This window comes from Mustela erminea, chromosome 1, assembly GCF_009829155.1.
Source record: "Mustela erminea isolate mMusErm1 chromosome 1, mMusErm1.Pri, whole genome shotgun sequence".
NCBI lineage: Eukaryota > Metazoa > Chordata > Mammalia > Carnivora > Mustelidae > Mustela > Mustela erminea.
The window spans coordinates 6,484,477-6,556,565 of NC_045614.1; the positions used below are offsets into that span (position 1 = coordinate 6,484,477).

The 72,089-nt window shown below is 42.4% G+C and overlaps 2 protein-coding genes and 1 long non-coding RNA gene across 3 annotated transcripts; all 3 read right to left on the reverse strand.

The window, feature by feature from the left end:
• Positions 1–14,937: 14,937 nt before the first annotated feature.
• LOC116600226 lies at positions 14,938–36,494 on the reverse strand. Its single transcript, XR_004289554.1, has 3 exons — positions 36,360–36,494; positions 24,529–24,531; positions 14,938–14,949 (listed from the first exon to the last, which is right to left on the reverse strand). It is a non-coding gene; the product is annotated as an uncharacterized LOC116600226 (long non-coding RNA).
• On the reverse strand, positions 18,287–19,228 carry LOC116600219 (olfactory receptor 24). The gene has a single exon (XM_032360357.1). It carries the CDS (start codon positions 19,226–19,228, stop codon positions 18,287–18,289), a length of 942 nt encoding a protein of 313 aa, XP_032216248.1.
• Positions 36,495–50,237: 13,743 nt separating the features above from the next.
• On the reverse strand, positions 50,238–51,179 carry LOC116600218 (olfactory receptor 24-like). Its single transcript, XM_032360341.1, has one exon. It carries the CDS (start codon positions 51,177–51,179, stop codon positions 50,238–50,240), a length of 942 nt encoding a protein of 313 aa, XP_032216232.1.
• Positions 51,180–72,089: the final 20,910 nt, after the last annotated feature.

The window sequence follows — 72,089 nt, forward strand, 5'->3', positions numbered from 1 at the left end:
AGACAGAGATCACAAGTAGGCAGAGAGGCAGGCAGAGAGAGAGAGAAGGAAGCAGGCTCCCTGCCGAGCAGAGAGCCCGACCTGGGGCTCGATTCCAGGACCCTGAGATCATGACCTGAGTTGAAGGCAGAGGCTTTACCCCACTGAGCCACCCAGGTGCCCCTAATAAAAAAAAGATTTTATTTATTTATTTGACAGAAAGATCACAAGTAGGCAAGTAGGCAGAGAGGCAGGCAGAGAGAGAGGAGGAAGCAGGCTCCCGGCTGAGCAGAGAGCCTGATGTGGGGCTCGATCACAGGACCCTGAGCCGAAGGCAGAGGCTTAACCCACTGAGCCATCCAGGCACTCCAACACAGTAGGTTTAAAGGGGACATATTACAGTGTAATAAAGGCCTTAAATGAAAAGCCCACAGCTAACATCATGCTCAGAGCTAAAAGACTGAGAGTTTTTCCTCCCTTCTCAGGAACAAGACAAGGATGTCCATTCTTACCACTGTTATTCAACATACTACTGGGAGTCGTAGCTACAGCAATTAGACAAGAAAAAGAAATGAAAGGCATCCAAATTGGTAAGGGAGAAGTAAAACTCTCACTATTTGCAGATGACATGACACTATAAATAGAAAGCTCTAAAGACGCCACCAAAAAAATACTAGAATTGGTAAATGAATTCAGTGAAGTCACAGGATACAAAATCAATATGCAGAAATCTGTTGCATTTCCATATATTAATAATGAAGTAAGGAAAGAGGAATTAAGAAAATAATCGCATTTAGAGTTGCACCCCCCCCCCCCGAAATAAAATAGCTTGGAGTAAACTCAACCTAGAAGGTGAAACTCTGAGAGGTAGACTCTGAAAACGATAAAACATTGATGAAAGAAACTGAAGATGACACAGATGGAAAGATTGGGATTGGGAGAAGAAAATATTGCTAAAATTTCCATACTACCCAAAGCAATACAGGTTTAATTCTAATTCCTATCCCAATACCAGCAGCATTTTTCATAGAACTAGAACAAACAATTCCAACATTTGTATGGAACCACAAAAGACCCCCAAGAGGCAAAGCAATCTTGAAAAAAGAACAAAGCTAAAGGTATCACAATCCCCAGACTTCAAGATAGACTACAAAAGATTCCCCACCCTTTTTAAGGCTGAGTAATATTCCCTTCTCTATAAATATATCTTATATACATCCATTCATCTCATTGGTTGATGGACATTTGGCTCCTTCTAACTCCTGGCTATTGTGAGTAACGCTGCTTTGAACATGGCGGCAAGTATCTGCTCATGGCCTCACTTTCAACACTTGTGTGTGTATATGTGCCCAGAGGCAGAATTGCAGGATGATATGGTATTTCTAGTTTTAATTTTTTGAGAACCCTCCATCCCATTTCCATAGTGGCTACCTTATTCATTCCAGCATGCAGAAGGGTTCTAGGTTCTAGCTTCTTCTCAGGAACACTTGTCCTTTGGGGTTTTTAGAAATTTAGGTATTTGTTTTTATAGTAGTTGTCTGAATGGGTGTGAATTAAGGGGGCTGATTCTTGATAAGCCACGTCATCCCACACCAGACCCACTGTCCCAGAAACTGGGTTTTCATAAGCCCAGGAGGGGTTACTGTGCCCTCAAGTCTGGAATCTCTCCAATAAAGGGTCCTTCCTTCTCTCACTTCTCTCCCCGCAAATGAAGGTTCTGGGGGTGGGTTGGGGGAGAGCCCACCCTCGCTCAGGTTTCCTTTGACTGAAGCCTCAGCCTCTAGAGGTGGGACCCCCAGCCCCTGCCTCAGGCCAGGCCAGTGAAAGAGACTCTCTGCCTGCAGAGCCTTCTTCTAGAGCTCACCAGAAACCCCACCTTCTTGGGGAAGGTTCCCGCCCACCCCCCACCTCAGCATACTTCAGCTACCTTTACCTCCCCAACACCTGGGTAATGGCCTGAATTATCTCCCTGCCGAATTCATACATTGAAGTCCTAATTCCTGTACTTCTCAGAATGTAACTTTATTTGAACTTCTTTTGGGGGCGGGAGGGGGACGGTGTGTGGAGGGGAAGAGGGAGAGAGAGAGAGAGACTTTCTTTTAAGCTTTTATTTATTTGCGAGACAGAGAGAAAAAGCAGGGGGAGTGACAGGGAGGGGGAGAAGCAGACTCCCACTGAGCAGGGTGCCCTATGCAGGGCTCGGTCCCAGGACCCTGGGATCATGACCTGTGTGGAAGGCAGACCCTTAACTGACTGAGCCACGTGGGCATCCCAGAGAGACAGACTCTTAAGCAGGTTCCAGGCCCAGCATGGAGCCTGACCTATGCGAGGCTCCATCTCTCGACCATGAGTGAAGTCGTGACCTGAGCTGAAATCAAGAGTCAGATGCTCAATCCCCGACGGAGCCACCCAGGTGCCCTGAATGTGAACTCATTTGAAAACAGGGTTATCATCAACGTCACTGATTAAATTATGATGACGTCACCCTGGAGCAAGGCGGGCCTCTAATCCAACATGACTGCGTCATTATGAGAAGGAGAAATCTGGACCCAGACAGGCTGAAAGCAGAGGTTGGAGGGAGACTTCAGAAGCCTGGGAAGGCCAGGGATTGCCAGTACACCACCAGAAGCTGGGAGACGGCCCAGAGCAGACTCCCCCTCGGAGCCCCTAAGAAGGAACCAGCCCTGCTAACACGTCGATCTCAGACTCCTGCCCTCCAGGACGGCAAGACAATTCATTTCTGTTGTTTAAGCTGCCGTCCTTGGCTAGGCAGCCCCAGGAAGCTCCCCCAGCTCCCAGAGCCCTTGTATGTCCTCTTGTCCTCCCCGGCTTCCGTTTTCCCACATGCCCTCCCTGCGAGTGTGTGCTGTGTCCGCACAGCCTGCACGGGTACGTGGCAGGGACTCAACAAGGGACCACTGAGTGACCGAGTGGCCAGGCCCCCCCCTCCTGCTGTGCGGTCCCAAGAAAATTCCTCTAAACCTCAGTTTTCTCCTCAGTAAAATGGGGTCACCAGCGAAGCAGTATCTCTAACCCAACACGCCGTTTCTCCTCCAGCCCACGTGGAAAATGTGGTCGCCTCTGGATGCCACACAAAGAGGGTCCCATTCGTGCCCCCACCCCACCCATGCATGCCCTTCCCCCTTCACGACGGCAAGGTCACTGGTCACAGATCAGGCATTATCTCCGTGACCCCATCCAGCCCTCCCAACATGCCCTACAAACTGCTGTTTTACGCTCATTTAACGGATGGGAACACTGAGGCCCAAAGTCAAGTGGCTTTAGGGATCCCAGCTAGGGAAGGTGGGTTCAACCCCCGAACTCGAGCTTTCGGCCACTGTGCTTCCCACCTCCGGCCAGGCTGCCCGAGGTCACAAGATAAATATTCACGGAGGGCCTACTATGTGCCGGGCCCTATCCCAGGCACTAGAGAGCAAAACTGCCCTCATGGGGCTCACAGGATGGAGGGGGAGATAGACAAACAAGTAAATAAATAATGGTAGAATATAATGACAGGTGCAGAGCTGGAGCGTATGGGGGGAAAAGGGGGTTGAATGGTCTCTTGGTGACGTGTTTAGAAACATGAAAGAGGAGGTGGTTGGGTGGAGACCAGGCAGGAAAGGGAGACGAGGGCCATGGACACTGACCGCCATCTGAGAAGAGCCCAGGGCCCTTGCACACCCATGTCCCCTCTTTCCCAGAGGACCAGAACCCGGAGAGGCCCTTACCTGTGGGCAGCAGGCATCTGAGCACCAGCAGCACCAGGAGCCAATGCTGGCCTCCAGGGGGGCCCTGCCATGGGCCAGCCATTCAAGGCATCAGGAAAGCGTGGGGGCCACTCCTTGCCCTTGGTGCAGCCCCCGAGCCGAGCCCACAGACATGACCAGAGCCCCTTCCCCAGGGCCCGGCAGCCAGGTGGCTGAGATCTGGCGAGTATCGAATGTGCCTGGTCCACCTAATCCCTCTGAGGCTGGGTGGGGCTGGGAAGGGCCCCTTCTTCTGTTCCCAGGGCCCGATTGGCTCCCTGGGCCCTTGGCTCAGCCTGTCTGGTTCCCAGGAAGACAGGGACCCAGGGGGAGCACACAGGTGTCAGCAGGCCCGCTCTGGCCTAGCCCCAGACCCGGAGCTACCATCATGACTATCGGGGGCCAAAGGTACGTCTGCCCCCTCCCCAGTAACAGTTTCTTAAATCATATCTTTCAACCACTTTGGTATAAGGGTAAATATAATTCACAGCAAAGTAGTTTTGTTCCCCCCCCCCTTCTGATTTTAAAAGATGAAAATATTTTTGTGAGCCCCTGAAGGTATCCTGGGCCCCAGGCCCTGTGCCTTCCAGGCCTGAAGAATGAGTCAGCTCTCATGAGTAAACAAACCCATGAAATCTAGCCCTTCCCAAACCTGTGTCACCCAGGACCTGGTTTAAGAACAAACAGAGAGGTTGAGTGAACTGCCAAAGTCACACAGTGGGTTCGAACGCATGACGGTCCTCTGCCATCCTTTGCTGCCCAAACAGATAAGGGTGGGGGGGGGGCGTTATCTCAGGCAGCTCAACCTTGTTAAACCTCAGCCTCCTGACCGATAAAATGAGGATAACAGCGGCGGCCCCCTCCTTGGGTAACTCATACTGCTATAATCAGCACCACGGAGAAGTACTTCCCCAACGCGGAAGTTAATCGATCAGAAATACAGGCTCACCAATGTGATGGGTCCCCTGTTATCAACGTGGACAGAAAGGCGGTGACTGTGTTCTCACAATTATTTACTGACTAGTGGCCATGCGCCCAATGACCAGAACTCCCACCAGAACGAGCTGTCAGCACATCTCAGGTTTCATAGGCACGAGTCACTGGGATCTCCATTCAGTGGGTTTCAGGATCTGCATGTCTGACAGGCTCCTGGGTGGTGTCAGTGCTGCTGGTCCCAGGACCCCGCTGGATTAGCCAGAGTTGTCCCCATTTTACAGAGGAGGCAAACCGAGGCCCAGGAAGCTGGCCCCGGCTCACACCGCATGCGAGGGGCAGGGCTGGAATGACACCCAGATCTGGCTGCGGAGTCTCCTGATAGCCGGGCTCTGCACACTTCCCAGCCAGAGGCTGCTTAGGAAGGGCCAGAACATGGGGTGGGAGACTTGCACTTTGTTCTAAAGTCTCCGGACAGGTGCCGAGGAGTTTTAAACCGAGCAGTAGCAGGGAATGGTTGGGATTCTAGAAAAAGCCCCTCATGGTCTTGTTAAGGAAGGTCTGGAAAGAGAAATCTCATCAGTGAAGGGGCCAGGGGGGCGTAAGTCAGGAAAGTGTGGTTCGAGTCCTAGTGGTGGGGACGGAGGGAAGGGAGGAGAGGCCAGGTGGGTGGGGCAGGGGGCGACTTGGATGGTGATGGGGGGGGCAGAGGGGAGGAGGAGCCCTGCAGGACAGCAGGGGTAAGAGGTAACCCTGTGCTTCTGCGTCCGTCCCCACGCAGCCTCGCCTCTGCTCCCAACTTGGAAACCTTCAGTGGTTTCTCGTGACCCCAGAACAGGGTCCAGCTCTTTAGTCCGCAAAGCAGACCGTGCAGGGGGCAGATCTGACGTTCTGCAGCCCTTGTCTCTCATTCTTGGTCATTTATGAACGCGGAGCCCCTGTGTGTCTTTTGCACTGGGCCCGTCTGCAAGGAGCGGCGTCTGCTGGCCCCGTGCCCACCTCCCTGCAGGGGCGTCCTCTCTGTCTCACAGGAGCCACTTGGGCAGCAGGCTCGAGCCGTGGAAACCTGATTAAGATAGAAGGGCCTGGAGCCACCACCAGGCTGGACACCAAGAGGCCATCAGGTGACCCACTTCCAAATATCCACAAGCCCTAGCTGACCAGTGGGCTACTTGTAACTGAGCACAGGTACCCAAACCAGAAAATTCCGCACATGCCCCCACCTCCTCACTTCCCGCCCCCCTTAACTACAGCACACCCCCCCCCCCCCACTGCCTCCTGGCAGACAGTTTCTCCTTTGCTGTCCAGCCGCTGCTCCCTTGCGGTGTAGTCAATAAACTCTCTCCGTTGTTCTGTCTCCGGTGAATTCTTTTTTTTTTTTTCTTAAATTTTTTCAATTTATTTATTTTCAGAAAAACAGTATTCATTATTTTTTCATCACACCCAGTGCTCCATGCGATCCGTGCCCTCTCTAATGCCCACCACCTGGTTCCCCCAACCTCCCACCCCCCGCCCCTTCAAACCCCTCAGATTGTTTTTCAGAGTCCAAAGTCTCTCATGATTCTCCGGTGAATTCTTTCACGGCCTGTGCCACTGGCCTCCGCCTGATGGGGTCGCCCCACATGTCTCTCTGTCCGTCCCCACACAACGTTCCTGTATTTCTGAACCTCTTGCCTCCCCCTAAGCCCCATCTGCTGATCTTTCTGTTCCTTCCATCTGGCATGCTGTTCCCTCTACCCGTTTAGCAAACAGCTGCTCATCCTACAAGACCCTAGGATAACCCCTTGGCCGACTCAGGAAGCTGCTCGCCCTGTCCCTTATGTCAGTCAGTACCCTCTGTCCCTTCCCTCTCTGACCAGCTGAGCTCACTTTCTGCACTGATGTGCTCTCACAGCTGCTCTGTTTCAAGCCTATGAGCCCTGTCCATCCGTCCATCTGTCTGTCCGTCCAGGCAGCACATATTTATCGAACGCCAACTATGTGGTAGGCATTATGCTAGGTACAAGGAACACAACAACCAATGAACAAAACAGAGACCCCTGAGGCAAGCAAATGGGCAAGATCCGGGGCACCTGGGTGGTTCAGTTAGCTAAGCGTCTGCCTTCAGCTCAGGTCCTGATCCCAAGGTCCTGGGATCCAGCCCTGCATCAGGCTCCATGTTTGGGGGTTGGGGGGGGGTCTGCTCCCTCTCCCTCTGCCCCTCCTCCCTGCTTGTGTTCTCTCTTTCAAATAAATAGATAAATAAATAAAATCTTTAAAAACATCTGTCAGCGATTCTTCACCACTTCCTCATATCAGGGAGATCAAGGGTTGCTGGGGGGAGGGGGTTTGGGAGAAGGGGGTGGGATTATGGACACTGGGGAGGGTATGTGCTTTGGTGAGTGCTATGAAGTGTGTAAACTTGGTGATTCACAGACCTGTACCCCTGGGGATAAAAACATATGTTTATAAAAAATAAAAAATTAAAAAAAAAAATCTATCAGCAAGATCATTTCAGGTATCAGTAACTATGAAAGGAGTGAAATTGGGACGAGACAGTGATCAATCAAAGCAGGGGGGCTGCAGAGGGGACACTGTAGACAGGTGGTCAGGATGATACCTACAGAAGACAAAGGTGCAAAATGTACAAAATGCCTGTGGGAAAGCATTGCTGGGAGCAGCAAGTGCAAAGGCCCTGTGGTGGGAATGTGCCTAAGGCCAGTGTGGCGGCGGAACGTGGAGTCAGAAGGAGATACACAGAGAAATGGTGGCGTGGGAGCAAGATCTAAGGGACAGAGCTGTGTCATATTATTCACATCAGTACCTAGCAAAACAGAATGTGCTTGCCGAGTGCATAAATACATGGATGGATAGAAATATTCAGTAAAAATGGACTTGACATGAGTCGCGGGATCAAGGAGGCCCACCCAGAGGAGGCACTTGATTCCTTTGGGTTACAAATTGCCCACCAGGTTCCGCTTTTCAAATGCAGCCCCTTGGGGCAGGAGTGACCAGTGTCCCTTAACATGGGTAAGTTTTTTAGCCAAATCAGACCCAGAGCCCAGAAGGTCTGAGCAGGTTTCAGCTCCTGGGTCCTCCCGCTCCCTTGAGCCCACCAGGAAGCTGTGGCTCCCTCTCTCACCTTGGGGAATGCAGGAACCTGAGCCCAGAAGTGGCATTAGTAACTGAGCTGTCCTATTGTTCTTTTTTTTTTCTAAAGTTTTTTTTTTTTTTTTTTTTTTTTTTTTTTTTTAATCAGAGAGAGAGAGGGAGAGAGCGAGCATAGACAGACAGAATGGCAGGCAGAGGCAGAGGGAGAAGCAGGCTCCCTGCCGAGCAAGGAGCCCGATGAGGGACTCGATCCCAGGACGCCGGGACCATGACCTGAGCCGAAGGCAGCTGCTTAACCAACTGAGCCACCCAGGCGTCCCCCATCCCATTGTTCTTAAGCTTTGGCCCCACTGTCTCCTCCCCTGCGACCAGGGAAATGCCCCTGGAGGCTGGGGGAGGGGCCTGAAACTACTCAGCATCTCATGATGTAAACGGGTCTGGGTCTGGGTCCAACAGAGCCAGTACCCCAGCGTCAGGCTGAAAGAGAATGGATTCCGTGGGTCTGGGCCTGTGTTTCCAGATTCTGATATATTTGCCACACTCATAGTCCCCCAAGGAAGCCCAGAGGTTAAGAGTATAGGTTCTAGAGCTGATGCCAGAATTCAAATCTTGACTTGGCTCCTTGCTACCTTTGGGTGAGTTCCTCAACCTCTCTGAGCCTCTGTCTTATCACCTGCCAGTAAGGGTAAGAAAGAGACCACCTCCCGGGGAAGCGAGGTAAAATGGTCGGATTGACTGGTACATAGCAGACCTGCTCTGCGTGTTGTTTTAATAAATACAAGCAGGAGTAAATGCGAAATCCTGGACCCTGTCCTTCCTGACCTTAGTCCTTGGAATACATTTGATTCTCATCACACCACGGGGAAGGCAGGGCTTACTGTAAGCTCATTACCACATAAGGAAAGGGATGCTCAGAGCTCAAACATAACGTGGCCACTGAATGCTGCTGCCTCAAAGGGCCAGGCCAGATGCCTGAGAACTTGGGGTCTGACACTCAACTTGGGAGAGCTGCTCTGGGGAAAGCACAGTAGGGGATGCACCACCCAGGGCTGGGGACTAGGAAGGCCTGGGTTTCTATCCTGCTGTGTGACCTTGGGCAAGTCACTTAACCCCTCTGGGGCTCCATTTCTTGTCTGCAAGGTAAAGATCATTCCTGGCACAGAAGCCAAGAGTTCCATGAGATAAGGTGCCCTACTTAGCCTAGAGCAACGGTTCTCAATGGCGTGACTGTGTGTGTGTGGAGATAAAATTAATTTTATTTATTTTTTAAAATACTTTCTTTAAAAAAAATTTTTTAAGGATTTTATTTATTTACTTGCCACAGAGAGAGCGAACCTGCACAAGCAAAAGGAGAGGCAAGCAGAGGGAGAGGGAGAAGCAGGCTTCCCTGATGAGCAGGGAGCCCGATGTGGGACTCCATCTCAGGACCTGGGATCATGACTTGAGCTGAAGGCAGATGCTTAATGACTGAGCCCCCCAGGTGTCCCCAGATAAAATTAATTTTAATAGTGTATTTTATTGAACTCAACATGTGGAATATTAGTTTTGACATAGAATCAACATAAATTACTGAGATATTTTACATTTTTTAGACTAATGTCTTCAAAATTCAGTGTGTATTTTATATGCACATCTCAATTCATGTGCTACATTTTCATCAGAATTACTGGATTTACATCTAAGCTTCATGAAATTTACACTTAAAAAAAGTAGATTCTTATACCCACGTTGTTGCCAAATGTAGTCAGAGGTTTTCCAATCCCTGAATTGAGTCTCAATTTTCAAACTTAAGTTAAAATTAACCAAGTTATAAATTCCATTCTGATCCTAGTGGCCACAGGCAGCTTGACCACTGAGCTCCGGTCCATCCAGTGAGAGGCTCAGGAAGTAGCCAGTATGAAGAAAGGAAGATCACGGTGAGCCAGGATGCATTGTGGAATAAATAGCAAACATTTAAACATAAAAATAATAAAAATAGAATTTAAAAGAGGGAGCAGAGGGGCACCTGGGTGGCTTACTCGGTTAAGTGTGGGACTCTTGGTTTCAGCTCAGGTCATGATCTCACGGTCATGGGGTTGAGCCCCACATTGGGGTCTGTGCTCAGCATAGTCTGCTCAAGTTCTCTCTCCCTCTCCCTCAAATAAATAAATAAAATCTTTAAAAAAAAAAAAAAGAAGAGGGAGGAGAGAACCACGTGTTTGATAAGAAATAAAAACACTGAAACAAAAACAAAGCCAATGTTGTCCACTGACCTTTATGTGTACGTGTGTGTATAGGAAATGTCTGGAAAGATCCACAACCAAGTCTCATGGTCACCCCAGCACGAGATAAAGGAAAGACTTTCACTTCTTCCCAAACACATTTCACTACCGTCTGGATTCTTTGCAGCAAGTATGAGCTCCTTTGGTACATTAATTTACACACTCACCAAATATCACTCAGACACCTACTACGAGCTAGGTCACCTCACCGGTGTCCTGGAGACATCTCGTCCCGCTCACGAGAGTGATTATCAAGTTGTCAGGGGTTTTGTGAGCGAGTTTTTAAACAACGACATCATTAAAAAATCAACTATATAAGCGTATGATTCAATACATTAAAAACAGAAGTAATAAAGACTCAAAACTCATCACTTCCTTCGTTTTGCCATTATAGGACCCCAACATCATCTACTCTACCTTTAAGGTGAGGCCTCGGACAGAAATATTTAAACCCGTGGGACTGGCCAACCCTACAGATCGGGATCCCCTCCCCCACCTCCCAAGGACGGGGCGTGAAAACCTCACCAGCCCCCCCCCCCCCCCGAGGTCCAGCTGTCCATGTCGGTGTTCGGCAGAAACAAGACAGACAACCTCCTTGTCTTTGTGAAGCTCACACTTTGGAGAGAGCAAAACCGACAAACATCCATGTCCTTCAGGCCGATCAATGGACTTCGAAATTTCTAAGTCACCGGCCTTGTTGAGCCCATTGGTATTTTGACAACTTCCCAGATGAGGCAATTGTCATTTATGCCCCCACCCCCCCATGCATGCTCCTCCTGCATACCCACCCCTCCCCACCTCACCTGGCAACTCAGCTCTGGGGATGATCTTCCAGAAAGCCTTCACTCCCCACCCCCCCAACATTCAGGCTGGGCTGTGGGCATAGCTCCAGCCAGGGCCTTGTTTGTCTCTGGCATGTTCTCTGGAAGCTCACGGGTAATCCATAAAGGAATGAAGGAGGCCCACGACGGGGAAAGCAGATGCCCGCACACACGCACCACATCCTTCATTCGCTCAGGCCCAGACAGACATCACCGATGAATCTTGCTGATGCTATTCCCCCAGGAGGAGGAAATTCATTAACCACATGTGTTTGCTGGAGGCTTCAAGCCTCCCAAGGCTTTTTTTTTTTTTTTTTAAAGAATTTGCTTCTTTTCTTTTCTTTATTTATTTGACAGAGATCACAAGTAGGCAGAGAGGTAGAGAGAGAGGAGGAATCAGGCTCCCCGTGGAGCAGAGAGCCCAATGCGGGGCTCTATTCTAGGACCCTGGCACCATGACCTGAGCTAAAGGCAGAGGCTTTAACCCACTAAGCCACCCAGGTGCCCCCTCCCAAGGCTTTTGATGAAGGGGGTCCCAAAACAGCTCCCCACCATCCCTCATCACCCCCACCCTCATCCCCAAACCCCACAGACCACACCCTCCATGTTGCCCTTAAGGCTCAGCCACCTGGTGGCCCCAACTTCCTGCTTCTGGGCCGTGAAAGCAGCATCTGCGGGATGTGCCACTGTTCTCTGTGGAAATCAGCCTTGGGTCCGAATAAGGGCAAAACCATGGATTTTCTGAACTGCCCTCCCCAAACTTGTGCACCCTCCTCTAGTCCCTAAGGACAGAAGCAGCAACATGTACCCCTAGAACCGACAGATGGGATTCCTCAGTAATAATGAGAGCCCAGTACTTCCCCTTCGCCACCTGCTGCCCTAAATCCTCCACATGCCTTGTTGTGTCTGATCATCCCATATGCCAATGAGGCAGAAAAGATGATCACCCTTTCTCCAGGGTACAGAGAGAAAACCAGAGCATAGCGGGGTAAGGGCTTTGCCCAGGGTGACCGAGCTAGCAAGGGGCTGTTCGGGATTTTAGTCCAAGCCCTGGGGTCTGCTCTGAGCCATTGAAATGTTACCAGTGTCTATGGATGTGTATTTCTCCAGGGAGGGGGGATCCCGGGCCCTGGTCTGATTCTCAGGAAGGTCTGGGGACCCCCCGCCAGGATACTGGCCACAGCTCTAAGATGTTTTCCTTCTCAGGAGGAACTCCCCTCTTCCTTTGAGAAGCCCTTCCTTCTAAAAGCCTGGGGAAGAGGCTGCATATCTTATTGTTAATAAGATATCAGCTCAGCACTGGTACCCTGCCTGTTGTGTCCTAGGGGACCCCACTCTGTTCTAAAGGAAAAGCTCCGGGCACCTGGGGGGCTCAGTGGGTTAAGTGTCTGCCTTCAGCTCAGGTCATGATTCCAGGGTCCTGGGCTCGAGCGACACATAGGACTCCCTTTGCCTGCTCTCTCTCAAAATAAAATAAAATCTTTAAAGGAAAGGCTCCTTCCCTTTCCCCCACCTTTCAGGTACTCCCTGGAGGACATTCCTTAGGTTTGCCGAAACCTGACTGTCTTGAGAGTTCAAACCTATCCTCAGACTTGGAGAAAGCCTCAGCCCCTTCCCGGACTCCAAAGCAGAGAGAGAGTGTCCGCAGTGAATAGTGATTGTTCTTTAGGTTTGTGGGGGGACTGGGGACAGAGGACAGAAATAACCAGGACAGACTGTGGGACCCCTCCCTCAAGGACATCAGGCCTCCCAGGGAAATCTGATCTCATTCAGCTCCTGACAAGTCAGGTGTTAATGACACCTGAGACCTGTGTTCTGCTGGGCTGGGGACTTGGCATCCACTGGGAAGCTGGCCCTTCCAGCTCAGGCTTTGAGGACGGTGGGGAGCTCCAGGCCGGTGCACTTCCAGATTCACTTTCTAAAGCCCAGGCCTGCCTGCTTTCACTGGGGATAACCCTCCTTCCGCCTAGCTGGCTCCGATCCTAGGGTAACACCTCACTGACCCAGGTAACACCTCTGTTCACACTCCCTTTGCCATGACTCACCCCCCGCGTCCCCCCCCACCCCCAGCTTTCATTGTTCTGTTCCCCTCTGCTGCCCCTTCCTTACCGAGCTCTTCATGCTTCCTGCAAGCTCTTTGTTGTCTCTGGGAACTGCTCCAACAGCTGCACAATGATAAGAAAGCTGCTCATTATTTAACTCTGTTAACATGGTCCCCATCTCTACTCGCAGTGATTCCTTGAGCACACCCGCCTGCTCTCAGCTCAGGGCCTGGGATCATGATCTGAGCAGAAGGCAGACGCTTAACCGACTGAGCCACCCAGGTGCCCAATCTTAAAAATTCTTATGGCAGGAAAAAAAAGTTTTGCAACAATGTACGGTGACGGGTGTGACTCAGACATACTGTGGTGATCATTTAGCAAGACATATAAACATTGTATCATGTAGGACACCTGCAACTAACATGAGGCTCTAAGTCAATTACGCCTCAGTACAAAAAATAACAAAAACACCCTACAATCCTGTCTGTACAAAACTTGTATGTGAATGCTTGTAGAGCATTATTCCTAACAGCCAAAAAGTGGAAACAATGTGGGGAAAATCCCAAATGCTTATCCACTGATGAATGGATACAGAAAATGCAGTGTCTCTGGATATATACCCAATATATCAGAGACTAGGATCTGGCCTTACAAAAGAATGAGGTATTGATTTATACTCCAGCATAGATGAACCTGGAAAACAAGGCGCAGTGAAAGAAGACCGTCACAAAGGCCACACACTCTCTGTCCCTTTTATGCAAAATGTCTAAAATCAGCAAAGCCACAGAAACAAAATAGATTAGTGGTTATTCAAGGCTGGGGGTTACGGAGTAGGGGTGACACGGGGCACGAGGACTGCCATTAAGTGTGGGATTTCTTTCGGGGGGAATAAAGCGTTTTAAAAGTGATCATGGTGATGGGCACACTGCTCTGTGAACACACTGAAAACCACTAAATTGTATGGTTTTTTCAAATTGCCTTTTTAAAATATATTTTCTTTTTTAGTTGTATAGTTTAAGTGGGTGAATGCAAGCTGCATGAATTATATCTCAGTAAAGCTATAAAGGAGAAAAACTGTCACAGACCGCTCTACCCTTACCCATATTTTGTTCTTCAAAAAAATGTGACCTCACATCTTCCTCGATGCGCTTCTTAATTATATTCATGGACTCGGACACTTGAATGTTAGCTCCTGAAGGGCAGAGTCTGGCTGTTCACTAATCAGTGAACATCCATCGTCCGAGGCTTGTCAGGAACATCACAGGCTCCCAATGAGTGTCTGCGAAGGGAAGAACCAGGGTCCTAAACACGCAGGTACTCTGTCCGGATCGTCTCTCCACATTCCCCTTGGCCTTCTCCTCCAAATCCTGCCTTGGTGAAGTGGACACTACATGTCACCCATCCCAAGGTCGCCTCTGGACTTGACACCCCATACACAGAGGCTGGTGTTTTATTTTTAGTCACGATTGGGGTCCCTTCCCCCCTCTCTCCGCGGCCCCCTGTCTCTCTCTCTCTCTCTCTCTCTCTCCCTACCTCGGAAAGAACAAGGGCCCTGCGGACCCCCCTCCCCATTTGGACCCCAGACGGTCCCAGTCCTGGGTGGGTGGGAGCAGAGATTCAGGGAGTCCTGGGGGTGGGATGCACAGGGGATTTGGAACACGTAAGGCCACTCTGCTCATGTGCCCCGACTTGGGATGCCCTCGGGAAGCTGCAGCTTTGTGGCTCCCCTGTGGTGACGGGGCTGAGGTGGAGGGAGGGTCAGGAACCAGGAAGGATTAGCAGAAGGTCTGGGCATGGTATCCAGAGGCTCCCTGCAAAGTTCTGTTCCTCGGGCCGGTGAGAGGAGGGGGCATCCCGGCCAGGTGTCTCTGCTGCCCCTGTGTGTCCTAGCATGGAACTGCATGACTTCGGAGCGTCCCGGCTAGCAACACCCAGCTTTAAGGCCACCAACATCGCCTGGAAGGGCAGCTGCTGGGAGGATATTGGTGCCCCCCTCGGTCTCTCCCTGTCTCTCTCCCTGTCTCCCCCTCCCTCCCTTTCTCTCTCCCTCTCATTCTCCCTATCTCTGCCTCTCCCTCTCACTTTCTCTGTGTGTCTCTGTCTTTGTCCCTCTCTCTTTCTGTCCCTCTCTCTCCCTTCCTCTCTCTCTCTCTGTCTCTCTATCTCTGTGTCTCTCTCTCTCTGTCTCCATCTCCCTCTTTCTCGCCTTCTCTTTGTTCCTTCTCTTTCTGTCTCTGTCTCCCTCCCTCTCTATCTCTGTCTCTCTCTCTCTCCCTCCGCGTCTCTGTCTCAGTCTCTGTCTTTATCTCTTTGTCTCTCTCTGTCTCCCTCTCTCCCCCTCTGTCTCTATTTCTGCCTCTCTCTCCCTCTCTGTTTCTCTCCCCCTCTCTTTGTTTGTTCCTCTCTCTCTCCTGCCCCACTATGGAGAGACCCGTCCTGGATCTGCTGTCTCTATGAGTGAAGAAGTGAGATCTGCCCAGAGGGAGGGTGCAGCCAGGTCCCCTGCCCTAGTGAAGACGGGGCCTGACCATAGTGCCCGCTGACACTGTGACTGCCGCCCTATCCCTATCAGAGACTCTGAGCTTCGTCCCGGAGCTAAGCCACTCCTCCTTTCCTGACCCACAGAAACCATGAGATAATGACCCTTGGTTGTTTTCAGCCAAGTTCTATGTTGCGTTTATAATGCTTGCAGGCTTTTGTTCTTGCAAATCTAAATTGTTTACACTAATCTACATATATTTAAAAAAAAAAAAGACAAATCCTTAATACTTAAATACCAACTTGTTCCTGACTTTGCATGCCCAATTCCCTTCCTCGGACACTCTGTTCCCACTTCCTTCATAGGAATACTTTCTTCTTGGCCTGGTACAAGTCTCATCTCAGAAGTCACCACACCAGAGACAAAGTGTTCTCAGAAATGCCCATATTAATATCTCCCCATGTAAATACCTCCCCCCATCTGTCTCTGTCACATCGTCTCCGTTAAACCTTTGAAGTTCTTCTCACCACTGGTAGTCATCTGACATAGTGATTTCTTCTTAGTTTACTGTTTTCCCTGCTGAAATGGGAATAGTTGCTTTATTATCTAGTGTTTAATTTTATTTTTGAAAAAAAAGTAGTATCAGTAAAATTAACTTTTTTTCCCCTAATTTACAGTCCTTGGAATTTTATCCCATGTATAGATTTGTGGGACCTGGGGAGAAAGAGCATTTAAGTTTTTTAGTACCAGGGTGCCTGGGTGGCTCAGTGGGTTAAGCCTCTGCCTTTGGCTTAGGTCATGATCTCAGGGTCCTGGGATCGAGCCCCACATCAGGCTCTCTGCTCAGCAGGGAGGCTGCTTCCTCCTCTCTCTCTGCCTGCCTCTCTGCCTACTTGTGATCTCTGTCTCTCTGTCGAATAAATAAATAAAATCTTTAAAAAGCAACTTTAAAATTTTTAGTACCTTCAAAGTCATTGCTCTGATATCAGGATACAGAACAATTTCACTCCCCAAAAAACCCCTTGGTACTAAACCTTGTAGTCAAAGGAAAGGGCTTTCTCTCTCTCTCTCTCTTGCTCACAGCTCTATTGCCAATGCTTAGAATATTAGCTAGCATAAAGGACACTTGGTAAATATTTGTTGAATTAATTAATTAAACATGTATCAATGCCAGCAAATGTTGGATGTTGATATTGTTAGGGTTACCAGGACAAATCTCTCTTGGAGGTGAGGCCTTAACTTTTTTTTTTTTTTTAAACACAAAACAAGACAGAGATAGTTTGGCTGACAGAATCTTAAGAGATTTTTATTGGTGCCAGGCATCCCCTATTGGATCCCCTCTCCCAACCATTACTGCAACTACTCGTGGGCATATGGGCAAGACGACCTACTAGGAGAAAAAGCTGTGTTTCAACTATCAGCTGACTTTTGGTGGCTCCCTGACCCAGTGATGGGTTCCCTGGAGCAAACTCCACTATCCTTAATTTCTGGGTGTTCTTCATCAGAGTATCCCTAGAAAGCATCTTCATTCAGCAGGGTCAGGTCGGGAGGTCTGTTCAATGGAGAACGTCTCCATGAATTCTCTTGGAAGGAAAGTAACGTAAACAAGCTAGAGGTACAAATTATTCAAAGCCATTCTGCTTAAGATGCTGTCAGCTTCTTAGCACCATTTGAAAAATTCTGGCCCCCTTCAGTGCTCATTCACCCAGAAATAGAGCCCCAATCCACTGCTTATTCCATTTGGATTGCAAATCTCCATGTAAAGATTAGAATTACTTCACAATACACATAAGTGAGGTGCACTGCTTTCACAGGGGCTGAAGAATGAGGAAATGAGACAGTGTAAAAGAACACGGTGAGGAGGCACAAGGAAAACCTGCAACAAATAACTCCCATTTCTGTTGTAAGCCGTGTTACGACTCATTTGCATTCCACAGGGGTATATGGTGACCGAGATGTGCCTCAGTTTCCTTCTGGCTTAGACATTCATGATTCAGTTGATTGGTATTTTCCTCTTTGGCTACAAAGACCTATACCATCAAGTGGCTCCTTGTTTTCTTAGTGCATGGTCTCAATCTCTTTCTCCCCTGTGCCTTGTACAAATGTCATCCAGCCCATGCCATCCTGCTCCCCGTGAAGACAGAATAGAAGTGAAGGTACAGGGGACATGACTCACCTATGTGCTCCCTGACTCTGGTCTCTAGAAGTCAATGAACTGCCTGGTTCTCAGGAAAAAGCCAAACTCTTGAGTTGGTCCCAAAGTCCTTCAAGACCTGGCATTCCCCAAGTTATTCACCGTAACCGGATTTTTCACTTCACAAATGCATCCTTCTCTCTCTTCCTCTTGTTCTCTGACCTTTGCACATACTGTATTTTTTTTTTCTTTTTCTGATCCTCTTTCTCCTCATATTTGCCTGAGAAAACATCATCTTATCCTTGGAGGTTTAGGATCATCTCTCCCAGAAAACCTTCCTGGAATCCCCCTTCCAGATTCTGTAGGGGGTTCTACTCTATCCTATCCTTGCCCTCATGTGCATAGTTCATTCTGTTAAAATTAGTGTCCAGTATCTTTTCCCACATTCAACTATAAACTCTGCACAGTAGGGACCTTGTGTCTCCTGCTCACCATTCCATGGCCAGCACTCACAGCAAGCCCAGAACACGAACGCCATAAATATTTTTGAGAGCTAACTGGGTTTTGAACCAGGATAAATCCAACCTGGCAGAAACTAGACTGATCTTTCTGGGGAGACAGCAAAGGACCCTTACTGGTCCAAGTAATTGAGAAAATAGTTACAAGGCCAGATTTCCTTTTAAACATCTTCAACTCAAAATCCAACGTGGCTACTCTCCCAAACCATGCCATTCCATTCATTAGCCCAAGATCCTAGATGTCGAGATCCTACTTCCTGGAAGTGTCCAAGTGTCCTTGTGGTCAGGAAGATGAAGTAATTTTTCTGTTGACAAGCTTCCTCAGGCCTCCTTTTAGATCCCGGTTCCTCAGGCTGTAGATAAAGGGGTTCAGCATGGGGGTGACCGCAGTGTACATCACAGCAGAGGCTTTCTCCTTCACAGCTGTGCTCACAGAGGAAGGACACAAATAGACCCCAATGGTGGTCCCATAGAAGAGAGCAACCACAGACAGGTGGGAGCTGCAGGTGGAAAAGGCTTTCTTCCTGCCCCCTGCAGAGGGGACCTTCATGATGGCCACAATGATGCGAACATAGGAGGCCAGGATGCAGATGAAAGGCGTGGCTATCACCATCCCAGCCACGATGAGTACAAAGATCTTGTTCACAGAGGTGTCAGTGCAAGAAAGCCTGAGAAGGGGAGTGAGGTCACAGAAGAAGTGGGGCAACTCATTGCTCCCACAGAAAACCAGACGGGCCATCAGGAGGATATGGATGAGGGAGATGACGCAGGAAAACATCCACGGGCCACCAACCAGCAGGCCACAGAGGCGTGGGCTCATGATGGTGGTGTAGTGTAAGGGGTGACATATAGCCACAAACCTGTCATAAGCCATCACAGCAATTAAAACACTGTCCATAATGCCAAAGAAATGGAAAAAGTACATCTGGGTCAGGCAGCAGGGATAGGAGATTGACTTGCTACTGATTTGGATGTTCACCAACATCTTGGGGACTGTGTCAGTGGCCAGACAGAAATCAACCAAGGAGAGATTGGCCAGGAGGAAGTACATGGGAGTGTGGAGGTGGGAGTCTGAGCTGATGGCCAGGATGATGAGCAGGTTTCCCACTACGGTGACCATATACATGCACAGAAACAGGGCAAAGAGGAGGGTCTCCTGCTCTGGACTTTCTGAAAGTCCCAGGAGGATGAATTCAGATGCACTGGTTTGGTTCCTTGGTTCCATGGGTAATATTCCTCTGGAAGTATTGAAAAGATGATATTCCAGGAAAGCTACAGAGATGGTTCTGGAAGATCAGATGAGATTACAACCCATTTTCCATCTGGACTAAGAATAACATCTGTTTATATACAGGTTCCATAGTGAACTATGGCTGAAGTGTTTACAGCAACTCATATGTCAAGGTTTAGTCGTAGGACCCTCCCATGAAGATTCCCATTTCAGAAAACTGTTGAGAGAGTTCACCATGCATGAAAACTTACTGAAAAAAACTAAGGGATTTACTTCAGGATAAAACAAATTGAATTAAAAATAAGCAGTATCATGAGAGACTATGGACTCTGAAAAACAATCTGAGGGTTTTGAAGGGGCGGGGGGTGGGGGGCTGGGGTACCAGGTGGTGGGTATTCTAGAGGGCATGGATTGCAAGGAGCACTGGGTGTGGTGCAAAAATAATGAATACTGTCATGCTGAAAATAAAAAATAAATTAAAAAAATAAGCAATATCCAGGAAGCAATGAAGAGCCAAGTAACTTGTTTATATGTAGAAAAATAATTAAAAAAAGAAACACTGAGTTTTAAACCAATAATAATAGTACCACATAAACAAGATGGATTAAGATACTAGGGAAAAATTATATGTACTACAAAAGAGGAATTAGAATAAGTGTTGAAAGGTTCTTGCCTTGAGTTGCAGGAGAACAAGAATGTTGGGTATTTTGGACTTTCCACATGACTTAAGTTTAAATGTAACCACTAAAATAATGGATACAGGATTTATAACTTATAAATTGCAATAGGGGAGTAACAGAACTCAAGAGATTTTGGGCAAACCATTTTAAGTCAGGAAAGGAACTATAAAGAAGCAAAGAAAAATCACAAAATATATGGGTAATTGTAACAAATGTTTAAATGGCTTTAATCTTTAAAAACAGAGAGTTGCAGATTGGACAAAGGAACAAAATTCTATTATCTCATGTGTGCAAGAGATATACATAACCTATAATGATGTAGAAAGCTTGACCATCAGGAAATAATATGGGTATATCAAGAAATACTAACCAAGATGAAGATGAACAGCTTATTCAGAACATGTGCAGCTGAAGCAAGTGGGGGACAGATAGCGTGTTGATATCAGATGAGGCATACTTAAGGCAAAGGCCTCCAAAAGGATGAGGAAAGTCAATATATCATAATAAAAGGAAAACTGACCCAAAAAAAAGCAGCTAATAACTGATATATATTATATATATATAATACATAAAATAACTAATATGCATGTAATAGCACAAGCTTATAATATATAAAGAAAAAACTAATAGAACTGTAAGGAAAAGATGATAAAGCACATCATATTAGAAGATTTTATCATATCTTTTTTTAGTAGTTGAGAGACCGGGGGTGGGAGCATGCAAAATTTTGCTAAGGGTATAGAAAATCAGGCCATAAAGCAAATGTTAATACCAAAGAGTACAAGTCAAACAGATCATGTTTTCTGATCATAATGTAGTCAAATTAGAAATTGTTAGTAAAAGATAATCAGCCTGTTCCTATATTTTCGAAGCTATTAAAAGGACATTTAAAAATAATGTATGCATCATCATTGAAGCCAGGAATATTTATACTTTTTAAAAAAACCTATCATCAAAAAAAAAAATAAAAAAAAAATAAAAAAACCTATCATCTATCTATCTATTTATCTATTTATTTATCATCTATCTATGTAATATATAGATATAGATATGCACAATGTAATATTAAGCAGCCTTTTAAAAAGATGAGATCTTGTCATTTACAACAACATGGGTGGACCTAGAGGGTATAAGGCTAAGCGAAATTAGACAGAGAAAGGTAAATGCTGTATGATTTCACTCCTGTGCGGAATCTAAAAAAACACATGAACAAACAAAAAGCAGAATCAGACCTACTTGGGAATGCAAGTTGGTGCAGCCACTTTGGAGAACAGTGTGGAGATTCCTCAAGAAATTAAAAATAGAACTTCTCTATGGCCCTGCAATTGCACTACTGGGTATTTACCCCAAATATACAGATGTCGTGAAAAGAAGGGCCATCTGCATCCCAATGTTTATAGCAGCAATGGCCAGTCGCCAAACTGTGGAAAGAACTAAGATGCCCTTCAACGGATGAATGGATAAGGAAGATGTGGTCCATATACACTATGGAGTATTATGCCTCCATCAGAAAGGATGAATACCCAACTTTTGTAGCAACATGGACAGGACTGGAAGAGATTATGCTGAGTGAAATCAGTCAAGCAGAGAGAGTCAGTTATCATATGGTTTCACTTATTTGTGGAGCATAACAAATAGCATGGAGGACAAGGGGAGATGGAGAGGAGAAGGGAGTTGGGGGAAATTGGAAGGGGAGGTGAACCATGAGAGACCATGGACTCTGAAAAACAGTCTGAGAGTTTTGAAGGGGTGGGGGGGTGGGAGTTCGGCTTACCAGGTGGTGGGTATTAGAGAGGGCACGAATTGCATGGAGCACTGGGTGTGGTTCAAAAACAATGAATACTGTTATGCTGAAAAGAAATAAAAAATTAAAAAAAAAAAAGGAGTTGAGAGGGTTCCATAATTAACATTTGTGGTGATTGCCACAAAGTTTAATTTGTCACAATGGTTCTGTGATTGTTCTAAAAAGCATTAGCCTGTACAGTTTTAAAGGGTCAATTTTACAGTATGTGAGATGTATTTCAATAAAAATGTAAAAAAAAAAAAAGAATCAGACCTATAAATACAGAGAACAAACTGAAAGTCGCCAGAGGGAGGGGGCGGGGGGATGGGCAAAACAGGTGAAAGGGAATGGGAGATACAGGCTTCTAGTAACGGAATGAATGAAGTCCCAGGAATAAAAGGCACAGCCTAGGGAACACAGTCAATGATGTAATAGCACCGTATGGTGACAGATGGAGGCCACACCTGCAGTGAGAATAATGTAATGTGTCGAGAAGTTGAATCTCTAGATTGTCCACCTGAAACAAATGTAACACTGTATCAACTATACTCAAAAAAGGCACCCCCCCCCAAAAACAAAAAATTTACCTAATCAAAGGAGATGTAGGGAAACTGGTATGTAGAAGAACATTCATATTCTTAAATGCATAATTCGGAAAAGAAAGCTTGAAACTTTAAAACTACTGAAGGTCCTGGGTGCCTGGCTGGCTCAGTGGGTTAAGCCGCTGCCTTTGGCTCAGGTCATGATCTCAAGGTCCTGGGATCAGGTCCCACATCGGGCTCTCTGCTCAGCGGGGGGCCTGCTTCCCTTCCTCTCTCTCTGCCTGCCTCTCTGCCTACTTGTGATCTCTCTCTGTCAAATAAATAAATAAAATCTTAAAAAAAAACTACTAAGAGAAGACCTACACAATTAGACAGATTACATGAGCTCATTCTCTCAGTTCATAATCCCGTTTCCCTTTAGTGATCACTTACTATGTGATGTCAAGAAGATAGGAGAACAGTTTTCCATCTTCTCTGCAAAGAACACTGAGTTTGACAACTTGCCATCGACCAGAGGATGCGTGTCGGAGCCCAGGGTCCAGTGGAGAAGTTCTAGCGCACAACTAGAGCGGAGAAAATCTGATATTTGACACTCGGAAGAGGGTGAGAACAACTTCACGGTAGCCATGGTCGCACTTCCTCAAGACAGCACAGCTCAGTGTCAAGAAGACCCCCTCAGCCCGTGATTTTTCCCACATGGTAAAGTAAGAGCATGTGAGCGAGTGTTTGACTCCCCCAGCTGTGCAGTGTGCTGACCCACTTCCTTCTTACCCCATGCAGGGAGCTATGCAAGGAAGCGGGGGAGAGGCTGGGAGCACAGCAGGCAGGGCTCCCAATGCTCAGAGGGCTCCAGATCCTGCTAACTCTTCCACAGATTCCATCCGGAAGTCTGCCTGCACACTGCTGGCAATGCTTCTCACCTGTAGACTCTCCCAACTCTCCTGCCAGCTCTCCCAGTGCCCCGAGTGCCTCACCCATGACCACCACCAAGCCATCGCTGACTGGCTTCCAGTGCATGCCCCCAAGGGCGGCAAGTCTGGGCATTTGCAGATGGCTAGTGAGCAAGTGTAGAAAACCAGCCCAACTCAAAGGAATTGAGAGAAAACACACCAACTTGAGCATTTCGGGGCACCAAAACTGGAGGCTGTCAGCCTCTGGTCTGGTTTTGCAGGATCAAAAGAAGGTAACAGGGTCTCAGGAATGCCCCCTCCCCATTGGGAACAAGAAGTGTGAAGCAGGGGTATTCACTGGAAAGGTCTAAGAATCCACTGAAAAGCCCAAGAATCACTAGAAGGGCTAACAGAGGGATATTCCCCCGCAAAGCCAGTCAGAAAAAGACTGGAGGATGTAACTGCTACTTCAAATGTGAAAACATCAACGCATGATTTCAGGGAATGTTAAAAAATCAACAAAACATGACACAGCCAAATGACACAATAATTTCTAGTAACTGACCCTTAAGAAATACAGATCTATGGAGGGCGTGGATGGCTCAGTCAGTTGGGCAGCTGCTTTCGGCTCAGGTCATGATCTCACAGTCCTGGGATTGGGCACTGCACCCGGCTCTCCACTCAGTCAGCAGCAAGTCTGCTTCTCCCTCTCCCTCTGTGATCACTCTCGCTTTCTCTTTCTCAAAGAAATAAATAAACTCTTTTTAAAAAATAAATACAGATCTATGATCTGCCTGACAAAGAATTCAAAATAGATGTTTTAAGGAAGTTCGACAAGCTACAGGAAAACACAGAAAGGGGGCACCTGGTGGCTCAGTAGGTTAAATGTCCGATTCTTGATTTCAGCTCAGTTCTTGATCTCAGGGTCGTGAGTTCAAGCCCTGCATTGGATGTGGGGTCTACTTAAAGACAAAAAAAACAAACAAAAAACACAGAAAGATAATGCAATGAGATCAGAAAAAAAATACATGCACATGATCTTCTATATAAAAAATCCCTAAAAACTAGACACACACACACACACACCCCAACAGCTGAAACTAACAAATGACTCAGTGAAGTTGCAAGTGAATTGATATGAAATCAATACAGAAAAATCAGTTGCATTTCTATATACCAACAATGAACTATCTGAAAAAAGAAATAAATAAAACAATCCCATTTATAATCGCACCCAAAGCAATAAAGCACTTAGGAATCCCTTTAACCAAAATAAATTTAACCAAAATTTAACATGTGCCAAAAACTAAAACGCTGATTAAGGAAATTGAAGAAGACATAAATAAATGGAAAGATATCCTGTTACATCAACTAGAATAATTAACATGTGAACACATACGTTCTCCTGAAAGTGATCTACAAATTCGATGTAATTCCTATCAAAATTCCAAAGGGGTTTTTTGTAGAAATAGAGGACACAGTCTTAAAATTTGTATGGAACCATGAAAGGACCCCCTCCCCAAAGCCAAAGCAATCTTGAGAAAGAACAAAGCTGGAACCATCACATTTCCTGATTTCAACTAATTATAGAGCTCTAGTAATCAAACAGTATGATACTGGCATAAAAACACATAGATCTGTGGGACAGAACAGAGACCCAAGAAGTAAACTCATGTGTCAACAGTGAACTAGTCTTTTACAAGGGTGCTTAGAACACACAATGGGGAAAGGATAGTCTCTTCAACGAATGACGGGGGAACTGACTATACACATTCAAAAGAATGAAAGTGGACTCGTATCTTAAAACACTCACAAAAAATAACTCAAAATACATTAAAGACTTAAATGTAAGATCTGAATTCATAAAACTCCCAGAAGAGAACATACGGAAAGTTCCTTGACATCAGTTTTGGCAATGATTTTTTTTTTTTTTATATGACAACAAAGGCACAGGGAACAAAAGCAAAAGTCAACAAGTGGGATAACAGCCAACTAAAAGGTTTCTGAACAGCAAAGGAAACGATTGACAAAGAGAAAGGGCAACCTGTGGAATGCGAGAAGACATTTGCAAACCATGTATCTGATGGGGGATGTATCCAAAATATATAAGGAATTTATTCTGCCTGATAACAAAAATGCAAATAATCTGATTAAAAATGGGCAAAGAACCTGAACAGACATTTTTCTAAAGAAGAGATAAAGAATGAAAAGATAAAGAATGGCCACCAGGTACATGAAGGGTGTATCATCAGGGAAACACAAAAATCACACTGAGATATCATTTCACACCTTTTGGACGGTTTTTACCAAAAAGACAGTATATAAGAACTGTTGGTGATGATATGGAGAAAAGGGAATTCTTGTTCAGTCTTGGTGGAAGTGTACACTGGTGTGGTCACCATGGAAGACTGTGGAAGTTCCTCAAAAAGTTAAAATAGAACCACCACATGATCCAACAATCCCTCTTCTGGGTATGTGTCTGAAGGAGACCAAATCAGTATCTCAAATGGGTATCAGCTCTCCCATGTTCGTTACAGCATAATTCACTCATAATAGCCAAGATATGGAAACAATGCAAGTGTCCATCAGTGGGGAATGGATAGAGAAGCTGTGGGATATATATAAAATTCAGTCATGAGAAAGAAGGAAATCTTGACATCTGTGACAACATGCATGAACCCAGAGGACTTTATGCTAAGTGAAATATTTTAGGCAGAGAAAGACAAATATTATATGACTTCATTTATATGTGGAATTTTAAAAAAGCCAAACTCATAGAAATAGACAGTAGAATGGTGGCTACCAGGGGCTTGGGGGAAATGGGGAGATGCTGGTCAAAGGGTATAAGCTTGTAGTTATAAAGTGGGTAAGGTCTGGGGATCTGGTGTGCAAGTAGTTACAAATACTGTATTGTATACTTGAAATTTATTGAGACAGTAGATCTCAAAATATTCTCACTTTTGCTCTTTTTTCCTCAACAATTTTGGTCCTATAATCCTTTAGGGATTCTGCTAAACTATAGGCCTCCCTTTCTCCCCAACCCCTACCCAGGAAAATATACACCTTGACATTACTTTGTATACCATTTCAGGTGTTAATAAAATGTCCTACCACCCCATTAGGATCCACTTTTAAAAACTTTCTTTGCACAGGTCTGCTACTTTTTAGAGGTGATTCTCAGACTTATAGCTCCAGACTTCCAACACCCAGACCTGAATTATTGCCTGCAAACTCAGAATTTCCACCTGGAAATTTTTACAAATACAGTGTGGAGTAATGGGAAGCTCCCAGATAATTGGATCCAGACAGACCAGAATTAAAACACTGGCTTCTTAACCTAGTAACAATTAACCTTGCTAAACTTCATTTTCTGTATCTTTATACTTGGGAGAAATAATACCCACCTCTGAGTTTTCTTAGAAGCTAAAAGGAGGTAGCATGTGGAAAGGGATCCAGATAGGGCTCAGCATCACAGCATGGTCTCAGTCAACATTAGGCAGCATCACTTCAGATGTTAACGAAGGACTCTGAAAAGAGATACACCTGGATAATTCACGGGTCACCACATACTAGCTAAGTGACCTTGAGTAAACTTGAGTAAACCTCAGTTTCTTTGAAAGGGAATGATGATAATGTTATATAACGAACAGGGTTTTCTAGAGATCAAATGAGATATGAATATAAAATTATCTGCAGTGTCTGACCCAGAATAAAATGGTTATATTAAGCAGTGCTATCTCTCTTTTGTCCTGCATTGGCAAGTTCATTATATAAAAAATGAAGTCTATTTTCTTCTAGAGCCTCTCTTTCTGTGAATGAGATCACCATTCCTCTAGACAAGTATGACTGAAACATTTATTCCACTGCCAAAAGCAATCCATCAATGAGCTGCTACCACTTCCAGAAGCTGAACATTCTATTCCTATACTCATTTTCCATCTACCTCCTCCCACTATTACTTGTGAGTAAATCAAGTCTCCCATTCCTTCTCGGTTGGCAAGTCCTAGTTCTTAGTCTTTGTATATCCATTTTCCTTCCTTCAAAGAATCCTGAAATCTCTGTCAGATTAATCCTCATGAAGTATACCCCTGTCTATAACACTTTAATTTAATTTAATTTTTTAAAGATTATTTATTTATTTACTTATTTGACAGAGATCACAAGTAGGTGGAGAGGCAGGCAGAGAGAGAGAGGAGGAAGCAGGCTCCCTGCTGAGCAGAGAGCCCAATGCAGGGCTCAATCCCAGGACCCAGAGATCATGACCTGAGCCGAAGGCAGAGGCTTTAACCCACTGAGCCACCCAGGTACCCTGTCTATAACACTTTTATTCACTTTTCCATTCGTCCACTCATTTATTCCATGAACAATTACTGATGGTTGCCATATACCAGGATTTGGGCGAAGTGGCAGGGACAAAGACATGAAATGACACAGACCCTGTCCTCCAGACACTTGAGAGCAGGGATTGTATGTCTTTGCTTGGTTTTGTGACCAGCATCCTATATGGGATACACAAGGCTTAAACACTACTGTTCAATATTCGCATGAATAAATAATAATTCTCTTTTATACTGAGTGCCTTCTGTAACAACAGGTACTGCCCTAAGTTCTTTGCCAATTTGCTACTCGCAACAACCCACTGAGCTTTGTCCCATTTCATAGAAAGTAACATATAAGAAAACATAAGGAACCGTGTAACATATAAGCAAATGGAGAGACAAGGACATTAATAAAATCAAACGGTACCTCACAGACAGCAGGTGGCCGAACTAAGCCAAGCAGTCTGAATCTAGCATGTGTATTCTTCATCTCTACAATTTCAAGAATCTGGAGTGAACCGATAAATTCAAAGTTCAAGAAGGGAAACAGACTCAAGAGGCATTTATCAAATTATGAGGAAATGGACATAATAGAAAGTTACCCTGAGAATTTCTAAGAATTCTCAGGAAATGCAGCTGAATCAGGCAGTGATTGTTGGCAAGTCTGCCATTTACACAAAGACTTCGTGAGCCACTGTTGTCCACTGAACAAAACCCACATGTTTACCTTCATGTGAAAAAAATATCCTGATTCTACTGCAAATCTGCGTGTCTTGCTCTATTTACTACTGCCCTCCTAAAATTATGTTTTACCCCAGATTTGGGGGAGGGGACAACTTGCCAATCTCCATCACAATGCATCCTTTCCTGTCATTTCCTGTCTCCATCCTTGTTTTTTCTTTTTAAGATTTTTATTTATTTATTTGACAGAGAGAGATCACAAGTAGACGGAGAGGCAGGCAGAGAGAGAGAGAGAGAGAGAGAGAGAGAGAAGCAGGCTCCCCACTGAGCAGAGAGCCCGATGCAGGACTTAATCCCAGGACCCTGAGATCATGACCTGAGCTGAAGGCAGTGGCTTAACCCACTGAGCCACCCAGGCGCCCTGTCTCCATCCTTTTTCACATTTCATATTAATGAATCCTAGGATGTGCCAAGCACTATAATAGAGATAGTACATATATGGCATGTTATCCTAACAACAAACTGTGATGAAGGGATTACAATGCCCCTTCTACAAATAAGACGATTGAGGCCCCAAATGGGGAAAGGATGTGTAACTTCCACAGTCATTAAATGCTGAGCTGCCACTGGACGTCTGCCTGAGTCCCAAACTCATAGCCCTTCCACTGAGCCATGCTGCCCTTCTGCATGCTTTCTTCCTGAAGTTCCATAACCCCCTTACCATCTCCCACCGAATTCCCACTCACTTCCTCCATCACTCCCGGTTTTTCCACAACTCTTGGGAGAAATTTAAGTCTCTGGAACTGGGATACTCACATGCTCCCTAATCATCTTGATGATGCTCTACTCAAAGAAACACAATTCCCATCTCACACAGAACCCTAGAGCTTGGTATACATGGTTTCTCAGCAGGGAAGATCAGGAATCTCAATGACTTCAGAGACTCAGTGATGGAAATAACTTGAACTTATGCCAACACAGCCTGGTAGAAACACTTTCTTCTTTGAGATACTGAAGGGAACTTGGAAAAACAGGACCAGATACTAAGACTGTGGTCCCAGCTTGTTGCAGAAGAAGGAAGACTCCTTATACTTAATGTCTCCAGTTCAAAGAATTGTTTGTCTAAAGAAACATAGTTATCATTTAGCTACTGAATTTGAAAACTCAAGAGTTTCAATGACTGATTTTTTTAATTAACACAAATGACAGGATAAATGTTCATATAAGAGGAAAGTTTCAATTTAGTTTTAAATAGTGGTTTAATGCCTTTTTTGAGTTACCAGTTTAATCTAAATTTTGAAAAAAAAATGTTGTGTATTAATACACATAACATACTCTTAAATGATAGGGAGAACATTAGTCATATTTAGCAAATATTTTTACAATCAAACCTGTATATTAAAATAAATGAAATGATTACTTTGAACCACTGTCTGTCAAGATTCATGATTCACTTTTGGGATGGATTCTTAATGCAATATATAACTTTTGACAATTTTTAAAAATTAATATTTGATCAGATAATGTAAGTCAAAATGCAGAGAATCCTTTAAAAGTACACACTATTTGTCTATGTAGCAACAGCTCCAAAGTATTTTTGGGCAGTTTGATACCTTTTATATCTGAAGTATACTTAACCAGAAAACTGAAAATTTAAATTGACAAAATGCTATCTTTAAGACTTCAAAATGATAAATAATTTTTTAATAAAATTGGCCTCAAAGTAATAAAATCTATAAGCAAATAAAAATTAAATATTGCTTTAATGACAGAAACCAAATGTTAGAAGTTGTCTCTCTTCATTGGAGATTTACTTTTAATTATAAAGTTCCAGCAAATCTTAGCTTTAAAGGCCCTTAATATTTGAAAAAGTTGGATGCTTAGTGAGGAAATTACCATTTCCCCTAGAATTATAAAAAGCCTCAGCTTTATAAAATGCATCTACTCATGAAGGTAATTTCTCAAACTGGTGATCAAAATGTTGGGTGTGGTACGAAAAACAATGAATACTGTTACACTGAAAAGAAATAAAAAAATTTTAAAAAAATAAATAAAAGCTTTTAGAAGATTTAAAAAAATGTAAAATTTAATACAGTAAGAATATGTCATTGGAGTGTATACATGTTTCTGAGTAATTTTTAAAATAAACTTTATAGATTAATAAGAACAAGATTATGCTGCAAATTATGGACTTTGGAAAGGGCTTGCTAGTATCATAGCAAGACTATGTTGAACAGACTCATGAGCCACCACTAGATTCAGGCCTGAGACCTAGATGCTAACTTGAGCCCAACAGAACCACCCAGCTCTCTGAGAACACTGTCTATTCTCTTTCTGCTGCCTGCATTCTCTCTAATTGTTCTCAAACTTTCTTCTCTCTCTTTCTTCTCTCTCTCCTGTTCTCTCTCACTCTCTCATCTTCCAAGTCCACTTACTATCTTTCCTCTTCTTGACATTATCACTGAAGCAAACTTCACTCAGTTTCCTCCATGGTGATGGTCAATCAAGATGCTGCTCTGCTTTCACAAAGTACAAGAATGATGAGGTTATATCTTGGGGACAGATGATGCCTCATAGAAGCACAGGTAGGTATCCACCTGGCCCAAGGAAGAAAAGCTAGGGTGGGGATGAATTATAAGAACAGAGGGAATATTTACAAGTTCTGGGCCAATAAGAAGTCAATTCCCAAGGCTCCTTGTTAGACAAATTGTCCAATTTCACTTCTATTCCCTGAATAGTTGTTTCCTATGGGGGCTGGGACATGGCAGTAGGAAGCCTGTATTGACTATGTGACATCTTCAGGAGGCAACTTGCTGCAAGTTGTAGGTTTCCCAGTGTGCACTGCATCCTCTCCTCAAGGAGCAAACCCTCATAAACTCTGTCTCCCAAAGGTCAAGGGCTTCTCCTAGAGGAAGTATCTACTCTTCTTTGAAGCCAGAGTTCCTCACCAGCTCAAGAACCAAGAAACATCTCCCTGCATTCCCCCAGTGATGTCACACTGAGAAACAAAGGCTGCATCCAGTCCCATTTACCCTCAAGAGGGCCTTTCTGTAAAGATACCATGACTTCCTTTAGTTCTGCTGATGGAGAAAGTAGAATCTTACCTGATGGGCACACACAAAGATAGAGGCTAGTTGAATGGGTCTGCAACCAGATCCTTGCTCTGAGTATTGGTCCCAGGATGGCATCGTGGGAGTCTCTACTTTTGCATTTTTAGGAATTCAGTTTTATGAGGTCACTGCCGGATTATTGGGTCATGAGTCAATAAACATCCATGGAACCAACTGATACATTAAGCACCAGCTTTTAAAAGCCTTTAATTATAGAAATCACCCAACCATAGACAAAAGTAGAGAACATAGCACTAGGCTGAGTCATATGAAACTGGCAACATTCCACCATATTTTACCAACAAAATGGGCAATTTTTCTCATGCCTCAGCTTGAAACCCCATGTATTCATCACTTAGTTTCAATTCTTATCAATTCAGAGTCTTGTTTCATAGGTACTCTACCTACTTGGACCTTTTTAAAAAATTTCTTTTTAGTGTTCCAGAATTCATTGTTTATGCACCACACCCAGTGCTCCATGCAATATGTGCCCTCCGTAATACCCACCACCATGCTCACCCAACACCCCCTCCTCCCCTCCAAAACCCTCAGTTTGTTTCTCAGAGCCCACAGTCTCTCATGGTTCATTTCCCCCTCTGACTTCCCCAACTCGCTTCTGCTCTCCATCTCCCCTTGTCCTCCGTGCTATTCCTTATGCTCCACAAGTAAGTGAAAACATATGATAATTGACTTTCTCTGCTTGACTTATTTCACTCAGCATAATCTCCTCAGGTCACATCCATGTTGATACAAAAGATGGGTATTCATCCTTTTTGATAAAGGCATAATATTCCATTGTATAGATGGACCATATCTTCTTTATCCATTTGTCTGTTGAAGAGTATCTTGGTTCTTTCCACAGTTTGGCGACCGTGACCATTGCTGCTATGAATGTTGGGGTACAGATGGCCCTTCTTTTCACTACATCTGTATCTTTGGGGTAAATACCCAGTAGTGCAATTGAAGGGTCATAGGAAAGCTCTATTTTTAATTTCTTAAGGAATCTCCACACTGTTTTCCAAAGTGGCTGTAGCAACTTGCATTCCCACCAACAGTGTAAGAGGGTTCTCCTTTCTCCACATCCTCTCCAAAACACGTTGTTTCCTGTCTTGTTAATTCTGGTTATTGTAACTAGTATAAGATGGTATCTCAATGTGGTTTTTTAATTTGAATCTCTCTCATGGCTAATGATGATGAAATGAACATTTTTTCATGTGTCTGTTAGCCACTTGTATGTCTTCTTTGGAATAGTGTCTGTTCATGTATTCTGCCCATTTTTTGATGTGACTATCTGTTTTGTGTGTGTTGAGTTTGAGGAGTTCTTTATAGATCTTGACATCAGCCTTTTGTACTGTCATTTGTGAGTATCTTCTCCCATTCTGTGGGTTGCCTCTTTGTTTTGTTGACTGTTTCCTTTGCTGTGCAGAAGCTTTTGATCTTGATGAAGTCCCAAAAGTTCATTTTTGCTTTTGCTTCCTTTGCCTTTGGAGACATATCTTGAAAGAAGTTGCTGTGGCTGAAGTCAAAGAGGTTACTGCCTATGTTCTCCTCTAGGATTTTGATAGATTCCTCCCTCACGTTGAGATCTTTTGTCCATTTCGAGTTTATATTTTTGTATTGTGTAAGAGAATGGTCGAGTTTCATTCTTCTACACATAGCTGTTCAATTTTCCCAGCACCATTTATTGAAAAGACTTTTTCCCACTGTATCTTTTTCCTGCTTTGTCGAAGATTATTTGACCATAAGGTTGAGGGTCCATATCTGGGCTCTCTACTCTGTTTCACTGGTCTATGTGTCTGTTTTTGTGCCAGCACCATGCTGTCTTGGTGATCACAGCTTAGTAGTATAGCTTAAAAATCAGGCAACGTGATGCCCCCAGTTTTGTTTTTGTTTTTCAACATTTTCTTAGTGATTCGGGGTCTCTTCTGATTCCATACAAATTTTAGGATTGTTTGCTCTGGCGCTTTGAAAAATGCTGGTGGAATTTTGATCAGAATGGCATTGAAAGTATAGATTGCTCTAGGCAGTATAGACATTTTAACAATGTTTATTCTTCTGACCCATGAGCATGGAATGCTTTTCCATCTTTTTGTGTCTTCTTCAATTTCTCTCATGAGTGTTCTGTAATTCCTTGAGTACCGATCCTTTACCTCTTTGATTATATTTATTCCCATGTATCTTATGGTTCTTTGTGCTGTAGTAAATAGAACTGATTCTCTTATTTCCCTTTCTGTATTTTCATTATGAGTGTATAAGAAATCAACTGATTTCTGCACATTGATTTTGTATCCTGCCACATTACTGAATTGCTGTATGAGTTCTAGTAATTTGGGGGTGGAGTCTTTTGGGTTTCCCTGTAAAGTATTGTGTCATCTGGGAAGAGAGAGTTTGACTTCTTCACTGCCAATGTGAATGCCTTTTATCTCTTTTTGTTGTCTGATTGCTGTTGCTAGGACTTCTAGTACTGTGTTGAACAAGAGGGGTGAGAATAGGCATCCTTGTTGTGCTCCTGATCTCAAAGGGAACTCTGTCAGCTTTTCCCCATTAAGGGTGATATTCGCCAACCCCCCACACAAGAAGGGAAATAATCGAGATTAGAGCAGAGATCAATGAGATAGAAACTAGAGATACAGTAGAACACATCAACGAAACTAGAAGGTGGTCTTTTGAAAGAATGAATAAGATTGATTAACCATTGGCCAAACTAACCCAAAAGAAAAGTGAGAGGACCCAAATTAACAAAATTATGAATGAAAAGGGAGAGATCATGACTAACACCAAGGAAATAATCATCAGAAATTATTATCAACAGTTACATGCCAATAAGTTAAGCAACCTAGATGACATGGATGCATTCCTGGAAACCTATAAACTTCCAAAACTGAATCAGGAAGAAATTGACAACCTGAATAGACCAATATCTAGTAACGAGATTAAAGCAGTGATCAAAAACCTCCCAAAAAACAAGAGCCCAGGACCTGACAGGTTCCCTGGAGAATTCTACCAAACATTCAAAGAAAAAATAATACCTATTCTCCTGAAACCATTTCAAAAAATTGAAGCAGAAGGCAAATTTCCAGATCTCCACTCTAAGTCCCCATGTCCTCCATGCTATTTGTTATGCTCCACAAATAAGTGAAACCATATGATAATTAACTCTCTCTGCTTGACTTATTTCACTCAGCATAATCTCTTCCAGTCCTTCCTTGATATGAGGAAGTGGTGATGCAACATGGGGGCTTAAGTGGGTAGGAGAAGAATAAATGAAACAAGATGGGATTGGGAGGGAGACAAACCATAAGTGACTTTTAATCTCACAAAACAAACTGAGGGTTGCTGGGGGGAGGGGGTTTGAGAGAAGGGGGTGGGATTATGGACATTGGGGAGGGTATGTGCTTTGGTGAGTGCTGTGAAGTGTGTAAACCTGGTGATTCACAGACCTGTACCCCTGGGGATAGAGTATTATGCCTCCATCAGAAAGGATGAATACCCAACTTTTGTAGCAACATGGACAGGACTGGAAGAGATTTTATTTATTTATTTGACAGAGAGAGATCACAAGTAGGCAGAGAGGCAGGCAGGACTCTTTTTATGAAGCCAGCATTACCCTGGTCCCCAAACCAGGCATAGACCCCACCAAAAAGGAGAATTTCAGACCAATACCTCTGATAACTATGGATGTCAAGATTCTCAACAAGATCCTAGCTAATAGAATCCAACACTACATTAAAAATATTATCCATCATGACCATGTGGGATTTATCCATGGGATGCAGGGGCAGTTCAACATTCACAAATCAATCAATGTGATGGAACAAATCAGTAAGAAAAGACAGAAGAAACACATGGTCCTCTCAATTGATGCAGAAAAAGCATTTGACAAAATATAGCATCTGTTCCTGATTAAAACGATTCAAAGTATAGGGATAGAGGGAACATTACTTCACAAAAGCTATCTATGAAAAACCTACTTTGATCTCTTAATAGGAATTCTTTCAGGGCAAATTCCATACATCGTATGATTTCTGTGTGTCTCTAAAAATAAAAACCTTCTGGGACACCTGGGTGGCTCAGTTGGTTAAGCAGTTGCCTTCGGCTCAGGTCATGATCCCATCGTCCTGGGATCGAGTCCCACATCGGGCTCCTTGCTCGGCAGGGAGCCTGCTTCTCTCTCTGTCTCTGCCTGCCACTCTGTCTGCCTGTGCTCACTCTCGCTCTCTCTCTGACAAATAAATAAATAAAATCTTTTAAAAAATATAAAAAATTTAAAAATAAAAACCTTCTTTTAAAAAAGGATAAACACAATACTATTTACTATTTTTTTTACTTTAAAATATTAGTAATCGTAGATCATTCAATATTCTGTTATTCAAATTACCCAAATTACCTAACTTTGATCATTTTTTTTCCACATTAGAACCCAGGTAGTAACTATATATTCCAATTAATCGATAGTTGTCTAAAGTCCCTTTTAAGCTCTAGGATTTCTCCCCCACTTGCTTATCCCCTTTGAAATTTATCTGTTAAAGAAATGGTCTGGATTTTACTGACTGCATATGTAAGCAATTTTCAAATATGCCTCCTGAAGGCTGTAATTACAAACTGATGTTTAGATCTAGATATCTGATCAAATCCAGGGTAGATATTGGGGGAAAGGGGAGACATACTCTGTAGGTGGCTGTTGACTTTCTTTGGAGGCACATATTTTTTTCCCCAACTTTATTAAGATACGACTGACAAAATTGTTTGGTAACATATTTAAACTACACAGAACAATGATTTTATAGACATATACATTGTGAAAGGATTGCTAAAATCACGCTAATTAACATACCCATCACCTTACATGTTTACTTTTTTTTTAAAGAGAGAACACTTAAATTCTACTATCTTAGCAAATTTCAATCGTGTGATAGAGTATTACTAAGTAGAGTCATGTTAAACATTGTATCTTCAGAACTTATTCATCTTAAAACTGAAAGTTTGTATCCTTTTACCAATCTTTCCCTATTCCCCCATCTCCCAGCCCCAGGAAACCACTATTCTACTGTTTCTGTGAATTCAAACTTTTAAAAATTTCACATGTAAATGATACGTTGCAGTATTTGTCTTTCTCTAACTGGCTCATTTCACTTAGCATAATTCCTTCCATGTTCATTCACGGTGTTGTAAATGCCAGGATTTCCTTCATTTTTAAGGCTGAATAATATTCCATTGTATATATACACACCATATTTTCTTTATCCATTCATCCGTCGATGGACACTGAGGTTGTTTCCATACCTTGGCTATTGTGAATAATGTTTTCATGAACATGGGGTACAGGAATTTCCTCAAGTTGATTTCAATTCCTTTGATATACACCCAGAAGTGAAATTGCTGGATCATACGGTAGTTCTGGTTTTTTTTTTTTTTAATTTCTTGAAGCTTTGTACTGTTTTTCATTAGTGGCTATATGAGTTTATATTTCCCACACACCGTGTAATGCTGGAGGAAGCATGTATTTTTCATTGTCTCTCTTTTTGTGAAATCTGAAGTCATTTAGATTCATTGCCTGGATGCATCATTTCATGAAAGACTGCAAATGAAAGTAACCTATCAGACTTTCATTTATGAGCTGGAATACTTCTACAAAAATAAACTTCCCCTCCTTAAGTCTGTGGTCAGTCTGAGGTACTCTTTGTAGAGGAAAGTCAGCAAAAATGTTTGAATCTTTCTATTATTTCCATTAACTTATTGGTTTTAAAAATAATTTCTAACACTTTCTACAGATGACAGTGAGTGTGTGTTTTTTTTTCTAATCATAATTTGAATCCCTGTATTTTTAACATTTTTTTTTTGAACAACAAAAATTTATTTTCTCATGGTTTTGGAGACCAGAAGCCCAAAATCAAGGTCTAGGCAGGCTTAGTTCCTTCTGGAAACTGGGAAACAATCTATTTTCCTTTTTTTTTTTTTTAAGATTTTATTTATTTATTTGACAGACAGAGATCACAAGTAGGCAGAGAGACAGGCGGGGGTCTGGGGGGAGCAGGCTCCCCTCTGAGCAGAAAGCCCAATGCGGGGCTCGATCCCAGGACCCCGGGATCATGACCTGAGCCGAAGGCAGAGGCTTTAACCCACTGAGCCACCCAGGTGCCCCAACAATCTATTTTCTGCTTCTCTCCAGTTTCTGCTGGCAGCAGGAGACCCTTGGCATTCTCCGGCATGGGGCTAAATCCAAAATCTGCTTTCACCTTCACATGACCTTCTACCTGTGTGTGTGTGCCTTAAGGCTAACACTTCCTCCTTGTATAAGGATGACAGTCATTGGATTTAGTGCTTCTTTAACATCATTTCATCTTAAAACTTTTACCTTTGTTTCACCTGCAAAAACTCTACTAAATCTTCATAAAGTCACAGTCTGAGGTTCTAGGTGGACACAAATTTGGGAGGGTAGATAGTATTCAACCCATTAAAGTCATCCTAGAAATTGCCTCTTGGGGTGTCTGGGCGGCTCAGTTGGTTAAGTTCTGATTCTTGGTTTCAGCTCAGGTCATGATCTCAGGGTCATGAGACTGAGCCCCAGGGCAGGCTCCCCCACTCAGTGTGGAGTCTGCTTGAGATCCTCTCCCTCTTCTTCTCCCACTGCCCCTCCCACCAATCATGCTTTCTCTTCCTCTCTCTCTCAAATAAATTAATTAAAAAATGTTTTAAAAGAAATTGCCTCTAATATATGGTTTAGCATCACCCCCCCTTTTTTTTTGTCTGATGCTGTTGCCATTAGACATGGCTGTTCAAAGTCAACTTTCACTGCTTGATTTATTTCACTTAACATAATCTCCTCCAGTCCCATCCAGGTTGATGTAAAAGTTGGGTATTCATCTTTTCTGATGGCTTAGTAATATTCCATTGTGTATATGCACCACATCTTCTTCACCCATTCATCTGTTGAAGGACATCTTGGCTCTTTCCACAGTTTGGCTATTATGGACAGTTCTGCAAGATAAATAAGTGCTGGAAATCGAAAAAAGAAAAAAAGTCAACTTTTAAAATTACTTTTGTGTTTTTTCTTTAACATCCTTGAAAATGTAATTTTAAAGGCATTCCTATTTCTTTTTACAAAAGCAACAAATGGTAATTGAAGAAAAATTGGAAAATACAGAAAAGTACAAAAGAGAAAGTAAAACCCCTTGTATTCTCACTGCTGAAAGGAAAAGATTCTCTCTCTCTCTACCACTTTAACCATTTTTAACTGTACAGCTCAGTGGCATTAAGTATGTTCACCTTGTGCAACCATCCCCACCATCCATCTCCAAACTTTCTCATCTTCCCAAACTGAAACTCTATCTCCACTAAACACTAACTCCCCATCCTCTCTCCCTCCAGCCATTGGTAAGTATCATTCCACTTTCTCTTGCTAAGAATCTGACTCTTCTTTGCACCTTATGTCAGTGGAATCACACAGTGTCTGGATTTTGTGTATGACTTACTTCACTTAGCATAATGTCTTCAAGGTTCATCTATGTAGGATGCAATGGACACTCGGGTTTCTTTCCCACATGTAGCAATGGTGAATAACGTTGCTATGAACATGGATACCCAAACATGTGTTTGAGTCCTTGTTTTCAATCTTCAGTGGTGGGGGGGCACATACCTAAAAGTGGAATGCTTGATCAGATGATACTTCTGTATTTAATTTTTTGAGGAACTGCCATACTATTTTCCATTGCATCTATACCATTTTGTATTTCTACAAGCAAAGGTTCCAGGTTTTCCATATATTTGTCAAAACTTGTTTTATCTATTTGCCCGTTTTGTTTTTATAATAGTCATCCTAATAAGTGTGAAGTGGCATCTCACTGTGGTTGATTTGCATTTTCCTAATGATTGGTGATGTTGAATACTTTTTCATATGCTTATTGGCCAATTGTATATTCTCTTTAGAGAAATGTCTATTTAAATCCTTTCCTCATTTTTAATTGGATTGTTTTGGTCCTGATGTTGTTGACAAGTAGGAGTTCTTCATATATTCTGGATATTAATCCCTTATCAGATATATGGTTTGCAAATATTTCTTCCCATTCCATGAGTTGTCTTTTCATTCTGTTGTGTACTTTGATATGTAAAAGTTTTTAATTTTGATGAAGTACATTCTGTCTATGTTTTCTCTTGTTATCTGTGCTTTTGGTGTCATATTAAGAAATTAAGAAATCATTGCAAAATCCAATGCCATAAAATTTCTCCTCTATGTTTTATTCCAAACTATTCAATAATTATAGCTCTTAGGTTTAAATCTTTGATCCATTTTAAGTTAATTTTTGTAATGGTGGAAGGAAGGGGTCCAACATTTGGGGTCATTCTTTTCCATGTGAATATCCAGTTTCCCAACATCATTTGTTGAAAAGATAGTCCTTTCCCCCACTGAATTGTCTTGCCACCCTCATTTGACCATATATGCAATGGGTTATTTCTGGGCCCTCTAGTCTAACATTAATTTCTACATCTGCGCTTATACCAGCACCATACTATTTTTAACTTATTTTTTATTTATTTTTAGCGTAACAGTATTCATTATTTTTGCACCACACCCAGTGCTCCATGCAATATGTGCCCTCTATAATACCCACCACCTGATACCCCAACCTCCCCACCCCCCCGCCACTTCAAACACCTCAGATTGTTTTTCAGAGTCCATAGTCTCTCATGGTTCACCTCCCCTTCCAATTTACCCCAACTCCCTTCTAACTCCCCATGCTATTTATTATGCTCCACAAATAAGTGAAACCATATGATAATTGATTCTCTCTGCTTGACTTATTTCACTTAGCATAATCTCTTCCAGTCCTGTCCATGTTGCTATAAAAGTTGGGTATTCGTCCTTTCTAATGGAGGCATAATACTCCATAGTGTATATGGACCACATCTTCTTAATCCATTCGTTCGCTGAAGGGCATCTTGGTTCTTCCCACAGTTTGGCGACCGTGGCCATTGCTGCTATAAACATTGGAGTACAGATGGCCCTTCTTTTCACTACATCTGGATCTTTGGGGTAAATACCCAGCAGTGCAATGGCAGGGTCATAGGGAAGTTCTATTTTTAATTTCTTGAGGAATCTCCACACTGTTCTCCAAAGAGGCTGCACCAACTTGCATTCCCACCAACAGTGGAAGAGGGTTCCCCTTTCTCCACATTCGTCCAACACATGTTGTTTCCTTTTTTGCTAATTTTGGCCATTCTAACTGGTGTAAGGTGATATCTCAATGTGGTTTTAATACTATTTTGATTACCGTAGCTTCACAGTAAGTTTTGGGATCAGAAGTGTAAGAGCTCTGTGTTCCTATTTTTCAAGAATATTTTGGCTATTGAGTCTTTGAAATCTATACGAACTCTATGATAGATTTTCTATGTTTCTGCATAAAACATTGTTGAAATTTGAATAGGGATTTTTAAAAACTTTTTTTAAAATTTATTTTACTTTTTATTTTTTATTAATTTATTTATTTTCAGAAAAACAGTATTCATTCTTTTTGCACCACACCCAGTGCTCCATGCAATCTGTGCCCTCTATAATATCCACCACCTGGTACCCCAACCTCCCACCCCCCAGCCAGTTCAAACCCCTCAGATTGTTTTTCAGAGTCCATAGTCTCTCATGGTTCACCTCCCCTTCCAATTCCCCCCAACTCCCTTCTCCTCTCTAACACCCCTTGTCCTCCATGATATTTGTTATGCTCCACAAATAAGTGAAACCATATGATAATTGACTCTCTCTGCTTCACTGATTTCACTCAGCCTAATCTCTTCCAGTCCCGTCCATGCTGCTACAAAAGTTGGGTATTCATCCTTTCTGATGGAGGCATAATACTCCATAGTGTATATAGACCACATCTTCCTTATCCATTCATCCATTGAAGGGCATCTTGGTTCTTTCCATAGTTTGGCGACCGTGGCCATTGCTGCTATAAACATTGGGGTACAGATGGCCCTTCTCTTCACTACATCTGTATCTTTGGGGTAAATACCCTTTATTTTTTAAATTTCTTTTCAGTGTTCCAGAATTCATTGTTTATGCACCATACCCAGTGCTCCATGCAATACCTGCCCTCCACAATACCCACCACCAGGCTCACCCAACTCCCCACCCCCCACTCCTCCAAAATCCTCAGTTTGTTTCTCAGAGTCCACAGTCTCTCATGGTTCATTTCTCCCTCCAATTTCCCCCGACTCCCTTCTCCTCTCCATCTCCCCATGACATCCGTGTTATTCCTTATGCTCTACAAATAAGTGAAACTGTATGATAATTGGCTCTCTCTGCTTGACTTATTTCACTCAGCATAAATTTCATGGCATAGTAAATCTGTCACTCGCTTTAGGTAGTACTGACATCTTAACAATATTAAGTCTCCCAATCCATGAAGTAGACACTCTTATTAATCTGTGTCTTCTTCAATTTCTTTCAGCGATGCTTTATAGTTTTCAGTATACAAACTTTTTACCTCCTTAAGTTTATTCCTAAGAATTATATTTTATCCTCTTTTAAATCCTTTTGTGATGCTATTGTAAATGGGATTATTTTCTTGATTTCTTTTGCAGATGGCTCATTGCTAGTGTATAGAAACACAACTGATTTTTGTATGCTGATTTTATATTCTTCATACAACTTTGTATGAATAGCTTTGTTGAATTTACTAATTCTAATTTTTTTGGTGGCATCTTTGGGGTTTTCTATATAAGATCATGTCATCTGTGAACAGAGATCATTTTACTTTTTCCTTTCCATTTTGGGTGTCTTTTATTTATTGTTCCTGCCTAATTGCCCTGGCTAGGACTTCCAGTATTATGATGAAAAGAAGTAGTTTTAGTCTTTCACCATTGAGGATGGTGTTAGCCATGGGCTTTTTATGTATGGCCTTTATTATACTGAGGTAGTTTCACTCCATTCCTAGTTTCTGGAACATTTTTATGATAAAAGGGTATTAAATTTTATTAAATGATTTCTCTTCCACAGTTGAAATAATATGTTTTCTTCCTTCATTCTGTTGATGTGCTATATACATTGATTTTTCTTATGTTGGACATCTTTGCATTCCAAGAATAAATCTCACTTGGTCAAGATGTTCAATCCTGTTACTATGTTGGGGTGTACTAGTATTTTGTTAATGATTTTTACATTAATATTCATAAAGGATATTGGTCTGCAAATTTCTTTTCTTGGAGTGTCTTTGTCTGACCAGGTCAATGCTGGCCTCATAGAATGAGTTTGGAAGTGCTCCCTCCTCTTTCTAGAAGAGTTTGAGTAGGATTAGTGCTAATTCATCTTTAAAAGTTTGGGCCACTGAACCCATTTGGTTCCAAGCACTTCTTTCTTAGGGGATTATGAATTACTAATTCAATCTCCTTACTAGTTATAAGTCTACTCAGATTTTCTCTTTGTGATTCAGTCTTGGTAGGTTGTGTTTTTCTAGGAAATTGTCCATTTTTCCTAGTTACTTTTTTTTAAGATTTTATATATTTATTTGACACAGAGAGAGAGAGTGAGACAGAGAGCAAGAGTGGAGGCAGGGAGAGGGAGAGGGAGAAGCAGACTCCCACTGAGCAGGGACCCTGATGCAGGGCTCAATCCCAGGACCCCAAAATCATGACCTGAGCTGAAGGCAGTTGCCTAACCAACTAAGCCATCCAGGCACCCCTGCCTAGGTTACTTTTCTTTGTTGGCATCTAATTCTTCATAATACTCTCTTACAGTCCTTTTTATTTATGTAAAATCACTACTAATGTTCCCTCTTGTATTTATGATTTAATTGTTCAAGTTTTCTTTTTTCTTAGTCAATCTAACTGATGATTTCTTTCTTTTGTTGATGTCTCCAACAATGTTAATTCTATTGGTTTTCTGTTCTCTATTTTATTTATCTCTGCTCTAATGTCCTTATTTTCCTTCCTTCCACTAGTGTTGGGTTTATCTGATCATCTTTTAATTTTGATCTTCTTTTCTTTAGTTTGATCTTCCATTATTTAAACTGTAAAGTTAGATTTCAGATCTTTTTCAATGTAAGTACTTATAGCTATAAATCTCCCTCTTTTATCAATTGTCTTAGTCTGTTCAGACTTCTATAACAAAATACCATGGGCTGGGTGGCTCATAAGTGACATAAACTTATTTTTACAGATCTGGTGGCTAAGAATTCCAAATCAAGGCACCAGAAGATGTGGTGTACGATAAAGGCCTATTTCCTCATTTATAGATTGCCAGCTTTTCTTTTTCATTTTTTATTAAATTTTTCTTTTTTTATTTAAATTTGCTTAGTTAATATACAGTGCAATATTGGTTTCTGGAGTAGAATTCATTGATTCATCACTTACATACAACACCCAGTGCTCATCACAAGTGCCCTCTTTATTTATTTTTTTTAATTATAATTTTTTATTTTTTATAAACATATATTTTTATCCCCAGGGGTACAGGTCTGTGAATCACCAGGTTTACACACTTCACAGCACTCACCAAAGCACATACCCTCCCCAATGTCCATAATCCCACCCCCTTCTCCCAAACCCCCTCCCCCCAGCAACCCTCAGTTTGTTTTGTGAGATTAAGAGTCACTTATGGTTTGTGTCCCTCCCAATCCCATCTTGTTTCATTGATTCTTCTCCTACCCACTTAAGCCCCCATGTTGCATCACCACTTCCTCATATCAGGGAGATCATATGATAGTTGTCTTTCTCTGCTTGACTTATTTCGCTAAGCATGATACGCTCTAGTTCCATCCATGTTGTTGCAAATGACAAGTGCCCTCTTTAATACCCATCACCCATCTAGCCCATCTCCCACCCACTTTCCTCCATCAACCCTCAGTTTGTTTTCCATCATCAAGAGTCTCTTATGGCTTGTTTCCCTCTCTCCTTTTCTCCCCCCATCTCTATATGTTCACCTGTTTTGTTTCTTAAATTCCACATATGAGTGAGATCATATGATGTTTGTCTTTCTTTGACCAACTCATTTCACTTAGCATGATACACTCTAGCTCCCTCCACATTGTTGCAAATGGCAGATTTCAAGCTTTTTAATGGCTGAGAAATATTCCATTGCATATATATATACCACATCTTCTTTATCCATTTATCAGTCAATGGACATTTGGGATCTCTCCATAGTTTGGCTACTGTTGATAATGCTGCTATAAATATCAGGGTGCATGTACCTACCTCTTCACACCTGTATTTTGTATCCTTTGGGTAAGTATTTAGTAGTGCAATTGCTGGACTGAAGGGTAGTTATATATATATATATATATATATATATATATATATATATATATATATATATATTTTAAATATATATTTGAGAGAGTGTATGAGTGGTGGGGAGAGGCAGAGGGAGAAGCAGATTCCCCACTGACCAGGGAGCCTGACCCAGGGCTCGATCCCAGGACCCCTGGGATTACCTGAGCCAAAGGCAGACTTTTTTTTTTTTTTTAAGATTTTATTTATACACTTGTCAGAGAGAAGGGAGAGAGCACAAGCTGGGAGTGTAGAAGCCAAAGAAAGAAGCAGGCCCCCCACTGAACAAGGAGCCCAAGGGCACTGGGATCATTACCTGAGCCCAAGGGAGACACTTAACCAACTGAGCCACCTCAGTGCCCCAGGGTAGTTCTATTTTTAACTTCTGAGGAAAATCCATACTGTTCTCCAGAGTGGCTGCACCAGTTTGCAATCCCATCAACAGTGCAAGAGGGTTCCCCTTTCTCCATATAGATGACCAACTTTTCAGAGTCCTTCAAAGCGGAAGGGAAAAGGGAGATTTCTGCAGCCTCTTTTATAAGAATGCTATTCTGCTTATCACACTCTGATTGCAGCCTATGAGATACCTCAAAGCAGAGGTGCTCAGCTAACTCATACTGGAACACTTGATCTGCAGAAACTGTGAGATAATGTTTTAAGCATTGTTTTAAACTGAACTATATCTTAGGTTCATAATGCTTGCAGAATTTATTACAAGATTGAGAAGAGAAATAATCTTTATGAAAAAGACATGGATAACTCCTTAAAATTTATTCAAATGCAAATCTGTTCTTAACTCTGTATCTGGCATTATGACTTTGATGTTCTCACCATCGGTGTTTGGTTAATTAATTAATTAATTTTTTAATTGTTATTTTCCATTCTGGACTAGTAATGCTTGTTTTGTTTTGTATTATTTAATTTTATTTTTAAAATTAACATCAGGGGCACCTGGGTGGCTCAGTCAGTTAAGCATCTGCCTTCAGCTCAGGTCATGATCCTAGCATCCTGGGATCCAGTCCTACATCAGGTTCCTTGCTCAGCAGACAGGGAGCCTGCTTCGCCCTCTCCCTCTGCCTGCCAATCTACCTGCTTGTGCTCTCTCTCTCTCAAATAGATAAATAAAATCTTAAAAAAAATAAAAACTGCTTTACCTGCCCACTGGCATCTTCTGCCTCTGTAGAGATCCAGACATGTATAATTCTGATCTCAGGCTGAATACCCAACTTTTGTAGCAACATGGATGGGCCTGGAAGAGATTATGCTGAGTGAAATCAGTCAAGCAGAGAGAATCAATTATTATATGGTTTCACTTATTTGTGGAGCATAATAAATAGCATGGAGGACATGGGGGGTTAGAGAGGAGAAGGGAGTTGGGGGAAATTGGAAGGGGAGGTGAACCATGAGAGACTACGGACTCTGAAAAACAATCTGAGGGGTTTGAATTGGCAGGTGGGTGGGAAGCTGGGGTACCATGTGGTGGGTATTATAGAGGGCACGGACTGCATGGAGCACTGGGTGTGGTGCAAAAATAATGAATACTGTTATGTCGAAAATAAATAAAAAATAAATTTAAGAGGACGTGGTGATGCAACATGGGGGCTTAAGTGGGTAGGAGAAGAATAAATGAAACAAGATGGGATTGGGAGGGAGACAAACCATAAGTGACTCTTAATCTCACAAAACAAACTGAGGGTTGCTGGGGGGAGGGGGTTTGGGAGAAGGGGGTGGGATTATGGACATTGGGGAGGGTATGTGCTTTGGTGAGTGCTGTGAAGTGTGTAAACCTGGTGATTCACAGACCTGTACCCCTGGGGATAAAAATGTATGTTTATAAAAAATAAAAAATTAAAATAAATCTGCGAGCAAGTTATAAGGACTAAAAAAAAATTCTTTAAAAAAATCTCAAAATTGTTTCATAGTTTTGTAACATTTAAAAATATAAACTAGTGACTTCACTATTTTATTCTATTATGTTTACCTTAATAACATTAAACATGAGGAGTTCTCAGTTATATGCTTGGCTATTCTTCTATTTGATTTAAATGCACAGGAACATATACTGGGTTAATTAATATATAGGTTAAAACTCTCTTAGTCTAAATATTTTAAGTGGTCTAACCTCTTGACACCACAGGGTGAAAATAAGAAGAATAATCACAACAACCAGAAAAATATGAGCAGTCATCATGAGTTAATGTGCTTTTAGTTTCCTCAACAAGATCGGGACTGGTCTTATTTCTATTATTGAAATAGGAACATTGGGACATTGAGAAGTTAGGCATCTGACAAGAGCTCATACTGCCACTATGTGGAAGAGGTGGCATTTGAACCTACGGCACCTGACTCCAGGGTTGTTGCTTTTATTCACCACCATCTCTCACCTGCCTATAGTCAGAGAATGAAAGCACCAAGAGGATGATTCAGCATAGCCCTAGAAATTTTGAAATGGGGACCAGATGGAGGCCTAGAGAAAGGGTCAGATTACAAAACACTCAATGACAGTGCACTTTCAGCCTTCTCTTGGCATTAGTGAGCAAGTCTACTAAGGCAGTGGGCGAAACGAAGCCAAGGCTCTAGCTGTGTGGGAGCAATGATGGGTGGATCCTTCCTGCTGTCTCTGACTTCCTACTCACTGAGAGTGGAAATCTTCCACACAGCTTACTACCTGCAATTATTAACAAGACTTCACTATTCCACCATCTTCATCAACGTAATTTTACTACTCCAGAAGACTCTTGCCCAGGAGGAAAATCGTTGCAACCAGCCTTGTTGTTCATTCCAGGAACAGAAAGACTAATCAATTTATTGAACAGAAAGCATCAACTAACAGTTTAAAGCCCAAGACTCTGAAAACCTGGCATCAACATCCTCCCTTTCCTGTTTATACAAATCCCAAATTATTTTATCATGATATTGACCCAATCCTAGCTAGACCCCTGCATGAAACGGCCCACCTTAAACCAGATCTCAAATCTCAAATCAGTACCTCAACTCTGTCCTTCTCTCTCTGAGACACTGTTCTAGTTCTGTGGAGGGGTGTTCTATTCACTGCATCAAGCAATGAACTCGGCTTTGTCAACACATGGTATTTTGTATATTTTGTGTGTCCAGCATTAAATACCTCTCAAGGAAATGTTGATCACTTCTTCCAGGAAGTCTCTCTGACAACATCTTCCCCACTCCAAAAGAAAATGAAAGCAGTTAGGACTTGTGCACGTGCTGAATATTCAAGGCTTTTTGACATTGTTAGAATATTTATCATTTCTCTCATCACTGTCAAAGCTAAAACAAAATACTATCTGTATATATGTATTAAAAGATTCATGGGTATCAAAAAAAATTTAAAAAATATAAAAATAAAAACCAAAATTAACATAAATAAATAATTGTGTTTGTTTTGGCTTTGATACATAATGTTTAGAATTTTATCCCATGTATAGATTCATGGTTATTGAAGGGAAGAGCACCATTTGAAAATATCTGGCCCTTAAAAATTATTGCCCTAAGATCAGGATCAGGACATCCCCAAAATTCCCTCTTGCTACCTCTTTGCAGACACAGGGAAGGTATTATGCTTGCTTATTCAATGCTCTACCCCTAATGTAGAGCAAAATAATTATCACGGAGTAGGCACTTGGTAAATAGTTGTTGAATGAATGGATAAGGCATATGTTAAAGCCAACAAGTGATGGAATTTGATATTAAATGGTATTATAGGGACTAATAGAACAAGTCTCTCCTGGATCTGTGGTCTTTATTTCTTAACACAGAACAGGATGAAGATAGTTCAGCTGACAAAATCTTAAGAGATTTTTACTGGCCTGAGATCTCTCATTCCAAGAGGAGGAGGTGGTAAAAGCAGTGCTTTAGCTCAAGCCCTATCTTTCTATATCAGAGAGAGAAGTATTCACAAGTATTCTGAGTCCCAGGTTGTAATAATCTTCCAAGTGTGCAAATTCCAGCTCTGCTCCAGCCAACAACTGTAACTACTTCCATGCACGTGGCAAGAGAATGGAGGGAAGGGAGAGGTCTGTGGATGAACTTTTACCTGTCTTTTTGGTTATTTGGAAAAGCACATGACCAGATGCATGGGTGCTCCATGGCAAGGCTTTCTCTTTCACAGCTTTTGGACAGAAGGAGGACACACATAGAACCCAATGGGAGTTCCCATTCAGGAGAGGAACCACAGAGAGGTGGGACCTGCAGATGGACAAGGCTTTCTTCCTGCCATCTGCAGAGGGTAAACTCAAAAATTATTAAATTCTGTATTTTACCCATTAGAATATTCCCTACTAAATGGATTTTTTTCACATTTTCTACCTATATTCTCACTAATAGTTCCTATAACAGGACCAGATCTGGATATCTGTTTGTTCAACTGAGAAATTCTAATTTGTCATGGAAGGAAGTACCAAAAGCAAATATTCAAAGCCTTTCTGCTTAAGATGATGTCAGCTTCTTACCAGCATTTGAGATTTTCTGGCCCCTGCTAAGTCACCACTCATTTCACTTCAGTTGTAAATCTCCATGAGTATTAGAACTAATATCCAATAAAATAAATGAAATGCATTGCCTCCATAGGGGCTTTAGAATGACCAAATGAAACAAAAAGAAGAAATATAGTACCGTGTGTAGCATAAGACAAGCTCATAATGAGTAACTCCCATTTCTGTTGTAAGCAGTGTTACTACTTAAGGCATTCTACAGGCATATATGGCAACTGAGACATGCCTTGGCTTCCTTTTGGCTTTGACATTCATGATTTAACTGATTGGTATTTTCCCCTCTGGCTACGAAGACTTACATATCAAGAGGTTCTTCATTTCCTTAATGCATGGTCTGAATTTTCCCCCCTGTGCTGTGTACAACTTTTATTTAGCTCATGCCATCTTGCTCCTCCAGAAGACAGAACAGGAGTGAGGGCAAGGGAGACATGACTCACCTATGTGCTCCCTGACTTTGATCCCTGGAAGTCAATAAACTGTCTGGTTCTCAGGAAAAAGCCAAACACTTGAGTTGGTCCCAAAGTCTTTCTTGACCTGGCATTCCCAAAGTTATTCACCATAAATGGATTTTTCACTTCAAAAATACATCCTTCTCTCTCTTTCTCTTGTTCTCTGACCCCTTCACATATTGTTTTTTTTTTTCTTTTTCTGATACCCTTTTCCTCTTATTTGCCTGAAAAACATCATCTTATCCTTGGAGGTTTAGGAACATCTCTCTCCCAGGAAACCTTCCCAGATTCCCCATTCCAGATTCTCCCTTCCACATTCTGTATGGGGTTCCTACTCTGTCCTATCCTTGCCTTCATGTGCATAGGTCATTCTATTATAATTAGTGTCCAGTATCTTCTCCCACATTCAACTGTAAACTCTGCACAATAGGGGCCTTGTGTCTCCTGCTTACCACTCCATGGCCAGCACTCACAGCAAGCCCAGAATACAAACTCAATAACTATTTTTTGAGAGCTAACTGGATTTTGAACCAGGGTAAATCCAATCTGATAGGGCTAGACTGATCTTTCTGGGAAAACAGCACTGGACATACCCAAAAAGACTCCTACTTGTCCAAGTAATTGAGAAAGTAGTAACAGAGCCATCTTGAGACTTCCTTTTAAACATCTTCAACTCAAAATCCAACGTAGCTACTCTCCCAAACCATGCCATTCCATTCTTTTGCCCAAGATCCTAGATGTTGAGATCCTACTTCCTGGAAGTGTCCAAGTGTCCTTGCGGTCAGGAAGATGAAATTATTTTTTTACTGACAAGCTTCTTCAGGGCGCCCTTCAGATCTCTGTTCCTCAGGCTGTAGATAAAGGGGTTCAGCATGGGGGTGACCGCAGTGTACATCACAGCAGAGGCTTTCTCCTTCACAGCTGTGCGCACAGAGGAAGGACACAAATAGACCCCAATGGTGGTCCCATAAAGGAGAGCAACCACAGAGAGGTGGGAGCTGCAGGTGGAAAAGGCTTTCTTCCTGCCCCCTGCAGAGGGGACCTTCATGATGGCCACAATGATGCGAACATAGGAGGCCAGGATGCAGATGAAAGGCGTGGCTATCACCATCCCAGCCACGATGAGTACAAAGATCTTGTTCACAGAGGTGTCAGTGCAAGAAAGCCTGAGAAGGGGGGTGAGGTCACAGAAGTAGTGAGGAATCTTGTTGTTCCCACAGAAAACCAGGCGCACCATCAAGAGGATATGAGTGAGGGAGATAAAGTAGGAAAATACCCATGGGCCACCAGCCAGCAGGCCACAGAGACGTGGACTCATGATGGTGGTGTAGTGTAAGGGGTGACATATAGCCACAAACCTATCGTAAGCCATCACAGCAATTAAGACACTGTCAACAATGCCAAAGAAATGGAAAAAGTACATCTGGGTCAGGCAGCAGGGATAGGAGATTGACTTGCTTTTGGTTTGGATATTCACCAGCATCTGGGGGACTGTGTTGGTGGCCAGGCCAAAATCAACCAAAGACAGGTTGGCTAAGAAGAAGTACATGGGGGTGTGGAGGTGGGAGTCTGAGCTGATAGCCAGGATGATTGAAAGGTTTCCCATGGCCATGACCACATACATGCAGAGGAACAGAGCAAAAAGAAGAGTCTCCTGCTCTGGGTTTTCTGAAAGTCCCAGGAGGATGAATTCATACGTGCTGGATTGATTCCTTGGTTCCATGGGTATGATTTCTCGGAAGTACTGAAAGGGGGAAGTCATATGAGCACTATGAAGATGATTCTGGAAGTTTAGATGAGTTTATAGCCAATTTCTTATCTGTGCTATTTACAACACTGGCTTATATATGTCTTGCAGCTTTAACAATTGTAGCAACACAGGTTTGAAGATTGAATTCGAAGGACCTTGATTGAACACTCCCCTATCAGATAAAGATTAGGAGAGCACACCATGCCTGGATCTTTGCTGAAAGAATTACTCAATAATATGCTAAACTAAATTGAATCCTGACAGAGTAAATGTTGTCCAAGAAGCAATGGTTACTAAGAAATTGGAATATATGTAGGAAACATTTAAATAAAACATTGAATTCATAAAGTAATAATTGTAAAAAGTACATAATCAAGGTGAATTAAAATATTAGGCAACAATAACAGAGAATTTAATAAAGGTAAATAGAATGAAAATATTAAAATGTTCTTATATTGATTTGCAGAAGAATAGAAATATTATTTTAGACATTCTATGTCAAACACATATGATAAAAGACTTTGTGAAATCACCAAAATAATGAACATAGAGTACGTACTTCTAGTTTGGTACAATGGATACACTAGAAATAAAGAGATTTTCATCATACCACCTGGAACAGGAAAGGTGTTTTGAAGTTGACTTATATTGTCTCACAAGAGTAGACACTTAAGCCTTAATAAATTTTGTTAAGATGTTGGTAGCCTAAAACTCATCCCTGTAATCATACTTACACTATGGAAATCACCAAATGCTATGAATCAGTGTGTGACAGATGGCGCACTACAAAGTCAGAAGGAACACATTCTACAAGACTGTCTTTGCATTAACTGCATGTTTAGGGGTTCCCTGAAAAACTCACAATTTCAGAATTCACTAGAAAGACACACAGTTGTTACACTCACGGTTAAAGCTATTACACTAGTGGTTAAAGTTTATTACAGCTATCAATCATATTCTAATAATTCTTCATGGTGACAGATGGTAACTACCCTTATTGTGGTAAGCACTGCCTAATGTACAGAATTGCTGAATCACTATTTGATACACGGGAAACCAACATAACATTGTATGTCAACTATACTCCAATTTAAAAATTAGCTTATTACAACTAAAGGGTACTGATTAAAGTCAACCATAGAAGAAACACATAGCATGGAGCCCAGTAAAACACCAAATATGGAGCCTCTGTTGTCCACAACCCCTAGAGTCAAGACAACATCATTTTCAACACATACAGAGTATTGCCATTCAGGGAAGCTCCCCTCAACCTCAGTGTTCAGAATTTTTACTGAGATTCGTGAGTATGAATGACTATGCACAACATTCCTATCAGTCTCCAAGCTCCAGTCCTCTGAAGACTGATACCATATGATCCAAATCCCCTCCTGAAGTCACATTATTACTACCTTTTGTGGCCATTTCTTCCCTAAGACTATCTGGTATAGCCAATTCCCATCCCAAGTCACATCTAGCGTGGCTCGAGACCTCCAGACAAACCAAGACTCTCTTTTCAGGCATGACATTCCAAGGGCTTAGAGATTACCTCCCAGGAATTTTTTGAGCAGGGATAAATTCTTTACCACACAGGCAAACACCTGCCATCCTTGGCTATGGCTCTCCTATATGATCATATGCCTAATGCTTGTCACTATCAGTGTGGATAGGGATACCTTCAAGAAAAAACTAATCTACTCTATGAAGCCATTACATCTGTTTTCATATTTTTGTCACTTGATCTACCTCTTATACATTATGATAAACTTGTGAATCATGTGGCATAGAAAGTAATTGACAATTATCTAAAATAAGCTCTTTCTCAGACCATTTTCCATTAGTATTACATAATGAGGAGGATTTAACCCAATTTCCCAATACATTAAACTATTAGTTATCAGCATTATAACCTTACCAACAATGCCTGTGTTGTACTATATTGCAGTGTGGTAGTAGATGCAAACTGAAAGATACAAGTCAGAGACAACTGGGAACATTACGAGTCAGTCATTAATAGTGAGTCCAGCCCATTATCAGATCATACGACCAAAATGTCACCCAGAGCAATGCCACTCAGAGTTGCAGCCTTCCAGTTGACTTGGTCAGGTTCCAAAAGCAGGTCATCTCAGCATCTGGTGTAACTGAGCTAAGAAACACTATCATCCCTTGCTCAGAGCCTGTGTCAAGGCACCAGTATAATCTACATATCCCTTTACCCTCAATGACTATTCTTCCTTTTCCTCATTTATCATTTCTTTTCACCTAGCTTTGCACACCATTGTTCTGTTCTTCTGCTGGTCCAGATGGTGGGCAGAAATATAACTATTTCCAAGGGCTTCTCCCTCTGTTCCCACTTACATGGAATTAAGTTATCTTGGTATAGAACTAGGGGGGATATCTGGTCTACTAGGTGATATAGGTGCATTCATTACTAATCCCAATTTTGTGAGATGGGGTAAAGGCAAATTCTAAGTTGTCAGGCTCTTGGGAATCCTGACATAAGGATTTAAAAGTATAGTTACAGTTTTTTGATTAGGGATTATCCCTGCACCCAGCACCCACAGAGTAGCACCAGTCCTGGGACTACTGAATTAGGAAAAATGAAGTTGAGATGATATAAGGCAGAATTGCATGGCCATAATGCAAAGCTATGGGTTTCAGTCCTCCCCAAAACTTACTTACCCAGCTTCCCCTGATAAATGAAGGCATCTATCTAGTGGCGGTGTTCCTGGGCCCCCTGATACTGAGTGTGATAGCATGCCTATGAAGGTGTGCAAGCCAGCACATCATGCCCTTCTATCTCCCCCTGCTTTAGACAACAGCGTTTCAAATGTTCACTCCAATTCTCTATCAAACTGTATTACTCAGAGGATGAAAGTGGGTTCCTTGGTCTGATGTGATTAAGCAGTCCACAGTGATACAATGTCTTCTGATTTAGTTCTTCCATAGTGTCCTGAGCATTTTTATCTGCCACTGAGTATGGAAAAGCCCAGTCAGAGTAAGTGTCCTGTCAAGACCCATTTGGGGCCTCGGTCAGCAAACCCACCTGATTTGACAGCTGTGTATATGGACTTCCCTCTGTCCATATCCAAACCTGGACCAGAGTCAGTATCTGCACCAATACTGTCCTCAAAAACAGTTTAGCTTTACAGATTACAGTAACTAAGTGATTGCATGAAAACTATGCCTATTTCTTGTTAGCTTACATTTCCTAAGGCATTCAGTGAGCCAATCCTCAGGATTCAGATCCATCATTTCAAATTCTATTGATAACTTTTACCTCTAATAACTGATCATGGCACAACTGCTCTTCCTGTGATGCCATCCAAGAGGCAAAATGGAAGGATGAGTGTTTTTCAGTGAGTTAGGGTCATCCTAGTGAATTCTGTTCTGACACCACCTGCAAGGTGTTAGCACACTACAAAATTAAAGAGAACACAAACTCAGTGTGGCTCATTCCTATGTCTGACACCAACTGCAAGTTTCAAGAGGTCCCCAAACCCCCAGAGGTTTGTTAATTTGCCAGAAAGACTCACAAATCTCAGTGAAAGCTTTTATAGTCATGGCTATGGTCATTACAGTTAAAATATTTTTTTTTTCAGTTAAAAGACATTTTTAAGTCATCCAAGTCATTGATTAAAATCAGCCAGGAAGTGTGAGAGACCAAAATGGCAATACAGAAGACCCACCCTTTCCATCCAAATGCAAACATCAATAACTAGAAAGCTATCTATGAACAAAAACAAGGTCTGGGAGAGCTCTAAAATCCACTCAAGGAATTTTAGCAAGACAGTGGAACACAAAACCAGAGACTGATTAATCATACAAGAGAAGAATACGGCTTCTTTTTGCCTGTACAATCCTATCCCCCAAGTCAGCATGGTTCAGAATCAAAAAGGAACATGGGGTGCCTGGGTGGTTCAGTGGGTTAAGTCTCTGCCTTCTGCGCAGCTCATGATTTCAGGGTCCTGGGATCTAGCCCTGCATCAGGCTCCCTGCTGAGAGGAGCTTCCCTCTCTCTCTGCCTGCCACTCTGCCTACTTGGTGATCTCCCTCTGTCAAATAAATAAAATCTTAAAAAAAAAAAAAAGGAACATGGGTGGGACTGGAGGAGATGATGCTGAGTGAAGTAAGTCAAGCAGAGAAAGTCAATTATCATACAGTTTCACTTACTTGTGGAACATAAGGAATAACACGGAGGACATTAGGAGAAAGAAAGGAAAAGTGAATTGGGGGAAATCGGAGGGGGAGACAAACCACCATGAGACTGTGGACTCTGAGAAACAACCTGAGGATTTGGGAAGGGAAAAGTGGGTGTGGGGGTGAGCCTGGTGGTGGGTATTAAGGAGGGCACGTATTGCATGGAGCACTGGGTTTGGTGCATAAACAATGAACCTTGGAACACTGAGAAAAAAAAAAAAAAAAGAAAGAAAGCAGGATCTTCACAACCCGAAAGAGATCACCCTTACCAGAGTCAGGTGAGCAGCCAGCTTCTTCAGCTTCCTGGGGCACCGCACAAAGGACCTGCTTCAGTTTTACCCCACCTAAACCCTACAAAGCTGAGATGTATAGAGACAGCTAAAAACAAGGACGAAAAGCAGCCACACAGCCCAAGTGACTACCGTTCCCAGTGATCTGCTTTGCAAACAAACTCAGCAGATTTTAGCACTGACGAAGGAATCAATAGTGAGCACAGCTGTTAGGACCACCTACAGATTTTACCAGCTTTTTGCCCCAGAGTGACTCCCATTCATGGAAACCAGCTGTCTGAGTCTCTCCCTGCCATGGCCACAGCCTAGGAACCTCACCTGCCATCCACTCTGGCCTCTTGCAGCTGTAGGAGTGCAAGATGCCAGACTAGCTCCTCCTGCTGACTTTCACAACCATGTGCACGCTCAGGACTAGCCACTCCATTTGTGCACATACAAGCTTCTGTCCTGATACCCGTTATTGGCCTCAATGCAGTGCAAATGTCAGTGGGGAAATCACGCAGGCACAGGAAAACACACCAACAGCCAGGGCCCCCACAGCTGCCAGTGAATCCATAGCTGGTCCCAGCCCTTGCTGCCTACCATGACCCCCAGCCAAGAGTGTGCACGTCAGTGGTTCCAGCCTCCACTCCTGCCTGCTGTGGTCCTTAATGAAGGATATGGAGGCAAGAGCTCTTGCCACCATTATGGACCTCCCACAGCACTCACCAACCACCACCACACAGTTGTCAATGCTGAAGGTTCCAGCAGTCTCGGTTGAAAAAATATCACTCCTCCCTATCCAAGCCAACACAAGCCCCTGCACCTGGCACCCCACACCACTAGACCCAGGGTCACAGCATGCTCCAGTATGCCCTGTCCACCCACAAGTGAAATTGTTCTCTTATTGAAGTCAGTCCATAAAGTCTGGAAGAAGTGTCTATTTCTTCAAAGGTGAAGATACCTATGCAAATCTGTACTTCTCACTTAGTACTGCTCTCCTAAAATTATGTTTTACACCAGCTTTGGGGGACAGTATGCCAATCCCTTTAAAATCTCATCCTTCCCTGCTATTTCTATCTCCATGCTTCTTCACATTTCAAATTATTCAATAAATTCCTAGAATGTGCCAACTACTACGGTAACTACTTCACATACATGACATACTGTCATAGCAACAAACCATGACGCGGGGCGGGGGGGGTTGATCCCTTTTTACAGGTGTGATAATTGAGACCCAAAGATGAGGAAGGATGTGTAGCTCCCACAGCTCTCAGAGGTGAGCTTTGTTCCACCATATGCCTTCCTAAGTTTAAAGCTCATGGCCTTTTCCACTGAGCCATGATGTCCTGCATTCTCTCTTCCTGAAGTTCCCTGGACCCCTTACTATCCCCCACAAAATTTCACCCCCATAAAGCCCCCATGTCAAAGGTGGTTTCTTACTCTGTGTTTTGACATCAGATCAGGGGTTATGCCACTCTATAGCACTGACAACATCCTACCTCATGGTACCATATTTTTAAAAATAATTAAAAAAAATTTTTTCCATGGTATCATATTTTTAACACCAAAAGGAACTAGTGAGTACCCCATAGATTAAATTACTAGGCAATGTGCTCATCTCACATTCTTCTGTCCTGCACACCTAAGCTATCACATACTTATTCTGTCCCTCCTTATCCTTCCAAGCTCTTGGGAAATCTTTCAGTCTTAGGAACCAGGACACTCAAGTGTTCTCTTCACCTTCTTGGTTAGGCTCAACTCAAGTAAACCCAATTCCTATCCCAGGACTTGTTTGTGGGGCCTCTCAGCCTGAAAAGATCAAGAAATCCAAGGGTTTCAGGAAGTCAATGGTGGGAGTAATACAAACATCTTGGAGGGAATGCTTTTGTTCTTCCGGGTGCTCAAGTAGACTTGGAAAAACATATCTGGATACAAAGAACGGTGTTATAAATCATCCACTTTAGAAAGATATTGGTGGTATTATAGCTGCACTAGTTTGAGCCAGTGTGTGGTTATTGAATTCTAAGCTGGGAAATAGTGCTGAACTCAGCCAAGTCAAATCTCCCAGTGTTTCTGGAAATAAAAGGCTGCCACCTACTCACTTTGCCAACAGTCACTGAGGTTCTCTCTCTTGCTCTCCCCCCTTGTCCTCCAAGTCCCTTTACTGGACTATCTTTCCTCTTCTTGACATTATCACTGAAGCGAACTTCACTCAGTTTCCTCCCTGGTGATGGTCAATAAAGATGCTGCTCTGCTTCCACAAAGTACAAGAATGATGAGTTATATCTTGGGGACAGACGATGCCTCATTGAGGCAGAGGTATATGTCCACCTGGCTCAAAGAAGAAAAGCTAGGGTGGGGATGAATTATAAGAACAGAGGGAATATTTACAAGTTCTGGGCCAATAAGAAGTCAATTCCCAAGGCTCCTTGTTAGACAAATTGTCCAATTTCACTTCTATTCCCTGAATAGTTGTTTCCTATGGGGGCTGGGACATGGCAGCAAGAAGCCTGTATTTACATGTGAGGTCTTCAGAAGGCAACTTGCTGCAAGTTGTAGGTTTCCCAAAGTGTTCTTCACCCTCTCCTCAGGGAGCAAACCCTCCTAAACTCCGTCTCCCCAAGGTCAAGGGCTTCTCCTAGAGGAAGTATCTACTCTTCTTTGAAGCCAGAGTTCCTCACCAGCTCAAGAACCAAGAAACATCTCCCTGCATTCCCCCAGTGATGTCACACTGAGAAACAAAGGCTGCCTCTAGTCCTATTTACTCTCAAGAGGGAAACTTTCTGTAAATATAACCATGACTTCCTTCTAGTTCTGCTGATGGGAAAAGTAGAATCTTACCTGATGGGCACATATGAGAGAGGCTCGCTGAATGGGTCTGCAGCCAGGTCCTTGCTCTGAGTACTGGTTCCAGGTTGGAATTAGTGGGAATCTCTACCTTTGCATTTTTAGGAATTCAGTTTTATGAGGTCACTGCCAGATTATCAGGTCATGGGTCAATAAATCATCATGTAACCAATTGATACATTAAGTGCTAGTTTTTAAAAAGCCTTTAGTTAAGTTTGGGTGTTGAGTTTGCTAAGTTCTTTATAGATTCTGGACACTAGTCCTTTATCTGATATGTCGTTTGCAAATATCTTCTCCCATTCTGTCAGTTGTCTTTTGATTTTGTTAACTGTTTCCTTTGCTGTGCAAAAGCTTTTGATCTTGATGAAATCCCAATAGTTCATTTTTGCCCTTGCTTCCCTTGCCTTTTGCGTTGTTCCTAGGAAGATGTTGCTGCGGCAGAGGTCAAAGAGGTTGCTGCCTGTGTTCTCCTCAAGGATTTTGATCGATTCCTTTCGCACATTGTCCAATCAAGAAATGGGCAGAGGACATGAACAGACATTTCTGCAAAGAAGACATCCAGATGGCCAACAGACACATGAAAAAGTGCTCCATATTACTCGGCATCAGGGAAATACAAATCAAAACCACAATGAGATATCACCTCACACCAGTCAGAATGGCTAAAATCATCAAGTCAGGAAATGACAGATGCTGGCGAGGATGCAGAGAAAGGGGAACCCTCCTACACTGTTGGTGGGAATGCAAGCTGGTGCAGCCACTCTGGAAAACAGCATGGAGGTTCCTCAAAATGTTGAAAATAGAACTGCCCTATGACCCAGCAATTGCACTATTGGGTATTTACCCTAAGGATACAAACGTAGTGATCCAAAGGGGCACATGCACCCGAATGTTTATAGCAGCAATGTCCACAATAGCCAAACTATGGAAAGAACCTAGATGTCCATCAACAGATGAATGGATCAAGAAGATGTGGTATATATACACAATGGAATACTATGCAGCCATCAAAAGAAATGAAATCTTGCCATTTGCGACAACATGGATGGAACTAGAGCGTATCATGCTTAGCGAAATAAGTCAAGCAGAGAAAGACAACTATCATATGATGTCCCTGATATGAGGAAGTGGTGATGCAACATGGGGGCTTAAGTGGGTAGGAGAAGAATAAATGAAACAAGATGGGATTGGGAGGGAGACAAACCATAAGTGACTCTTAATCTCACAAAACAAACTGAGGGTTGCTGGGGGGAGGGGGTTTGGGAGAAGGGGGTGGGATTATGGACATTGGGGAGGGTATGTGCTTTGGTGAGTGCTGTGAAGTGTGTAAACCTGGTGATTCACAGACCTGTACCCCTGGGGATAAAAATATATGTTTATAAAAAATAAAAAATTAATTTAAAAAAAAGCCTTTAGTTATGGAAATCACCCAATCATAGACAAAAGTGGAGAATATAGTACTAGGCTGAGTCATATGAAATTGCCAACATTCAACTATTTTTGGCTAATAAAACTGGATTTCTTACATGCTTGCAGCTGAAGTTCTCAAGCAGGCAGTTCAGCGCCTGAATTGCTAGATGGGCAGGTCTGGTGCTTGGATACATGGGGACCAAAGTGGCTTCACTGGGATGAGCCTAGGACCTGCGTCTGTATGAGTGGGCCTGGATCATGGGTGCATGGTGGCTAAAGACCTCCAGAGACCACTGAAGTGGGTTTGGTGTTTGGGTTTGTGGTAGCTGGTCTGGAGGCTAGGGGCCCAGGAGCTGGCCTGGGACTGGGAAAGACCAGAGTTTGGGTTCATGAGAGCCCACTTGGAGTCTTAGGCCACAGGGTTAGTCAGGTGCTGGGGCCAGTTGGGAGCCTGGGGCTGGCTTGGTGCTGGGGCAAGCGTGGAAGCTGAGTCTGTGGGAGCCTACCTGGAGGCTCAGGTCATAGGGGCCAGTCTAGTATGATAGTGGGTTGGGAGCCTGGGTTGGTGGGAGCTGATCTGGATTCCAGGCCCACAGAGGCAGGCCTGGTGCTGGGGTAGGTCAAGGTCCTGGGGTCACAAGATCTAGCCTGGTCATGGAGTGAGCCAGGAACCTGGTCTATAGTAGCTGACATGGCACTGGGTCTGGCCAGGAGCCTCAGTGCCTGGGAACCTGCTCAGAACCTGGGGCTGCCAGAGCCAACCCAGTGCTGGTGTATTCTAGGAGCCTGGATTTGAGGGAACTGGTTTGGGGTCTAGGTCCACAGGGGCAAGTCTGACACGAGGTGAGCCAGGAGCCTGGTACCATGAGAGCCGTCCTGGTGTTGGTGTATACAGGTGAAACAGGGTGCTCACTTCACTCTCTCTGTGTTACAGGAGGGTGTCTCTGTCCACGCTGTGCTGCCCCGTCTTAGAGGATGGTTGTCAGGTTAGAGTAAAACTGATGTCCCCATCCACTCTTAAGGCATTTTCTCTTATTTCTGTGCTGTAATCCCTCACCTGACTCGTTAGCACTCCTTACAGTATTTTCCTGTGTGGATCATCACTTTGAAGGATGTTTTGAGGAGCAGATGATCACCAGAAATGCTTATGCTATCATCTTGCTGCCATCACTCTTCCCCATGTGAACTTTTAAAATGTGATGTATGCTGTTGGTGGGAATGCAAGTTGGTGCAGCCACTTTGGAGAACAGTGTGGAGATTCCTTCAGAAATTAAAATAGAGCTTCCCTATGACCCTGCAATTGCACTACTGGGTATTTACCCCAAAGATACAGATGTAGTGAAAAGAAGGGCCGTCTATACCCCAATGTTCATAGCAGCAATGGCCACAGTTGCCAAACTGTGGAAAGAGCCAAAATGCCCTTCAGTGGATGAATGGATAAAGAAGATATGGTTGATATATACAATGGGGTATTATGCCTCCATCAGAAAGGATGAATACCCAACTTTTGTAGCAACATGGACGGGACTGGAGGAGATTATGCTGAGTGAAATAAGTCAAGCAGAGAGAGTCAATTATCATATGGTTTCACTTATTTGTGGAGCATAAGGAATAATGTGGAAGACATGGGGAAATGGAGAGGAGAAGTGAGTTGGGGGAAATCAGAAGGGGAGATGAACCATAAGAGACTGTGGACTCTGAGAAATAAACTGAGGGTTTTGGAGGGGCGGGGGGTGGGGGGTTGGTTGAGCATGGTGGTGGGTATTAAGGAGGGCACATATTGCATGGAGCACTGGGTTTGGTGCATAAACAGTGAATCTTGGAACACTAAAAAAAAATTAAATTTAAAAAAAGAGGAGGAGAAGATGGCGGAGAAGTAGCAGGCTGAGACTGCTTCAGCTAGCCGGAGATCAGCTAGATAGCTTATCTAAAGATTGCAAACACCTGAAAATCCATCGGCAGATCGAAGAGAAGAAGAACAGCAATTCTGGAAACAGAAAAACAACCACTTTCTGAAAGGTGTTTTCCCGTTTTTTTTTTTTTTTTTTTTTTTTAATTCTTTTCTTTTCATTTTTTTTTTTTTCTTTTTTCTTTTTTTTTCTTTCTTCCTTTTTGAACCTCTTTTTATCCCCTTTCTCCCCCCTCACGATTTTGGATCTCTTCTAATTTGGTTAAAGCATTTTTTCCTGGGGTTGTTGCCATCTTTTAGTATTTAACTTGCCCCTTCATATACTCTTATCTGGACAAAATGACAAGACGGAAAAATTCAACACAAAAAAAAGAACAAGAGGCAGTACTGAAGGCTAGGGACCTAATCAATACAGACATTGGTAATATGTCAGATCTAGAGTTCAGAATGACAATTCTCAAGGTTCTAGCCGGGCTCAAAAAAGGCATGGAAGATATTAGAGAAACCCTCTCGAGAGATATAAAAGCCCTTTCTGGAGAAATAAAAGAACTAAAATCTAACCAAGTTGAAATCAAAAAAGCTATTAATGAAGTGCAATCAAAAATGGAGGCTCTCACTGCTAGGATAAATGAGGCAGAAGAAAGAATTAGTGATATAGAAGACCAAATGACAGAGAATAAAGAAGCTGAGCAAAAGAGGGACAAACAGCTACTGGACCACGAGGGGAGAATTCGAGAGATAAGTGACACCATAAGACGAAACAACATTAGAATAATTGGGATTCCAGAAGAAGAAGAAAGAGAGAGGGGAGCAGAAGGTATACTGGAGAGAATTATTGGGGAGAATTTCCCCAATATGGCAAAGGGAACGAGCATCAAAATTCAGGAGGTTCAGAGAACGCCCCTCAAAATCAATAGGAATAGGCCCACACCCCGTCATCTAATAGTAAAATTTACAAGTCTCAGTGACAAAGAGAAAATCCTGAAAGCAGCCCGGGAAAAGAAGTCTGTAACATACAATGGTAAAAATATTAGATTGGCAGCTGACTTATCCACAGAGACCTGGCAGGCCAGAAAGAGCTGGCATGATATTTTCAGAGCACTAAACGAGAAAAACATGCAGCCAAGAATACTATATCCAGCTAGGCTATCATTGAAAATAGAAGGAGAGATTAAAAGCTTCCAGGACAAACAAAAACTGAAAGAATTTGCAAATACCAAACCAGCTCTACAGGAAATATTGAAAGGGGTCCTCTAAGCAAAGAGAGAGCCTACAAGTGGTAGATCAGAAAGGAACAGAGACCATATACAGTAACAGTCAACTTACAGGCAATACAATGGCACTAAATTCATATCTCTCAATAGTTACCCTGAATGTTAATGGGCTAAATGCCCCTGTCAAAAGACACAGGGTATCAGAATGGATAAAAAAACAAAACCCATCTATATGTTGCCTCCAAGAAACTCATTTTAAGCCCGAAGACACCTCCAGATTTAAAGTGAGGGAGTGGAAAAGAATTTACCATGCTAATGGACATCAGAAGAAAGCAGGAGTGGCAATCCTTATATCAGATCAATTAGATTTTAAGCCAAAGACTATAATAAGAGATGAGGAAGGACACTATATCATACTCAAAGGGTCTGTCCAACAAGAAGATTTAACAATTTTAAATATCTATGCCCCCAACGTGGGAGCAGCCAACTATATAAACCAATTAATAACAAAATCAAAGAAACACATCAACAATAATACAATAACAGTAGGGGACTTTAACACTCCCCTCACTGAAATGGACAGATCATCCAAACAAAAGATCAGCAAGGAAATAAAGGCCTTAAACGACACACTGGACCAGATGGACATCACAGATATATTCAGAATATTTCATCCCAAAGCAACAGAATACACATTCTTCTCTAGTGCACATGGAACATTCTCCAGAATAGATCACATCCTCGGTCCTAAATCAGGACTCAACCGGTATCAAAAGATTGGGATCATTCCCTGCATATTTTCAGACCACAATGCTCTAAAGCTAGAACTCAACCACAAAAGGAAGTTTGGAAAGAACCCAAATACATGGAGACTAAACAGCATCCTTCTAAAGAATGAATGGGTCAACCGGGAAATTAAAGAAGAATTGAAAAAAATCATGGAAACAAATGATAATGAAAATACAATGGTTCAAAATCTGTGAGACACAACAAAGGCAGTCCTGAGAGGAAAATATATAGCGGTACAAGCCTTTCTCAAGAAACAAGAAAGGTCTCAGGTACACAACCTAACCCTACACCTAAAGGAGCTGGAGAAAGAACAAGAAAGAAACCCTAAGCCCAGCAGGAGAAGAGAAATCATAAAGATCAGAGCAGAAATCAATGAAATAGAAACCAAAAAAACAATAGAACAAATCAACGAAACTAGGAGCTGGTTCTTTGAAAGAATTAATAAAATTGATAAACTCCTGGCCCGACTTATCAAAAAGAAAAGAGAAAGGACCCAAATAAATAAAATCATGAATGAAAGAGGAGAGATCACAACTAACACCAAAGAAATACAAACTATTATAAGAACATACTATGAGCAACTCTACGCCAATAAATTTGACAATCTGGAAGAAATGGATGCATTCCTAGAAACATATAAACTACCACAACTGAACCAGGAAGAAATAGAAAGCCTGAACAGACCCATAACCAGTAAGGAGATTGAAACAGTCATTAAAAATCTCCAAACAAACAAAAGCCCAGGGCCAGACGGCTTCCCGGGGGAATTCTACCAAACATTTAAAGAAGAACTAATTCCTATTCTCCTGAAACTGTTTCAAAAAATAGAAATGGAAGGAAAACTTCCAAACTCATTTTATGAGGCCAGCATCACCTTGATCCCAAAACCAGACAAGGATCCCACCAAAAAAGAGAGCTATAGACCGATATCCTTGATGAACACAGATGCGAAAATACTCAACAAAATACTAGCCAATAGGATTCAACAGTACATTAAAAAGATTATTCACCACGACCAAGTGGGATTTATTCCAGGACTGCAAGGTTGGTTCAACATCTGCAAATCAGTCAATGTGATACAACACATCAATAAAAGAAAGAACAAGAACCATATGATACTCTCAATAGATGCTGAAAAAGCATTTGACAAAGTACAGCATCCCTTCCTGATCAAAACTCTTCAAAGTGTAGGGATAGAGGGCACATACCTCAATATCATCAAAGCCATCTATGAAAAACCCACCGCAAATATCATTCTCAATGGAGAAAAACTTAAAGCTTTTCCGCTAAGGTCAGGAACACGGCAGGGATGTCCATTATCACCACTGTTATTCAACACAGTACTAGAGGTCCTAGCCTCAGCAATCAGACAACAAAAGGAAATTAAAGGCAAAAAATTAAATCGGCAAAGAAGAAGTCAAATTATCACTCTTTGCAGATGATATGATACTATATGTGGAAAACCCAAAAGACTCCACTCCAAAACTGCTAGAACTTATACAGGAATTCAGTAAAGTGTCAGGATATAAAATCAATGCACAGAAATCAGTTGCATTTCTCTACACCAACAGCAAGACAGAAGAAAGAGAAATTAAGGAGTCAATCCCATTTACAATTGCACCCAAAACCATAAGATACCTAGGAATAAACCTAACCAAAGAGACACAGAATCTATACTCAGAAAACTATAAAGTACTCATGAAAGAAATTGAGGAAGACACAAAGAAATGGAAAAATGTTCCATGCTCCTGGATTGGAAGAATAAATATTGTGAAAATGTCTATGCTACCTAAAGCAATCTACACATTTAATGCAATTCCTATCAAAGTACCATCCATCTTTTTCAAAGAAATGGAACAAATAATGCTAAAATTTATATGGAACCAGAAAAGACCTCGAATAGCCAAAGGGATATTGAAAAAGAAAGCCAACGTTGGTGGCATCACAATTCCGGACTTCAAGCTCTATTACAAAGCTGTCGTCATCAAGACAGCATGGTACTGGCACAAAAACAGACACATAGATCAATGGAACAGAATAGAGAGCCCAGAAATAGACCCTCAACTCTATGGTCAACTAATCTTCGACAAAACAGGAAAGAATGTCCAATGGCAAAAAGACAGCCTCTTCGATAAATGGTGCTGGGAAAATTGGACAGCCACATGCAGAAAAATGAAATTGGACCATTTCCTTACACCACACACAAAAATAGACTCAAAATGGATGAAGGACCTCAATGTGCGAAAGGAATCCATCAAAATCCTTGAGGAGAACACAGGCAGCAACCTCTTTGACCTCAACCGCAGCAACATCTTCCTAGGAACAACGCAAAAGGCAAGGGAAACAAGGGCAAAAATGAACTATTGGGATTTCATCAAGATCAAAAGCTTTTGCACAGCAAAGGAAACAGTTAACAAAATCAAAAGACAACTGACAGAATGGGAGAAGATATTTGCAAACGACATATCAGATAAAGGACTAGTGTCCAGAATCTATAAAGAATTTAGCAAACTCAACACCCAAAGAACAAATAATCCAATCAAGAAATGGGCAGAGGACATGAACAGACATTTCTGCAAAGAAGACATCCAGATGGCCAACAGACACATGAAAAAGTGCTCCATATCACTCGGCATCAGGGAAATACAAATCAAAACCACAATGAGATATCACCTCACACCAGTCAGAATGGCTAAAATCAACAAGTCAGGAAATGACAGATGCTGGCGAGGATGCGGAGAAAGGGGAACCCTCCTACACTGTTGGTGGGAATGCAAGCTGGTGCAGCCACTCTGGAAAACAGCATGGAGGTTCCTCAAAATGTTGAAAATAGAACTGCCCTATGACCCAGCAATTGCACTATTGGGTATTTACCCTAAGGATACAAACGTAGTGATCCAAAGGGGCACATGCACCCGAATGTTTATAGCAGCAATGTCCACAATAGCCAAACTATGGAAAGAACCTAGATGTCCATCAACAGATGAATGGATCAAGAAGATGTGGTATATATACACAATGGAATACTATGCAGCCATCAAAAGAAATGAAATCTTGCCATTTGCGACAACATGGATGGAACTAGAGCGTATCATGCTTAGCGAAATAAGTCAAGCAGAGAAAGACAACTATCATATGATGTCCCTGATATGAGGAAGTGGTGATGCAACATGGGGGCTTAAGTGGGTAGGAGAAGAATCAATGAAACAAGATGGGATTGGGAGGGAGACAAACCATAAGTGACTTTTAATCTCACAAAACAAACTGAGGGTTGCTGGGGGGAGGGGGTTTGGGAGAAGGGGGTGGGATTATGGACATTGGGGAGGGTATGTGCTTTGGTGAGTGCTGTGAAGTGTGTAAACCTGGTGATTCACAGACCTGTACCCCTGGGGATAGAGTATTATGCCTCCATCAGAAAGGATGAATACCCAACTTTTGTAGCAACATGGACGGGACTGGAAGAGATTATGCTGAGTGAAATAAGTCAAGCAAAGAGAGTCAATTATCATATGGTTTCACTTATTTGTGGAGCATAACAAATAGCATGGAGGACATGGGGACTTAGAGTGGAGAAGGGAGTTGGGGGAAATTGGAAGCGGAGGTGAACCATGAGAGACTATGGACTCTGAAAAACAATCTGAGGGTTTTGAAGGGACGGGGGGTGGGAGGTTGGGGTACCAGGTGGTGGGTATTATAGAGGGCACGGATTGCATGGAGCACGGGGTGTGGTGCAAAAATAATGAATACTGTTATGCTGGAAATAAAAAAAAAAAAAAAAAAAGAGGAGGAGGGTGAAGTCTGGGAAAAAAAAAAAGCAAAAATAAATAAATAAATGCTGTGTCATGCCACAGGACACAGTTTTTAAAAAAAGTGTGATATAGGGCCTCTGGGTGGCTCAGTTGATTAAGCTTCCAACTCTTGATTTTTGGCTCAGGTCATGATCTCTGGGTCATGAGACTGAGCCCTGTGTCAGGTTCTACACTCAGCGGGGAGTCTGCTTGAGGATTATCTCTCTCTCTCTATCTCTCTCTCTCTGCCTCTTCCCCCCGCTCGTGCGCATGCTCTCTTTCTCTCTTTCTCTCTCTGATAAATAAATAAATAAATAATAAATCTTAAAAAAATAACGCGTGATGTAACCATGAATCTTGAAGATTCCATCCATGGTTGACTCTTGAAACAATACCCAAGAATGCTGTACAGTAAGTGACTAAGCTTATTAGACCCACCATAGCAAAGAAGACCACCACCTTGAGAGGATCTCAGTAGTGTCTCAGAGGGAAAATCAAGGAAGGACATTCATAGGGTCTTAGTGTCTGGGCTGGTGATTTCAAGTTAGGGTAGTGAGGATAGGGTGGCTTATAACGTGGTAGGTTTGCATGGTGGTCATAGCACAGTGAGTCTTAATGAGCCAGCTGTTAATTTTGATAAGTAAATTATTTTAACTGGTTCATACTCTTAACCTCAAGGAGCTAAGTCATTTTTTTAAAAGATTTTATTCATTTATTTGTCAGAGAGAGTGAGCACAGGCAGACAGAGAGGCAGGCAGAGGCAGAAGGAGAAACAGGCTCCCTGCTGGGCAAGAAGCCCCATGTGGGACTCGATCCCAGCACGCTAGGATCATGACCTGAGCTAAAGGCAGCCACTTAACCAACTGAGCCACCCAGGCATCCTGAACTAAGTCATTTTTGCTTGTTTTCAGTGTGCTGTTTTCAAATCTCACCATGCATTTGAACTAGGTGTTATAGAAATTCACCTTTGGCTACTTTCTGGGAATTACATTTGTAGATAAGGAGCTTGCTTCAATTCCTTTGCTGGGCATTTTTGTTTGACTTCCTTCCTTTGTGTTTAATTATAATGTGACCACTACTAAGACCAGACAGGTAGATTTTTTTTTTTTTTTTACCTTTTAGAAGTACTTTTTGTGGTTATAAAAGTAATGCTATTACACAATTTTTTAAACATTTAGGTATAAAGAAAAATGATCATTCCCAAAAGAAAAATGGCATTGCTTTTGGTCATCTATGTTATGACTTTGGCCTGCTACCTAATAATGCCTAAAAATATGAGCAGTCTGCTTCTCCCTCTGACCTCTCTCCTCTCATGCTCTCTCTCTCTTCCAAATAAATAAATAAAATCTTAAAAAAAAAAAAAAAAGAACCTGGGCTCTGATACCAGATCACCCCTGTTTGCATCCTGGCCTCACCATCACCCTCTATGGGCATTTACAGCAAATTTTTAAGTCTCAGTATCTTTATATGTACAAATAATTGTATCAATTTCATAAAACTGTTCTATCTATTAAATAATACAATAGATATAATGGGCTTAGAATAATTTCTGACCCAATGAGGAACATTAAATACAAGTTAGTTGTGATAACAATAACATTTATGATGATAATAATTTATACATGTGTCTATTTCTCTAGAGGAAATAAATGCAAAAGGAAACAAAATCAACATAGCAGCACTTCATTTTGAACATTTTGAGCTCATATTCAAGCTCATATTCTAATGGGACAATGTAAGCCTATAGAAAATCACTTGATTTTTTCAGTTTCAATTTTGAAGTCTGTTCTAGGTTTTCTATGTAATTTGGTCTACATATTCCTGAGATTAGTACCACATCATTTAAAAAAAAAAGTTTTACTTTGACAATTGCTGTAAGTACATTTATTATTCAGCTTTTCTAAAATATTCTTGGAATTCTATCTTTTTATTCCTGCAACTAAATTTTAGGGTGTTTTTTTAAAATTTATTTTTTATTTATTTTCAGCATAATAGTATTCATTATTTTTGCACCATACCCAGTGCTCCATGCAATCCATGCCCTCTATAATACCCATCACCTGGTACCCCAACCTCCCACCCCCCGCCCTCTCAAAACCCTCAGATTGTTTTTCAGAGTCCATAGTCTCTCACGGTTCACCTCCCCTTCCAATTTCCCCCAACTCCCTTCTCCTCTCTATCTCCCCATGCCCTCCATGCTATTTGTTATGCTCCACAAATAAGTGAAACCATATGATAATTGACTTTCTCTGCTTGACTGATTTCACTCAGCATAATCTCTTCCAGTCCCGTCCATGTTGCTACAAAAGTTGGGTATTCATCCTTTCTGATGGAGACATAATACTCCATAATGTATATGGACCACATCTTCCTTATCCATTCATCCGTTCAAGGGCATCTTGGTTCTTTCCACAGTTTGGCGACCATGGCCATTGCTGCTATAAACATTGGGGTACAGATGGCCCTTCTTTTCACGACATCTGTATCTTTGGGGTAAATACCCAGGAGTGCAATGGCAGGGTCATAGGGAAGTTCTATTTTTAATTTCTTGAGGAATCTCCACACTATTCAGTTTTAGGGTTTTTAACCATCTTCTAACCTAATTTGGAATAATTTCACAAATACATTAACTTTTAGAATTATTTTGGGATGAACTAAAACTTTACAATATTGAGTCTTTCCATGTAGAAACTGGTGTATGGTTCCATTTGGAGAATTTTTTTTTTGAATTCCTTTTGTTTTCTTTAAAAACGATGTGAATGTTGAATTTTTCTCCCTACATTAGCCCACAAGTGCCCTCTGGTTGTCATCTTTCTCTATCCTCTTTCTTTGCTAATGTTCACAACAGCTTGGAGGGCAATAGAGAACTGGCCCTTTCAGCTCTGAATGGCACAAATTAAAATTAGCCTTGATGTGAAATTCAGTGGGAAGTCTGTCTCCCACTACAGCTTATCATTCGCTTGGGAGCCTGTCAATTTGAGTCTTTTTTTTATTGCAGAATCTTTGAAAGCAGTGATTCTCAACTTTGGCTGCATTGGGGATCACTGGAGAATTTTTAAAATGTGGCCTCTGGAGATCTGAATTTAATTGGTCTAGTATGAGTCTCATGCACTGGAATTTTCAAAAGCACCACAGGAGGAGGTTCAAAACCTGGCTGTGCTTTTTGTGCAGCTGAGAGCTGCAGCGTTAGGGAATTGAGAAAGAAAAGACATGCATGCATGTGGATTAACATACAAAGGGGTGTCCTGGAGTGATTTCTTTTTTTTTTTTTATGAATACAGGCTGGCACACACTGAGACTGGAAATAAATTATTCATAATTTCAAAAGTATGGCTATGTCCTCTTTTAATGAACTGAGACTTTAATCAAAGGCTTGCATCTGATTTCAGTGTGAATGCATGAAGTCTGTTGTTTCCATGCTTCCGGAAGTGAACGCTGTTTAAATCCCAGTAAGGCATATAGTTTAAGTTAATAGTATTGCTCTAAGATCTCTTTCCTGGTTTGGGTAATTTACAAAGATTATGAAAGATTACATCACCATCAAGGAGAGCTCTGGGAAGTGTACATCGAAATCTTGGTGCTATTCTTGCAATTTTTATGTGAGTCTAAAAATATTTCAAAATAAAAAGTGAAAAAAGCATGAGCAGGATGGGAACTCTGCCTCCTGTGAGATGAAAAAATCAAATAAAGTTTTGGTTTTATGCGTATTTACTGTGGTTGACTGCCTTAGTGTTTCTTTCTTTTTAAGATTTTACTTAATAATTTGAGAGAAACTGAGAGCATGAGAAAGCAAGCATGAGCGGGGGTGGGGGGCGGGGGGGAAGGCAGAGGGACAGGGAGAAGCAGGCTCCCTGTCCAGAACTCTGGGATCATGACCTGAACCTCAGGCAGCTGCTTAACCCAGGGACCTCTGCTTTAGTGTTTCTTATTGGCATTCAGAAAGAGAAAGTTAATTTGATCCTTCTTGCCTAAGCCTCAACCTGGATATATATTTATATATTATATATAAAATATATAAAGATAAATATATATCATAATAATTAAACTATATATTATATCATATATACATCATATATGTATATACATATATGATATATAGTATATAGTATATATGATATATGTATATATATGTGTGTATATGTATGTATTTTATTCTTCTTAGAAGAAAATGTTATTCCATTAGACACACAACTGAGTCAGACTATACTGTGTGTCAGACTATACTGTGTGTCTGTGTACACAGACACACACAGAAGGAATTTGTCTTCTCTGTGCTGGGACAAAACCTACTACATAGCTACATTCCACCAAAGGCAGGTGGAATGAGATAGTTGAGTAAAGGTGGGCACCCTGTGACACTGAATTCTGGGATATAATCAGTAAGTGGGAGACTGTTGCCCATTTACAAGAAGGAGGAACCCCTGTCCCTGAGAGCCCCAACTGATAAGAATTCTGTA

What these genes read in the sequence shown, in the direction of transcription:
- LOC116600219 (XM_032360357.1), bottom strand. Translation starts at nt 19,228, where the DNA reads ATGGAACCAAGGAACCAAACCAGTGCATCTGAATTCATCCTCCTGGGA.
- LOC116600218 (XM_032360341.1), bottom strand. Translation starts at nt 51,179, where the DNA reads ATGGAACCAAGGAATCAATCCAGCACGTATGAATTCATCCTCCTGGGA.